Genomic DNA, 72,089 nt, shown 5'->3' on the forward strand with positions numbered 1-72,089 from the left:
AGTGAATAGAAGAGTGTACCAGGCATTGCAGGACCCATTATGCGAAAATGGGAGTGGGATGAGCGGGGTGCCCCCTTTCTTCTGATGCCCAGGCAACATCCCACACACCCATCAGTTGGAAGTGTTCGTCATATTGTGAGTGTGATGCAGAATCTGAATGAAGCTATTGTTCAAATAAGTCTGTCGGTGCCGTTCTTCGTGATAGGGCAAAGTGAAGTGAAAATGTTCAGATGGAGCCGGGGTAGTCGGCAGCAAATGTTCACGTACAGGCACCACGAGTTCTACTACCCAGGCTATCACTGCAATCACCAGAATTGTCAAAACGAACAAAATGACACCAAGTATTCTTCTGTCTCGTGATGCAGTGGATGCCATAGTTCAAAGAGTTCACAATGTCTCAAATGTATACCTAAAAAAGAAAAATACGGTGCTGAGCTCCGAGGTAGCCATTGTTTTCTTCTCCGGGGTCAAGACGGGTGTCACTACTCTTGGCAGAACTGATCCCCCCCCCCCTTGAGATTCCCGGCTTCCGTTTCACAAACCCCAGAGCGGTAACCAACCAGTCTCGAAAAAAACAAAAATCTTCTTCCTATCTTGGCCGTAGATCGTAGCGCTGTCGTCCAGAAACAGTGTGGTCCGGGAAGGCTCCCTCGACTTCGGCCGATGTTACAGCTGGGCTCTTTTCTTTATCCAGAATCTCCTTGTAGTCAGTCAACACAGCAGGATTCACCAGATCCGGAGAGACACGACGGCAGTGAGTTGAGTGCACCCACCGCTTTCTGTTGGTCACTCGTACAGCTGTTCGAGTTGCCAGGAGGACCTGCTCGGGGCCACGCCACCTCGGTTCCAAGCTATTCGCCCTCTCGAACGACTTCACCACCACGAAGTCACCAGGACGAAGGTTGTGAGCCTCTCCAGTGGAATTGTCAGGGAGCGCTTCTCGAACCTGTTGATGAATAGAAAGCAAATCATTTGTTAACCGTGGCAAATAATCGTTCATCATTATGCAAGGCACATCATGTATCAATCGCGGCTTAGGCACTCCCCATATATTCATAGGCCTTCCAAACACCACTTCATACGGTGTGAGGCCTGTTCGAGAGTGGGGCACTGATCTAAGAGAGAGCAATGCTAGCGGCAAAGCATCCGGCCACTTCAATGACGTAGACGCCACAATCTTAGCCAGTTTCAACTTCAGCGTAGCATTGTGCCGCTCGACAAGACCTGCTGACTGAGGGTGGAACACAGCATGAAACTTCTGCTGGATCCCCAACCCCTTCAGTACGTACTCCACAATTTTCCCAACGAAATGAGGCCCATTATCGCTCCACAAAAATTTGCCAACTCCAAATCGAGGGAAGTACTCCTAGAGCAACACCTTAGCTGTTGTCAAAGCTGTATTATCTTTCGTGGGGAAGGCCTCAACCCATTTGCTAAAGGCACACACCACCACTAAGACATACTTAAGATTATTGCAGCGCTCAAGCTGGATATAATCCATTTGAAGTACCTCGAATGGTGCAGAAGGTGGAACGAACCCTCCTTTCGGAGTATGGGTCCCCTTTGCAGGATTGTGCTGTAAACATATCAGACAGGTCTGCACTACTCTCTTAGCAGTATTGGCAATCTCGGGATGCTCCCAAACTCGCGTTAACAATCGAGTGATTGCAAGAGCTCCCACATGCGCTAATCCGTGTGTCATCTGAACCATCGCCTGCAAGTAGGCTGCAGGCAATTTCCATCTCTCCATATCCTTACTTCTCCAACAACCCTCATCATCTAATGCTCCTTCTGCCGCCCATGCCACAAGTTCTGATTCGGTCGCTGATTTTTGGATATCTAGTATATCTGCTCTAGCATCATACCATCTCTCAGCCTGTGATTGTGTTACATACATGGGAGAGTCAGTTCGGGACATAGCTGTTTGTCTTGCTATGCTGTCTGCAAAAGCATTTCCTTGACCCACTTTATCAATAATCTTTTTATGGGCACTGCATTTAATTATCGCTACTTTCTTTGGACAAAGCAACGCGTTTAGGAGATCACGCACTAGTTCTCCATGCATAATGTGTACTCCATGAGAAGTCAAAAACCCACGTTCTCTCCAGAGTAGCCCGAAATCATGCGCTACTCTGAAGGCGTACCGGCTGTCTGTATATATGTTCACACATAGGCCAGCACTCAGTTCACAGGCTTTTGTCAAGGCTATCAGCTCTGCTGCTTGAGCCGATTTCTGTGATATTCTAGCTGTTTCTACCACTGTCTTAAGTGTCATGATCGCATATGCTGCAGAAGTCGTACCATCTGGCAGCCTCAAACACGATCCATCAACCCACAGTTCCCCGTCCACATCTGGAAGTGGCATGTCCTGTAAGTCGACACGACCCTTTGTCTGTTCCTCGGTCAGGAAAACACAATCATGATGTTTTTCTTCCTGACCCTCCTCGACCGGATAGGGCAATAAAGATGCAGGGTTCAGGGTAGCGCATCTTTTCAGTGTGATATGTGGCGCCAGAAGTGTGAGCTCATATCCTGTCAGACGTGCGCTCGTGAGATACTGTGTTTTCGTTTGATTCAGCAGGGCATCTACTGCATGAGGAACTAACACCAACAGTTTGTGTGATAAAACTATTCCCTCACTTTGTCGTATAGCTACCGCTGTTGCTGCAACTGCTCGAAAACACCCTGGTAACCCTCGTGCTACAGGGTCGAGAACTGCTGAAAAGTACGCGCATTGTCTCTGCTTGTCCCCGTGTGCTTGCACTAACACTGATAACGCGCACCCATCTTTCTCGTGCACGTACAACGTAAAGATCTTTGTATAGTCAGGTGTACCTAACACGGGTGCAGAGCAAAGGGCTTGTCTCAATTGGTCAAAGGCATTTTGGCATTCATCTGTCCATTCAAGGGGCATTGGTGTAGTTTTGGACAGTAACGCTAACAAAGGTTTTATAATGTGCGAAAACCCCATGATCCACTGTCTACAAAAGGACGTTAAACCTATAAAGGCACGTACATCTCTCTGAGTGCGGGGGATTGGTGTATCTAAAATCGCCTGAATTCGATCTGATGTTAATGCACGCCCCTCCTTAGACAAAAGATGACCGAGGTAGGTCACCTTGGGTCTACAGTATTAAAGCTTTTTCTTCGAAACCTTATGATTGTTCTGAGCCAAAAAGGAAAGCAAAGCAAGTGTACTCTCCTCACATTGTGCATAGGAGTCTGCAGCTAACAAAAGGTCATCGACATACTGAATAAGGGCAACTCCAGATTGCAATTCAAAAGAATCGAGCTGTCTTTTTAAAGCCTGGCTGTAGATACTAGGACTCTCAGTGTAACCTTGAGGAACACGACAAAATCTATACGATTTATTATTTAACGTGAAGCCAAACAAATATCTGCTATCAGGGTGGATGGGGATAGAAAAGAACGCATTTTTAAGATCAATGATACTAAAGGTCGTTGCCGTTGGGGGACCAATGTGAGCAATGTCGTGATGTCAGACACCACCGGGTATTGGGGGATGACAATTTGTTAATTTCTCTCAAATCAATAATAAATCGATAGACCTTGTCGTCAGTATCTTTCTTAAGGATCGGAAGAATAGGGCTGTTGCAAACATTGTAAGGAACCTCCTCCACTACTCCTGCAATGATCAAATCTTGGACAATGTGCGTCAAGGCAATTTCACCTTCCCTGGAAATCTTATACTGTGGTACACGTGGCAAAGGTACTCCCTCCTTTACAGTGATTCGAATAGGTGGAATAAGCATCTGTCCCACATCCGTGTCTGAGGTCGCCCATAACGTGTGCGGGAGAGAAGCTAATGCTGCATTTTCCTGTATAGTGCAAAACCTGTCTGACTCGGGATAATTGTCGTTCAGAATAACTCGCACTCCCTCGGGAGCGCAACGTATCGTTGCTCGAAAATATTTGAGCAAATCAATGCCCAAAATGTTATCTGGTGTATGGGGTGACAACAAAAATTGACCAAAACTAAAAAATTTATCAAGACAAAGTGCAAGAGGCTTCGATAATGGGCTAGGAGAGGGTGTGCCATCAAACCCTACACATGTTATCATTTCGCCAGACAGGGGAGCCCTCGGAACCAAGTTTTTAGACAAAGCGCTACGAGTAGCTCCTGTGTCGACTAAAAACTGATCAGTAGAACCCAAAATGCCCGCTGATACATATGGACCTCTCTGATCTACTGGCACTGCAACTGATTCCGTACCCCATCCTACGCAGTCCTATGCATGCACATAATCCTGATGCTCCACATTCTCACACTCCGATATCTGATACTGATTCCGTTGATCAAAAGTATTACGTTCATCCTGGCCACGGCCCCTCTCTTCAACCCTACCACGATCACCTCCGCCACCTCTCGCCCCCGAATAACTGTTCCTCGACCTTCCACTTCCTCGACCACGCTGACTACGTTGTTCACGAAGTACCAGACAGTCTTCAGCCCAATGCCCAAACTCCTTACAATAGGCACATTGATCCTCCGCTATATCCGTGCGACCATACGACGCATTACTCCCACCTCTATCATTCCCCCTGGATTGCGTTCCGCGAACCTGTGCCAACATCACCTTCGTTTTTAATTCCTTCGCTTTCTTATCAACACTTTCTTTAGCCTCCAACTCCTGCCGCTCATAATATTGAGCCATAGTTAGCAAAGACGCAGGGGTCGCCGTGGCCCAGGAACTTTCACTCGACTTTAATCGCTTTGCAATCTCCGGTAGGAGATTAGCCACATACTTATCCACGAACAAATGCCTACCGTATCATCAGTTAACGATTGACCACTGTAATCATGAAACGCCTCTTCGAAACGTGTAAAGAAATCTGAGACCGTTTCATCTAACTTTTGCTTGCACGAAGCTAGCATGGTCCACTCAATCTTTTTAGAAGGAACGAGCGTTTTTAGTTTAGTTAAGATAGCCGCCGGGAGGCCTAGAATCAACTCACATGGCTTACAAGCTGGTTCCCTGTCTAAATCAGCTTGGTTTATTTCTTTCCATGTTCCCCCAAGTATTGTTTCATCATTATTTTTACGAATTAATCTCCACATATCAGGCGGAAGAATTAACCCAAAAACAGATCTATATCGACAAGAGTCATAACACAGGAGGAAATAGCCCCCTCCACCCCTTCATAGAATGCTGCTGGGTTTTTACGAAGATCGGGAAAGGAATTTTTCAACGCCATAACATCCGCTCTATTCCAAGGCGTATACACCCAATTATATATAAAATACCCTTTCGCATCCTTCGATGTTTTATCCTCATCTGTACCATCCCCTTTAGGTGGAACATACAAAGGTGCGGCTTCACGCATAGGCATAACATGCACTTTATAATTCTTATCTGAACCCCGGAGAGAACACTCCGTAATGTGCTCTGTTGACCCCGGCACGGGCTCCTTATCCTTTTTCCCTTCATCCCGTAATCTGAACGTCTCATCCCGTAGCTGGATCAGTTGTTTGAAAAGGTCATCCGTATCTGAAAGGACAAATAAACCTTTATCCAAATTCTCACAATAAACCGATACAGCTTTAGGTTCTAGAGTATCTGAATATTTACGATATCGAGCAACAACTTCAGTTGCGAAAGTAGCCAAAAAACACAACAATTCTCGATCTGTCCATTTACCCCTTTCAACTACAACATCTGACACAGATACTTGACTCAGATTTAACTTCCTAGCATAACTACGCAACTCCGCTCCTCTCTGAGCAGATAACCTGACACTCGATAGATCCTTTTTGTCTCGCCCTTCATCGTCGGAATCTTCAGTCGGAGCCGTAGGTGAAACGTACGGAGGCGGCGATCGATCTAATAACGAAAAATCATCAATTTCATTATTAAGGACAGGTTAAAGCGGTCGTCGAATAGGAAATTGACCGGTCGTTTGCAATTTACGTTCCCGTTCCTCCCTCTCTTTCTTTTCCTGAGCCTCTTTTTCCTCAAGCTGTAAAGCCTTATCTCGAGCAGCCTTGCGCTGTTCTTTGTCCGCCAAGGCAACCTCACGTTTCATACGTTCACGCACCGCTTTCTCCCACATTCGTACACAATCAAACATATTCTGTCTAGACCTGCGCTGAAACAAACAATGCTCCACAAACTCAACCTTTCGTAAATCAAACGACCCATGTAGTGGCCATTGCAATTCGGGATCGGTTCTGGTATATTTATGCCATAATTTACTGTACATTATAGGGGGAAGGCCAAATTTTATGTACATTTCACGGTTTGGAGTTCCTTCTGGGGGAGCCGGCTGTGATTCCGCTAATCTAATTGTGGTACCATTTCCAAGACAGCACATCCCTCGGAGTGTGCTTAAAACAGGCATGTTCAAAAAGTATCACGAAAGCGCGATACCATATAAAATGGCACTTACAGTACTTCACACAAATGTGCCGCTCAGAGTATAAAACAAGATTAGAGAAACATCTCTACATGCCTGCCTATGTGAAGTGCACTACACATATAGGTTCAAAGTTCACAAAGTCAAAATTGTTAGCTAACTCAAATCAAAGTTACAGTCTCAGAACTTCGGTAAGCGTCCGTAGACTACCTTACCAATCACAAATCTTACCCAAATCTCAAAAGGTCCAGATTCCAACTGCCAAGGTCTTTAATCGAATCAGCCAAACGGCACTTATCCAGCAACGCAGACGATCAAGAACTCAGTCGGAGACCGGCACCACCTGGAAGGTCAGATCAGAAGGAAAGGAAGAAACACCGTGGGTGCCAAGACTCGGGTCACTCGGTGGCAGCGTACGCGTCCATGGCGAGTTTCCAAACCTTCGTCACGACCTCTCCTTCGGGCATCCGAGTCGCCGATGAGTCCCTTCGTGGTCGCCAATTTGTGGTATCGGGTTCCCAAGGCCTACATGCTCCGTAGATAACCCACTTACACCGAAAGAACTGTTGGCACGGAAACTGAAAAGTACAAAGAACAAGTTTATTAAGACCCCATGGGGTGGTGGTACATTCCTACAGCACCCTTCGGCAATGCAAGAAGTATCACACCGAACGTTGGTGTGATTCGTTCTTTTATACAGTTTACAGGTAATAAAAAGATAGGCGGTACAAAGTTACAGAGCTTTATTCACATATATGGTCATTTTTTGGAACACAGCCAACTCATGGGAGGGGTTACAACTCCGTTGGTCAGTTTTGGCGGAACATTCCTGAGGGGTGACTGGTCAGTTGGGACTGCGCATGTACAGGCTTGACCGTTACTAAAAATAGCCTGTTGCTGGGCAAAACCGAGTGGTCAGTGGTACGGACAACGGACTAAAGGGCACGCTGACCATGCGGCCGCTCATTCCCTAAAATGGCCGCCATGACATACAAAATGGCGTTTCCTAATATGGCCAAGTTAAGGGGAATAACGTGTAGCAAAGCTAAGCGCTAACCCGGCCATCGTCAAATTACGACACAAGGAAAGCAGTCCTGAAGTGTGAGCTGTTTCTGCAGATACTTGACCAGTCTTCTACGGTTAGAAGAGGATGGTCGCTGATGCAGTTCGGCGTCAAGTTTGGGTTCAGTCATGTTACAGTTGATGGACATTCGCAAAAAAAGAGGAAGTGACGAGAACTTCTGGGACTTTTATTGGTGACTTTGTGTATTGATTGGAGGAGACCTGGCGGGGGTTGTCCTTCCGGGGCATACTGTTTAAAGTTTAACCTTTGCTGCTGTTTCTGTAGTAAAGATTGAGAAGCATAATTCTCGCCTCCGTGTCCTTAATAGATTTGAAAATTCTTTGTTGTGTTACTAGAAAATTTTACATCCTTGCCATTCACGATCGGGTATCACGTTGTCAGTGTCAAGCCTTAGAGAATGTGATGAATTTGCGTTTGTTCCAGTTAAATAAACCATTTTCCAGAACCCGGTACAGAAAGGACGGACTTCATATCACGTGTTATTTCGCGTACTAATAGAGATCTTCGAAGCGTAGTATGTAGAAATGTTTAGGGAGGCTTTGATAATAGTAAATGGTTATTAGGGAAATAATGCTGTCATTCATTAAGTAATTAATTCTGTGCGTTTAATATCAGTTAACTCGATAACAGTGTCCTGTGGCTCTATACTGAATGCTGCTGACTCTACCGGGACATTTAGTAACGACATCCGGTACTGCACCCTGTTGCTGCTGACTCTATAGGGACATCTAGTAACGACCTGCGGTACTGCATCACTGTATGCCTGACTCTACAGGGACATCTACTAAAGACCTGCAGTACTGCACCCTTGTTACTTTAAATGTTGAGTTGAAAAAAACTCTATCTCCTCTGCAGCTTATTTATTAGTGCAGAGTTATATGAACACGCAATGAACCTGGCTTTTCCCTAAAGTATAGCTTTCTGCCTCCTATACATTCGCCTCTACCTTCTTTTCCACCTAGGCCTCTCTCTTCAGTCAGAAGCGCCAGGAAACCCGTAGGGTGACAGTCTGCGCTATACAAATACCGAATCAATCAATCAATCATCACAAAGCCAAGAAGCCTCGCCTTGTCAAAAATGTATATTCAATAGTATGTAGTCATAAACAAATGTATTCAAGTGCTTGAGGGCGTGCACATTGAAAGACAAAAGATATGTAGAGTGCAGGTAATACAGTGAGGGTCCATAGATTCCTAATGTAGCACAGAAACCAGTGTCTGTTAATGTTGGGATTTAAAACTCTCCATACAATCGCCCTCCCACAATGGTTTCGACCTTTCGTCCCGATAGCTGCAAACATTCCAGTTTTTCAGCAGCACATAGGAAAAATGCAGTAATAAATGTGTGGCTAGTACAGTGGCTCTAAATAATTTAAATGGACCACATTTTGGGTCATATGTACAAAGAAGTGGTGGAGTGAGGCATTAGTCGTCTTGGCTTAACGCCTCACTCCGCCACTTCAGAAACGCAAGGCTGCACCATATTTACAAGAATATGGCGCAGCCTTGCATTTTACCCTGCGCTGTTGCTAAGTTTAGCAGCTTAGTGCCAACGGAGGCACCATTGCACCATAGTGCAAAGGTGTCTGCGTGCAAGGTAAGATTGTTTATGTGTAGGAAGGCGACCCTTCCTGCACATAAAGAATCTTTAAATGCAGTTTTGTCACTACAATGTGTGTTGCTTAATGAAGCACACATGAAAGTTACAAAATGTCATTTTTTTAAAAAGATTGTTTATGTGCAGAAATGAACACCTTCCTACCCAAAAAAAAATCCAAGGCGTTTTGCTTTTTCCATTTGGGCTGCACAAGGCAGCACACATGGAAAAAGCAAAAACAAGAAGAAATACAGCTTTTCTCTTTGTTTCCCCATCTTAAGACCAGGTTTTCCCTGGTCTTAATTTTGGCGCTGACTCCTATTTACGCCACTCTTGTAAATAAGGGGCAGTGTCAAAATCAAAGGGTCTTGCGGTGGAACGCCCACTGCAACACCCACTGCCCACCCCTTTCACCCTAAGCATAGCGTGAAAGGGGGCCTTATTTACAAGGCTTCTAAATTATACCAAGCCCCTTTTGCCACAGGAACGTTGGAAAAGGTTACGTTCCCCTAGCGATAGGGCCTTGTAAATGTGCCCCTTAATATTCTGACAACTTAAACCCTTAGCTGCTGAGCCTTTTCCACCCTCAATGCAGAGGCCTTGTTTGTTGTTTGGAGCACTTTGCGATTAGGCCTTCATTACTGTTATTTTTATTTTTTACAAAAGGTATACAGGACAAATGAGCGTGCTTTTCCCCACATCTTGGGGATTCTAAGGGGTTTTAATTCCCATAGAAAGTTATAAGTCCATAATAAATACTTTGTGTTACATGTGAAAGGGGATAAAGATCACAGTGCAAGTAATATCCAGGTTGGATCAAAATTGATCCAATATTGATCAACAGTTGGCACCAGGGGCATGTTTCCTCAGATAATCCATACTAAGGGGTATATTTACAAGGACTTAACACCGCCGTAGTGTCAATTTTTTGACGTTAGGGCGGCTTTTCTTTTATCACTGTATTTACAAGTTGCCGCTAACTACAGTTAGCAGCACTTTTCCAGCGCAAGACAGACTTAAGACAGACTTAAGACAAAATCCTAACTTAAGTCTGTCTTAAGTCTGTCTTAAGTTTGTCTTAAGACAAACTTAAGACAAAATCCTAACTTCTGTGAATACCAAAAGTAGTAAATTCATTCTGTGAATACCAAAAGTAGTAAGTGCATTCTGTGAATGCCAAAAGTAGTAAGTGCATTCTGTGAATAGCAAAATAGTAGTAAGTTTAGGATTGAGTCTTAAGTTCATTCTGTGAATCGGGCCCAGTGTTGCTACACCTTTCACTGTGCCCTCCTTCTAACACCATATATGCACCTTATTCAATGTATGGCGTGGTGTGGTTCACTGGTTAGAGGCAGCAGACCCGGGAGCAGAGGACGGCCCGGGACCAGGGTTCAATTCCCGACGCGGCAGGGTTGTGGACCAGGGTCAGCGGACTCGATAATTCTCACCTCGGTGCCTACTCTAACCAGAGATCACACTCTGCAACTCTGGGAATTAGCTTGCCTCATCTCCACAACGGCCCCCACATACGCCGGGGATGCCTGGTTTCACCTTGGAGATACACAGTAGGGGCCATCTCACAGGGAAAGCCAGGACAGGTTCCCCAGCGGTCTATTGCGCAGAGATACTCCTTCAGGAGTCGATTCTAGCGCGTTAGAAACCCGCTAATTTAAATGGTGCTCAATGTTGCAATCAATGACAAATACATCTGGAATTCTGACATATCTGTCAGCGCTAAATTCACGCATTGCTGCAGTAATGTTCCAAGTATGACGCAAGCATGACGCAAGACCAGCAATGCATAGGGCCAGCCTATCCCTACGGCCCTGCATCACCCTTACCCCTGCAATGAGACAGGCTAAAGGTTTTGAAGCAGTGGCGTCCTACAATTTTTGCAGTGAAATCTGAAATGACATACCAGCGGCGTTAAACTGTCCGAAGGGACACAGGAATAATCTCCCTACGATGGAGCACAATGGCTGCCATGCACCGACACAAAACTTATAGGGGTTCGAAACGCGTAGACCCTCTTTTGTCTATCAAACAATTGCTCTGTTGTGACAGAAAGGGCTGGATGTGCAGTGTTAAAATTGTGCCTCTAATTGATTAATTTCATTCACAAATTTGTGCACATCCAAGCCTGTGTATATATATTCTATTTGTAAAGAACTCTGAAAACATTTTCCTTTCTTTATGGGGCCGGTAGTGTGTGTATGAATGTTGAGTAGGATGACTAAATGTGGTATGAAAGATGAAATCCTTGGGTGAATGAATTGGCCTTTTGATCCTTTTTTCTTGTATATAGATCAATCAATCAATCAATTAATCAAGTAATTTGTAAAGCGCGCTACCTACCCGCTAAGGTCTCAAGGCGCTGGGGGTGGGGAGCTGCAGTCAGTGGTCGAAGAGCCAGGTATTGAGCAGGCTTCTGAATGCCGGAAGGTCTGTAGTCTGTCGTAGGTGGAGGGGGAGGGCGTTCCAGGTCTTGGTGGACCGGTGGGAGAAGGATCTGCCCCCGGAGGTGGTTCTGTGGATGCGCAGGACGGCAGCCAGGGAAAGGTCGGCGGAGTGGAGTTTCCTGTTGGGTTCGTAGAAGGAGAGTCTGCTGTTGAGGTAGGCTGGGCCGGTCTTGTGGAGTGCTTTGTGTGCGTGGATCGTGAGTTTGAAGGTGATTCTTTTGTCTTTTGCAGGTCTCTCAGGTGGGAGGTGATGTGGTCTCTGTGATGGATGTCTAGGACCAGGCGTGCGGAGGTGTTCTGGATTCTTTGGAGTCTGCTGATGAGTTTGGCCGGGGCTCCGGCGTAGAGGGCGTTTCCGTAGTCGAGTCGGCTGCTGATGAGGGCTTGGGTGACTGTTTTCAAGTGTTCGTTGTGATCCATCTGTAGATTTTGCGGAGCATACGGAGGATGCGGAAGCATGAGGAGGAGACTGCATTGACTTGGTTGGTCATGCTGAGCGTGGAGTTGAGGAGGATCCCTAGGTTGCATGCGTGGTTGGTCGGTGTCGGGGGGGGTTCCCCGGGAAGGAGGCCACCAGGAATCGTCCCACGCCGATGGGTTGGGCCCAAGGATGAGGGTCTCCGTCTTGTCTGAGTTCAGATTGAGCCGGCTTGCCTCCATCCAGTCAGCAATGGCCTTCATCCCCTGGTGCAGGTTGGATTTGGCGATGAGGGGGTCCTTGGTGAGGGAGAGGATCAGCTGGGTGTTGTCAGCGTAGGAGATTATGTTGAGGTCGTGTAGTCTGGTGATGCGGGCGAGGGTGGCCATGTAGACGTTGAACAGCGTTGGGCTGAGGGAAGATCCCTGAGGGACGCCGCAGATGGTTTTGGTGGTTCCGGATTGGAACTGGGGGAGGAGGACTCTCTGGGTTCTGTCGGTGAGGAAGGAGGTAGTCCAGTTCAGGGCCTTGTCTCGGATCCCTGCGTCGTAGAGGCGTGTGCGGAGAGTGTGGTGGCAGACGGTGTCGAAAACGGCAGAGAGGTCCAGGAGAATGAGGGCTGCTGTCTCGCCGATGTCGAGGAGGATTCTGATGTCGTCTGTGGTGGCGATGAGGGCGGTTTCGGTGCTGTGGTTGCTGCGAAAGCCAGACTGGGACGGGTCCAAGATGTTGTTGTCTTCTAGGTAGCGGGTTAGCTGGGTGTTGATGGTCTTTTCAATGACTTTCGCTGGGAACGGAAGCAGGGAGAGGGGCCGGAGGTTCTTGATGTGGCTCGGGTCCGCCTTGGGTTTCTTCAGGAGGGCGTTGATCTCAACGTGCTTCCAGCTCACAGGGAAAGTGGCAGTTTCGAAGGAGAGGTTGATGATGTTGCGCAGGTGGGGTGCGATGAGGCTGATGGCTTTGTTGGCGGTGTGGTGGGGGAGAGGGTCCGAAGGGGCACCTGAGTGAATGGTGCTCATGGTCTCGATTATGTCTTCGGTGCTCACGTTGGTCCATGTGGTCAGAAGGTCGTGATCGTGGGGTTGGGTGTGCTTGACGTGGTCGGGTGCGTTGGGTTGATCTGAGTGTTGAAGTTGTTGTGGATGTCGGTGATCTTGTGGTGGAAGAAGGCAGCAAAGTCTCGCACAGAGCTTGTGACGGCGGGATGTCGTTGGTGCAGGAGCTGGGATTGGAGAATTCTTTCCAATGTTGAAGAGATCTTTGCTGTTGTGAGCGTTGTTGTCGAGGCAGTCTGTGAATGAGGCTCTTTTGGTTGTTCTGATGAGGTGGTGAGGGTTGAGGATGGCGTCTTTGTGGGCTGCGTGGTTGGCGGGTGTTCTGTCGCTGAGCCAGATGTTTTCGAGTTTCTGGCAGGCGCGCTTGGAGGCCAGGAGCTCTGGGGTGAACCAGCTGGCTCTCTGGTTGGTGTCTCTGTCGGCGGGTAGTCGTAAAGGTGCTGCGGTGTAGATCATTACTTGCTAGACGCTCTCCCCTGAGGCGGAAGCCGGGGGATCTTCTCTATATTCTTTGTATTGTTTGGAGGAAAATTGTAAATTGTTGACCACTTAGCGCATATTTTTAAAACGTGTAGATATTTTAACCTGTGCATTCTTAATTGCCCCTCACCTCAGTGCGAGATTGCATCGCTTGAGGCTCGAACCCAGGCTCTTCCTGGTTACAGCGCTGCCGTCTCCAGGCGCTCACACGTCACCTGACCCACCTCACCCGCCATCTTGAGGGAGGTAAGGGTTGCGGTGTAGTGGTTAGAACCCTCCCGCCCTCTTAGAATACTTAAGGGGCGGAGTTGCGGCATCTTGCGAAATCATTACTTGCTAGACGCTCCCCCCTGAGGCGGAAGCCGGGGGATCTTCTCTCTATTCTTTGTATTGTTTGGAGGAAAATTGTAAATTGTTGACCACTTGGCGCATATTTTTTAAAACGTGTAGATATTTTAACCTGTGCATTCTCAATTGCCCCTCACCTCAGTGCGAGATTGCATCGCTTGAGGCTCGAACCCAGGCTCTTCCTGGTTACAGCACTGCCGTCTCCAGGCGCTCACACGTCACCTGACCCACCTCACCCGCCATCTTGAGGGAGGTAAGGGTTGCGGTGTAGTGGTTAGAACCCTCCTGCCATCTTAGAATACTCAAGGGGCGGAATCGCGGCATCTAGCAAAATCATTACTTGCTAGACGCTCTCCCCAGAGGCGGAAGCCGGGGGATCTTCTCTCTATTCTTTGTATTGTTTGGAGGAAAATTGTAAATTGTTGACCACTTAGTGCATATTTTTAAAACGTGTAGATATTTTAACCTGTGCATTCTTAATTGCCCCTCACCTCAGTGCGAGATTGCATCGCTTGAGGCTCGAACCCAGGCTCTTCCTGGTTACAGCGCTGCCGTCTCCAGGCGCTCACACGTCACCTGACCCACCTCACCCGCCATCTTGAGGGAGGTAAGGGTTGCGGTGTAGCAGTTAGAATCCTCCCACCCTCCCCGCCCCTCCACATGTATAAAAACACAGGACCACCCCGTCCGCGCAGCTGGCGGGCGCAGCGGGCGCGCCGGCGGTGTGCCCAGGGCACGCCAAAGGCAAGCCCGTCTGCGCCCATCCACGCCGGGACCGGGCCTAGGGCCACAACCCCTGCCAGACCGGCGCCAAACAGCACCCGGACTTATACCCAAAATCGCCTGTTGACACTCCGGCCACCACCTAACACATGTTATGCAAGGATAGACCCCTCTTTGGTTTCAATCGACCTTGCCACATATTGCTCCCATTGTAACCGCACAATACCTATACAATTACCCCCTGCCAATATTAATCAAGCAAGGAACTTAAAAGAGGTCATTATTGTAGTCGCTTTGATTAATGACCGCTCACTCTGGGTCCGATTCACAGAATGAACTTAAGACTCACTTCTAAACTTACTACTATTTTGGTATTCACAGAATGCACTTACTACTTTTGACATTCACAGAATGAACTTACTACTTTTGGTATTCACAGAAGTTAGGATTTTGTCTTAAGACAGACTTAAGACAAAATCCTAACTTAAGTCTGTCTTAAGTTTGTTTTAAGACAACTTAAGACAAAATCCTAACTTCTGTGAATACCAAAAGTAGTAAGTTCATTCTGTGACTACCAAAAGTAGTAAGTGCGTTCTATGAATACCAAAATAGTAGTAAGTTTAGGATTTAGTCTTAAGTTCATTCTGTGAATCGGGCCCTTTGTAAGCACAGGCAGGAGATTGCAGACCTCATATCCGACTTCAAACTGGACATTCTTTTTGTCACAGAAACGTTGACAGATGTATCATCAGAGCCAGATCTGGCAATTGCAGTACCTGATGGATACAAAGCCTACCGCCAGGATAGAGTCAGGAAAAAAGGAGGTGGACTGGCTATAATAGCCTGAGAACGGTTCCCTGTTAGAACGAGCCCAATTCCATCTACCTCCTGTGAATCCATGCAGTTTGCCACAAAGTTATCAGCCCTTTTTAATTTTAAAGGAACACTGATATATCGCCCCCCTGGAACGAAGACAGGATTCCTCGCTAATATTAATACCACAATGGAATCAGTTGCCACCGAAAGTTCGTTCACGGTCCTAGGCGACCTGAACTTTCATCTGGACCAAGGCCATCTAACAGACACAGCCACTTTAATTTCCGATATGGAAATGCTGGGGTTAAAACAACTGGTCACTTCTCCCACTCATTCGGCGGGCCATACTTTGAATGCCATATTTTCTAACGTCAAAGGTCTACAAATAACCAATATCCTGCCCATGCCGTGGACAGACCATCACGCTATACTTGCTAAACTCACCATCAACACCCTTCCTAATAAAAAATTAGCCTTAACATCTCAAAAATATTTTAAAGACTGGAAAAACATAAATCAGGACGACCTTAGAACAAACCTGGACCATACCCGCCCAATGTTGTCTGCCGACCCCAATTCCGCACTAAAACAATTTCAGACCTGGTTGGGCCAGGCTACGAATCAACGAGCTCCTACCAAATTACTATCTAGAAACAGAGCTAAACCCACCGCCCCATGGTATACAGAGGAATTAAGGCTACAAAAACAAACTAACAGGAACAAGGAAAGGCACTGGAGGAAAACCCACGACACAGCCAGGAAAATGTGCTACAAAGAGTCATTGGCACTTTATAAAGTTATGATTACAAAGGCAAAAAAAAGCTTTTTACTCAGACCAAATCCATAAAGCTAAAAACTCAAGTAGACGACTGTATCAAATTACCAAATCATTGTCAGGCAACTCTCCAGATCTCACTCCTCCTTCTTCACAAGCACTATGTGACTCTCTAGCATCCTTTTTCTTCACCAAGGTTGATGACATTTATCAAGCCTTCTCTGCCAAATCACCCTCAAGGAGAGCCAATTCCCTTACGCCACCTCCGGCAAACATGTTTCCTAGCTTTCAAGCAGTCACAAGTGACCACATAAGAACAATCGTGTCAACAATCAAAACTGGATCGGCTCTGGACCCTTGTCCTTTTTCAGTCCTCCCGCCTGTAATGGAGTCCATTATCCCAGTAATTACACAAGTCTGCAATTCCATTCTGCTCTCAGGTACATATCCAGACCCGCTAAAAAACACTCTATTAAAACCCTTATTAAAAAAACCTTCCCTCAACAAAAATGAACTGAAAAACTACAGGCCCATTGCGAGTCTCCCATTCGTAGCTAAAGTAATTGAAAAGGCTATGAATACCCAGTTATCTGAATACGTTGAAAAACATCACCTCTTGGATGACACGCAATTCGGTTTTCGGACGTACCACGGGACCGAAACAGCCTTGATTAAGGCTGCTGACGATATCAGGGCAATCAGGGATCTGGGGGGGATAGCGATCCTGGTAATGCTGGATCTATCCGCAGCTTTCGACACGGTCGACCACACCATCCTGGTCGACCGTGTTAAAGGGCTCGGTATCTGTCACTCAGCCAGAGACCTGCTTGCCTCTTTTCTGGCTAGAAGAACGCAGGCGGTCACCTTAGGACCTTTTCAATCGGCGCCACTCTCATCCCCATGTGGAGTCCCCCAAGGCTCATCCCTCAGTCTGACACTATTTAACATCTATGTGTCGGACCTTGCTAATGTCATCAAAGCACACGGGATGAGCCTAACCTCCAATGCCGATGATACCCAGTTGGTTTTAGCCATTAAAGGTGATGGAGATCAAGTGGCAGAGAAATTCAAAAAGGGATTGCTAGACATAGGAGAATGGATGGCCACCAATTGTCTGAAATTGAACTCAGAAAAAACTGAGGTAGTCATCTTTGGACCTCTTCTCCCAGCCTGGCCATCATGCTGGTGGCCAGAAGCTTTTGGCACTCCCCCGAGCCCGACAGCCAAAGTCAGGAATCTGGGAATCCTTTTCGACGAAGGACTAAACTTCATGGACCATGCTAATAAAACAGTATCCACAGCCCATCATAAACTGAAGATGATTAGGAAGATTCGCCCCTTTCTCCCGGAGACAGCCATCAAAACCTTGGTCAGCTCCTTAGTTCTGTCAACTCTGGACTACTGCAATGGTTTATTCCTTAACGCACAATCCAGAGTCATAAGCAAAGTACAATCCATTCAGAATGCGGCAGCACATCTGCTCTCTGGAAAAACAAAACACGAGCCCATATCAAAAATCATAAAGGAATACCATTGGCTCACAATCCGTAACAGAATACATTTTAAGTCCTTATGTATAGTTTACAAGGCACTCAAAAATCAAGGACCACACTTTCTGAAAGAGCAACTTCAACTATACAAACCAAGCAGACTGCTACGATCAGCTACCCTCAACCAACTAGTTATTCCACGCTCCAAAACAGTGTCCTGGGGTGATCGCCGCTTTTTAGTAGCAGCCCCGAAACTGTGGAATACTCTTCCCCAAAATATTTGGTTGAGTCCTTTCCTTCTTCACTTCCGTAAACTTTTAAAAACATGGCTGTTTGATCAATGACTCCCCATTACTCTCTTTAGCTCTCCTCTTCACAAGTAAGTGTATTTTCAGCGCCGAGACGCCTGCGGGTATTTGTCGCGCTTTAGAAATGTCAAAAATAAATAAAATAAATACATAAAAATCTATTCCATTTGACCATTAGTTGTGTTCTCTTTATATAACTTTTTTCACATTTCTCGTGTGTAAATTGGCATTGTATTTATTGACAAAAATTGATTAAATTTTTTATTTATTGTGGTTTATAATGAAATAAAGATTACTAGCCAATCAGATACAGACTGACTAGGAGCTTCTGTGTTCGATAAAATCGTTTGAATTGGTATCAGTACTGGCATCTCTGTTTGTTTTGATATGCATAGGCTCAGCCTTACTGTTAGAGTCATACCCATTGTTGTTCTTATGCACCGACACAGGCAGCCTTGAGCCATGGTGCAAGGGTGACTGTGTTGCGGAGTTGATTGCTGTTGTGGCTCCATCTCTTTTTGAGCCATCTGCACGTGTGTCTGGACTAGTCAAGTGGGTAGTGAACCAGTTGACCTTCTTCGAGTGTTGTTTGCCCGGTTTCTCCTTAAGGGGTGTCAGGGTGTCTGGGCACTTAGAGATCCATGGTGGAGATTGTGCACTGCGGTGTTGGTGTCTGTAAGCATTGGTAGAGTGGTTGTGCTGAGGAAGTTGATGAGAAGTTCGTCTGTGGCTTTGATCCAGCTGCGATGGGGAGGGGGCAATGATGGCGTGGTTTACAGTAGGTGTTTTTAAGCTGTGATGTATACAATAATGGTTGGTCCCGCAGAGTTCTGTGGTCTCGCTGTAGTGGAATGTTCCCGCTGGTGGAGAAGACGAGGTTGAGCGTGTGTCTGGCTATGTGGGTTGGTGTGGTGACTAGCTGCTTGAGTCTGATGTTGGCAATGTTCTCCTGGAGGGTGGTGGTGTTCTGGTCACTAGGGTTGTCCAGGTGGAATTTGAGGTCTCCAAGTAGGATGCAGTCGGTGGATGGGAGAGCCTGGGGTGCGATGAGGTCTACCATGGTATTGGTGAATGGGGGGTCAAGGGCCAGGGGGTCGGTAAACGAGGATGCCGGCTGAGGGTGGTGTTGGGCTTGGTCCAGATCTGGAATTAGAGGTGCATCACGGTGGTGGTAGAGAGAGGCAGGAGCCACCATTGGCAATCTCCTTAGTGCACCACGGTGTTGTTTTGGCATGTGTTATGCGCTGCAGAGCTCCTTTCGTTGGTGCACAGGAGCGCTTCTACCGGTCACAGCTCCAAGGGGCGTCAGGCAGTCTTCTCATACAGGTCAACAACATGTCTCCATGCAACCTGCCAGACTTCACCACCAGGTAAGGGTGATTGCAGATGCCTCAATGTCTACCACCATGGCCCAAAGGCTTGGTCCCGATGTGGCCCGCCTCCACCGTCCGGCCGCAGCAACTCCACAGCACCTTTGCATCCCACTCTGGGTCTCAGGTGCAGGCACAGCTAGGCCTACAGGCCCCGGGGGCTCTCTACACTTGCAGGCTTCAGCTGCCATTGTGTCGCAAGGGAAGCGCTATGTAAAGTGATGCATCACTGGGGTTCCCCAGCGATGCGCCTCTTTACATATACGGAGCACTGAATCTGCATTTCCTCTCATCCTGGCTGTTGGAGGGTTTGGGGGATTTGTTTCCCTGTACTGAACTTGGCACCTGACTGCTCCATTTTGCAGCCCATTGTTTTTATTTTATTTTTATCATTGGTGGTGGACTTATAGTCTATTTTTGCCTCTGTTGGCAGAAAAGTGACTTTGGGCTGACTAACAGGAGTCTTTTTGACTCTAATTGGCCTTTCGTCACTTTTCTCTCACTACCTGCAACATTTTTATTGCTGTGTCATTGGTGTTAACGACAACATTTGCTGCCACAAGAAGGTCTTACCGCCATGCAGTGATGTATTGTAAATACGTCAGTATCATGGCGATAGTTTTCGGCGGTACACAGCGGTAAGAAAATTACCGCTAACTAAGGGAAAACTTAGTGTTAGACCTGACATCATTGGCTTGAGTCTCTCCTCCATTTTTTCTGTTGCCTCCACTGTTTTACGATGTTTTGCTGGTATATGCTTTGGGCGCTGTGCCACTGCTGATCAGTGCCACAGCGCAAGTGCTCCCTATGTTAAATTGATGTATCTATTGTATCCATGTTTGGCCTATTTGGTTTACTGTCAGTCCCTGGTCTAGTGCACCAGGAGTGCCGGGGCTTGTAAATACAAATGCCGCTCGTGGGCTTGCAGCACGTGTTGTGCCACCCACAGGAGCGGCCTCGTAGAAGAATGTCTACGGGTCGGTCATTGCGAGACCCACGTGCAGCCTAGTGCTGTCACGCAGGCTGCGCAAGTATACCTACTTGCCAGCCCCTCAAACCTTCCCTTGACTTCATGTTAGTCACCCCTATGGTAGGCCCACGGGCAGGGTGCATTGTAAGTATAAGGTAGGACACGCCTGACCAAGTTGGCATGTCCTAATAGTGAATTACAGCCATCTTCGTTCTTCACTATTGCGAGGTAGCCTGCTCTCCATTGGTTAGAATGGGCCGCCGGGATTATTATTAATGCTATGATCCTAGCTGGCTCGGGGAGCATGGTGCAATGTCGAGTTTGGTATCCCTGAACTCGGGGTTTAATTACGCATCCGTTGGTGTGGATGGTTTTTGGACTATGGGTTTGAAAATAGCACTTTTAGAAAGTGTCTATTTTCTTGTCTAACCATATCTGGTTTCTGCTGGTCTTGCGTGTGTGTGACAGGAGCTGGGTGGCTCCACAGGTCTGGATGAGTCAGTGTGGGATGAGTGGGACATTGGCGTTGAGAGTAGGGGGAGAGTAGTTGCTGATAGCCTGCCCTGCCTGATACAATGCTGGCTCCACCTCCTGCCAAGCGGCTGATGGCTCTGTGCCTGCCATGGACGATCCTAGCCCCACCTCCTGCCAGGAGGCCGATAGCTCTGCTCCTGCCGGTGTCAATGCTGGCTCCACCTCCTGCTGGGCGTCTGAGGACCCAGCCCTGCGCAATGAATAGGCCAGGTGCTTCTGCCTGGCTCCACCCACAACAGACCCAGGATGTTGGGAAATTCCCCTGCATGGACAAAGGGATCAAAGCCAAAAAGGGGTATAAGAGAAGGACCCCTGAACCAAGAATTTAGATCACTTCTGACAAGGAACCCTGTAACCAAGGACAAGAGGCCTGCTGATCTAAGGACTTGCCTACCCCTTCTGCCAGGGTGCTGTTTGCTGGGGGGAATCCTGCAGTGCTTCTTTATTTTTGCCAAGGAACCAGGAGAGAGGAACTGTGTGTGTACTCTCACGCTTGCTAAGAAAATCTCCAAGGACTGGAAGAGTGCCAGTCTCCTGCTGAAGTCACAGGGCTAAAGGACTTCATCTGCTTAAAGTGCTATTTGCTGGAACCTGTGAATACAGCACCTCTGAAAGAGCCCGCAACCACAACGCCGACGGACGTCGCCTAATCCAGCTCGACACCGTGAGTGGCGGCTCAAGTGTCCCGCTTCCTCGACGCCGGCCGCCGGGCCCGATCGACGCCAGCAGCAACGCCAGTGAGTAGCGAGTTCGGCTCCAGCTCCAAGGGACCTCGTGTCTGCACCGCTGCTGATCGCATCGCCCTCGTGCCCTCTCGACGCCGTGAGCGCTGCTCACTCTTTGCAACAGCATCATCGACGACGACGCCTGCTGAGGCCTGATCGACACCGAAGACGCGACGCCGGATTGCTCGACACCGCTGATCATCGTGTGCTTCATTTTCCAAGGTACTGTGTTGTTGGGGGTCTCTGTGACTCCGGGCTCGACGTAGCGCTCCTCGCGGTCGACGCCAAACCTTTGGATTAACTTTGCCTCGACGTCGTGTAGCCCCCGTGTGGGTTACCCTGTTGCTAAGAACTGTGTTTCCAAGAAGAAGATTTGCTTTGATACGAAAGACTTTGTGCTAAAGAAGAAACTACCTTTGAACTATTTTTCCCTTCCCAGAGTATTTATTAAGATTGTGTACATTTTTGTCGTTATTTGGTCTTGTGCTAAGCCTTATATAAAAATACTTATTTTTATAATACTACTGTGTCGTGTCCCTTGTAGTGTATTCACTTTGTTACTGTATGTGGTCATAAATGCTTAACACACAGCCTCTGAGATAAGCCTGTCTGCTCTGCCAAGCTACCAAGGGGGTGAGCAGGGGTTATCGAAGGGTGTGATCCCCTTGCCCTGACTAGAAAAGGTGTGTCCCTATTTGTCAGAAGTGCATACCTCTGCCAACTAGAGACAGCCGGTTCTAACATTGGATGCAGCGGTGAGGATTTGGACCTTGCATTTATGACCCATGTGCAGTGATTAGTGTGCGCTACATAGTGAAAGCAGACCATAGCGCAGTCACAATCTAATTTGGAAGGATCCTATTTTTGGTTCTCCGCTTTTCTGAAGCTTGATTTTTTTGAACACTGCCAGTTTTGACCATGAGTGACAACGGAGTCACTACCCCTGTTGTTGTTGAGGAGGAATTCGACAGAGCGAAGATAAACGACTACGGATTGAGGGAGCTGAAACTCTTTTGCAAGCAGCTGAAAGTGCCTACCAAAGGCCTCTCAAGAAAAGAGCAATATCTCAAAGCTTTGGAGGCCTGGTTGGAGTCAAGAGATCCCACTGATCCGGTGGTGGTACCGCCAGTGGAAGGGGATGAGGAGGCGCCAGCGAATGGGCCTGAGTCCTCTCCCGGAAGCAGTGTTTCCTCCAAAGGTCTTTCCCCTGAAGAACGAGAAGAAAGGGCGAAGGAGCGTGCATACAACATGGAAATGGCAAGGCTAAAGATAAATGGGCAGTTGGAGTTAGAAAATGCAAGAGGTAGAAGAGAAGCTGATTTGGAGACCAAAAGGTTAGATTTTGAAAGAGAAAAGGTAGCTTTGGAGCGTGATACCAAGTTGAGGGAGTTGGACATCCAAGCTAAGAAGTTAGAATTGAATCAGCTGGTGGCAGCATCCCATCTGGGCCTGCAGAAAGTAAGTTTTACTTTCCCAAAGATGTGATAAAAGATTATCATAGGAACGAAGATATTGGTCAGTGTTTTAAAGCATATGAGTTAGCATTGTTGACCCACCAGGTCCCTGTGAAGAATTGGGGAGCTGGGTTGTGGGGTCGCTTTGTGAATGAGGGGAGAGATACCCTGTTAGACATGCCTGTGGAGGATAGGATGTCGTATACTCATATGAAAGATGCTTTAATGTTGCGGTATGGCCTAACCCCCGAGAAGTACAGACAAGCTTTTAGAGAATGTAAGAAGTTGCCTGGTACGACGTGGGTTGAGTATGTGTCTTATTTTTGCAGAGCCATGGATGGTTGGGTGAAGGGCAGCAAAGTGGAAAGTTACGAAGCTCTTTATGATTTGTTTGCTTGGGAGCATTTGTCTAATAACTGTTTTCCAGAGCTGCGCCAGCACCTTATTGATAGCAAGATATCTAACCCTAGAAAACTTGCTGAGGAGGCGGACCGCTGGGTCAGTACCAGGGTCCACAAGGGTCCAGTGGGAGACTCAGCCAAAAGTGGGCAGGGTCCCCAGCAGAAGAGTGGGGGGGACAAGGGTAAACAGAAGGAGTCTCAGAAAGGGCCCCAAAGTAATCCCCAAGGGAACCAAGGGAAAGGTTCCCAGCCTCCCCCTGAGAAGAAGCCAGGGGCCCCGATGGGTAAACCTGTTCATAGGGGCCCCCTAACCTGCTACGGTTGTGGGCAGGTGGGACACCGGTTTTATGACCCCCAGTGTCCCAAAAAGGATTTGAATGCACCGCCGCGTGCACCCCCCCGTCAGTTGGCGAGTGTAGCCCTGGGAGGGGAGGAGATGGTTGTCCCTGGTGGGAGGGGTCCCGCAGAAATGTCCCTGGTCTCACTAGGAGACATGGAAATGGTCCCTCCACCCCCTCTGCCTAGTAACATTAGTAAATATAGGCAGTGGGTGACCATTAATGGCCATAGAGTGGAAGCCCTCAGAGACACCGGAGCGAGTGTGACAGCTGTCAAGTGTCACTTGGTGTCCAGAGAGCAGGTGGTTCCCCACGCATTCTACCCTGTGATAGCTGCCGACAACTCCCAGAAAGAGTGTGAGGTAGCTCAGGTTTCCTTTGAATGGAGGGGAGATTCAGGTACTCTTCAAGTTGCTGTGAGGCCCGCCATGCCTGTCGATTGTCTCCTGGGCAATGATTTAGAAGACTCCCCTTGGGCTAAGGTGGAGAGGGAGACGCACTTGAGAATGTTGGGCGTGCCAGAGTGGGTGTGTCAACCACTCGATCAATGACAGCGAGTAAGGGTGTTGATGGGGTCCCGGAGCCTGAAAGTATGGCCCAGGACCCAGCTGTGAAGAGAAGAGGCAGGGGGCGCGGGAAACTGTCCCCCATAGTTCCCGTGGTCCAGGAGGAGGTAGACCCTGAGGGGGATGCCCTGGAGCCCACAGGGGAACAAATTCCCGAACTGGGAGACCTGCCCGAGCTGACCCATTGGCAGCAGGATGGTGGTCCCTCCAGGGAGGAATTCTGTGCGGAACAGAACGTGTGCCCTTCTTTTGTGGGCATGAGGCAGCAGGCCTCAGCCCAAACCTCAGGTGATCAGTCAGGGTCACATTTTGTGTACTGGGAGAACGACCTCCTGTATAGCGAGCCTAAGGCTGCTGAGCCTGGGTCAGCCCGTGTGCTGGTGGTACCCCAGCGCTTTAGAGCCTTCCTACTGGGTTTGGCTCATGACGTTCCGTTAGCTGGACATCTGGGGCAGGACAAGACCTATGACAGGCTTGTCACCCATTTTTATTGGCCTCAGATGCGTAGGGATGTAGACATCCATTGCAAGACTTGTCACACTTGCCAGGCAAGTGGGAAAAGCGGAAGGAAGCAGAAGGCTCCCCTCCAACCTTTTCCAGTGGTCAGTACCCCCTTTGACCGGGTGGGGATTGACATTGTTGGGCCCCTGGACCCCAAGACAGCCCTGGGAAACAGGTTCATCCTGGTCTTGGTGGACCATGCCACACGGTACCCGGAAGCCATCCCTCTCAGAACAGTGACGGCCCCCGTAGTGGGACGGGCACTGATGGGTGTTTTCTCCCGAATGGGGTTCCCCAGAGAGGTGGTGTCAGACCGGGGCACCAACTTCATTTCCAACTATATGAAGTCTCTGTGGAAGGAGTGTGGGGTAACCTACAAGTTCACCACTCCTTACCACCCTCAAGGTAATGGGCTGGTTGAGAGATTCAACCGGACCCTTAAAGGCATGATCATGGGTCTTGAAGAACCAATGAGGCGGAAATGGGACATCCTCTTGCCATGCTTGTTGTTTGCTTACCGTGAGGTGCCACAGAAGTCTCTAGGGTTCAGCCCCTTTGAGCTTTTGTATGGTCCCCCGGTAAGAGGACCTTTGAGTCTGGTCAAAGAAGGCTGGGAGCAATCTCCCAGGAAACCTCCCCAGGATGTATACAGTTACATGCTGGCCTTTAGGAACCAGACTAGGCGCTTCAGAGATCTTGCTCAAGCAAATCTGGAGGCCAGCCAGGAAGAGATGAAGCGGTGGTACGACCGGAATGCCACTCTGGTTGAGCTTCAGCCTGGTCAAGAAGTTTGGGTCATGTCACCTGTGGAACCTTGTGCGCTCAAGGACAGGTGGACTGGACCGTTTAAGGTTGTGGAGAAGAAGAGCGATGTCACCTACTTGGTGGACTTGAAATCTCCCAGGAACCCCTTGAGGGTCCTGCATGTCAACCGTTTAAAACCCCACTTAGAAAGGTCCGAAGTGGGCATGCTCCTAGCTACAGATGCTGGAATGGAGGAGGAGAGTGAGCCTCTTCCTGACCTCCTGTCTGCAAAAGAGCAAGATGGGTCAGTGGATGGTGTGGTCCTCTCTGACACACTGACCCTTGAGCAGCAGCAAGATTGTCGCCAACTGTTGGGGCAATTCCCTGATCTGTTTTCCTTGGTTCCTGGTGTCACTCAGTGGTGTGTCCATGATGTGGACACCGGAGACAGCACTCCTGTCAAGCACAAGGCTTACAGGGTGACTGACAAGGTCAGAGCATACATTAAAGAGGAGGTCTCCAAAATGTTTGCCTTAGGGGTGGTTGAGTCCCTAGCAGTCCTTGGGCCAGCCCAGTGGTTTTGGTCCCGAAGGCTGCGGCGCCTGGTGCTTCACCAGAACTTCGGTTCTGTGTGGATTACCGAGGACTCAATTCAGTCACCAAGACTGACGCGCACCCCACCCCCAGAGCTGATGAGCTCATAGATCGGTTGGGGGCTGCACGGTACCTTAGCACGTTTGATCTAAAGTCTGGGTACTGGCAGATCGCCTTAACTGATGGGGCAAAAGAGAGGTCAGCATTCTCCACACCAGATGGGCTCTACCAGTTCCGGGTGATGCCCTTTGGGATGAAGAATGCCCCTGCCACCTTCCAGAGGTTGGTCAACCAGGTCTTGGCTGGACTGGAGGATTTCAGTGCCGCCTACCTGGACGACATTGCAGTGTTCAGCGCCAGCTGGGAGGAACACTTGCGCCACCTCCAGGAAGTGTTGTTGGCCCTGCGCAGAGCAGGCCTCACAATCAAAGCCAGTAAGTGCCAGATTGGGCAGGGTTCTGTGGTGTACTTGGGGCACCAAGTAGGGAGCGGCAAGGTTGCCCCCCTGCAACCCAAGATTGATACCATCCTGGCTTGGGCGCCGCCCAAAACCCAAACTCAGGTGAGAGCCTTCTTAGGACTCACGGGTTATTACAGGAGGTTCGTCAAGGATTACGGTAACATTGTGCACCCCTTGACTTCGCTGACTTCCAGGAAGCAGCCACGAAACGTGATCTGGACTGATGCCTGTCAAACGGCCTTCGACACCCTAAAAACTGCAATGTGCACAGCACCTATACTCCAGGCACCCGACTCCTCGAAAGAATTTATTGTCCAGACGGACGCTTCAGAGCATGGCGTGGGGGCTGTTCTAGCTCAGGTGAATGAAGAGGGCCGAGACTTGCCTGTAGCCTTCATCAGTAGGAGGTTACTCCCCAGGGAAACGAGGTGGAGTGCGATAGAGAGAGAAGCATTTGCTGTGGTCTGGGCGCTGAAGAAGCTAAGACCCTACCTTATTGGGACTCACTTCCGGGTTCAGACAGACCACAGGCCCCTCAGATGGTTGATGCAGATGAGGGGTGAGAATCCGAAACTGTTGAGGTGGTCCATTTCCCTACAGGGGATGGACTTTACGGTGGAACACCGCCCTGGTACAGATCACGCCAATGCTGATGGTCTGTCCAGATTTTTCCGCCTTAGTGAAGAGGACTCCCTAGGTCAAGGGTAGTTCTCCCCACATTTCAGCTGGAGGGGACACGTGTTAGACCTGACATCATTGGCTTGAGTCTCTCCTCCATTTTTTCTGTTGCCTCCACTGTTTTACGATGTTTTGCTGGTATATGCTTTGGGCGCTGTGCCACTGCTGATCAGTGCCACAGCGCAAGTGCTCCCTATGTTAAATTGATGTATCTATTGTATCCATGTTTGGCCTATTTGGTTTACTGTCAGTCCCTAGTCTAGTGCACCAGGAGCGCCGGGGCTTGTAAATACAAATGCCGCTCGTGGGCTTGCAAACACAACAGGTGATGGATTGAATGTGGATCAATGTCACACACTCAACCCAGTCCAAAGATCTGGGCCCAAATCCATCGTTTTTTTGCACTCCACACCACCCTGGGTTAGACAATGGCGATATGCAAATCAGCTCTGACCCTGTGCCCCATGGGAACAGTCCAGTCCAAACTACAAAAGCCATGTCCTTCCCAGAACGGAATCAAGCATCCGAGGACCGGACCGGTTTCGAGGTAACACCTCTCATCAGCCCGGCTAGCTTGACTCCAGTGGTGTGGAGTGCCTGGGACCCACGTCTGGGCATCCCCAGCGCACTTAGGGCGGAATATGCAAACACAACAGGTGATGGACCGAATGTGGATCAATGTCACACACTCAACCCAGTCCAAAGATCTGGGCCCAAATCCATCGTTTTTTTGCACTCCACACCACCCTGGGTTAGACAATGGCGATATGCAAATCAGCTCTGACCCTGTGCCCCATGGGAACAGTCCAGTCCGAACTACAAAAGCCATGTCCTTCCCAGAACGGAATCAAGCATCCAAGGACCAGACCGGTTTCGAGGTAACACCTCTCATCAGCCCGGCTAGCTTGACTCCAGTGGTGTGGAGTGCCTGGGACCCACGTCTGGGCATCTCCAGCGCACTTAGGGCGGAATATGCAAACACAACAGGTGATGGACCGAATGTGGATCAATGTCACACACTCAACCCAGTCCAAAGATCTGGGCCCAAATCCATCGTTTTTTTGCACTCCACACCACCCTGGGTTAGACAATGGCGATATGCAAATCAGCTCTGACCCTGTGCCCCATGGGAACAGTCCAGTCCGAACTACAAAAGCCATGTCCTTCCCAGAACGGAATCAAGCATCCGAGGACCGGACCGGTTTCGAGGTAACACCTCTCATCAGCCCGGCTAGCTTGACTCCAGTGGTGTGGAGTGCCTGGGACCCACGTCTGGGCATCCCCAGCGCACTTAGGGCGGAATATGCAAACACAACAGGTGATGGACCGAATGTGGATCAATGTCACACACTCAACCCAGTCCAAAGATCTGGGCCCAAATCCATCGTTTTTTTGCACTCCACACCACCCTGGGTTAGACAATGGCGATATGCAAATCAGCTCTGACCCTGTGCCCCATGGGAACAGTCCAGTCCAAACTACAAAAGCCATGTCCTTCCCAGAACGGAATCAAGCATCCGAGGACCGGACCGGTTTCGAGGTAACACCTCTCATCAGCCCGGCTAGCTTGACTCCAGTGGTGTGGAGTGCCTGGGACCCACGTCTGGGCATCCCCAGCGCACTTAGGGCGGAATATTCAAACACAACAGGTGATGGACCGAATGTGGATCAATGTCACACGCTCAACCCAGTCCAAAGATCTGGGCCCAAATCCATCGTCTAGTCTAGTCTAGTGCACCAGGAGTGCCGGGGCTTGTAAATACAAATGCCGCTCGTGGGCTTGCAGCACGTGTTGTGCCACCCACAGGAGCGGCCTCGTAAAAGAATGTCCACGGGTCGGTCATTGCAAGACCCACGTGCAGCCTAGTGCTGTCACGCAGGCTGCGCAAGTATACCTACTTGCCAGCCCCTCAAACCTTCCCTTGACTTCATGTTAGTCACCCCTATGGTAGGCCCACGGGCAGGGTGCATTGTAAGTATAAGGTAGGACACGCCTGACCAAGTTGGCATGTCCTAATAGTGAATTACAGCCATCTTCGTTCTTCACTATTGCGAGGTAGCCTGCTCTCCATTGGTTAGAATGGGCCGCCGGGATTATTAATGCTATGATCCTAGCTGGCTCGGGGAGCATGGTGCAATGTCGAGTTTGGTATCCCTGAACTCGGGGTTTAATTACGCATCCGTTGGTGTGGATGGTTTTTGGACTCTGGGTTTGAAAATAGCACTTTTAGAAAGTGTCTATTTTCTTGTCTAACCATATCTGGTTTCTGCTGGTCTTGCGTGTGTGTGACAGGAGCTGGGTGGCTCCACAGGTCTGGATGAGTCAGTGTGGGATGAGTGGGACATTGGCGTTGAGAGTAGGGGGAGAGTAGTTGCTGATAGCCTGCCCTGCCTGATACAATGCTGGCTCCACCTCCTGCCAAGCGGCTGATGGCTCTGTGCCTGCCATGGACGATCCTAGCCCCACCTCCTGCCAGGAGGCCGATAGCTCTGCTCCTGCCGGTGTCAATGCTGGCTCCACCTCCTGCTGGGCGTCTGAGGACCCAGCCCTGCGCAATGAATAGGCCAGGTGCTTCTGCCTGGCTCCACCCACAACAGACCCAGGATGTTGGGAAATTCCCCTGCATGGACAAAGGGATCAAAGCCAAAAAGGGGTATAAGAGAAGGACCCCTGAACCAAGAATTTAGATCACTTCTGACAAGGAACCCTGTAACCAAGGACAAGAGGCCTGCTGATCTAAGGACTTGCCTACCCCTTCTGCCAGTGTGCTGTTTGCTGGGGGGAATCCTGCAGTGCTTCTTTATTTTTGCCAAGGAACCAGGAGAGAGGAACTGTGTGTGTACTCTCACGCTTGCTAAGAAAATCTCCAAGGACTGGAAGAGTGCCAGTCTCCTGCTGAAGTCACAGGGCTAAAGGACTTCATCTGCTTAAAGTGCTATTTGCTGGAACCTGTGAATCCAGCACCTCTGAAAGAGCCCGCAACCACAACGCCGACGGACGTCGCCGAATCCAGCTCGACACCGTGAGTGACGGCTCAAGTGTCCCGCTTCCTCTACGCCGGCCGCCGGGCCCGATCGACGCCAGCAGCAACGCCAGTGAGTAGCGAGTTCGGCTCCAGCTCCAAAGGACCTCGTGTCTGCACCGCTGCTGATCGCATCGCCCTCGTGCCCTCTCGACGCCGTGAGCGCTGCTCACTCTTTGCAACAGCATCATCGATGACGACGCCTGCTGAGGCCTGATCGACACCGAAGACGCGACGCCGGATTGCTCGACGCCGCTGATCATCGCGTGCTTCATTTTCCAAGGTACTGTGTTGTTGGGGGTCCGTGTGACTCCGGGCTCGACGTAGCGCTCCTCGCGGTCGACGCCGAACCTTTGGATTAACTTTGCCTCGACGTCGTGTAGCCCCCGTGTGGGTTACCCTGTTGATAAGAACTGTGTTTCCAAGAAGAAAATTTGCTTTGATACGAAAGACTTTGTGCTAAAGAAGAAACTACCTTTGAACTATTTTTCCCTTCCCAGAGTATTTATTAAGATTGTGTACATTTTTGTCGTTATTTGGTCTTGTGCTAAGCCTTATATAAAAATACTTATTTTTATAATACTACTGTGTCGTGTCCCTTTGTAGTGTATTCACTTTGTTACTGTATGTGGTCATAAATGCTTAACACACAGCCTCTGAGATAAGCCTGTCTGCTCTGCCAAGCTACCAAGGGGGTGAGCAGGGGTTATCGAAGGGTGTGATCCCCTTGCCCTGACTAGAAAAGGTGTGTCCCTATTTGTCAGAAGTGCATACCTCTGCCAACTAGAGACAGCCGGTTCTAACACTTAGCCTCTGAGTCTTTAATAAAATCAGGACCTTCTTTCACTAAAGTTAAGAAAATCATTACAAATCCAGAGGCTCACATAATGCTTGTTTAAAGTATAGATATAATAAAATTAGCAACATGAGGAATGGGTTCGTAATAAAAGGTCCTAAAAGTGGAAACAGACCAATCAGCTGGTCTGAGAATCAATACTGCTCCAGGCCGAAGTTTCCCCTGTGGAGTGAGCCTCGAAAGCAGGTGAGTCAATGACCGCTAAATTCATGATTATTTTCACCAAACGAGCCAAACTTGGAGAAAAACTGATTTGTAAAGAGTTCTCAATTAGATGATGAATTGGATTGAGGATGCCGTTCTCAGTCATTTGTTTTTAGAATATACTATTTTAAACAATTTCCTAAACAGAGCTTAGGTTGAAGAGGAAAATAAGGATACAAAACTGATGTTGGATTTGTTTTTGTTCTTCCCTGGACTTGGAAACACTCACCAGAAAAAGTATATTGGACTGAAGACACATCTAAAGCTTTAATATCAAAGAAACTAAGCACTGTAGGGCAATACATTTTTCAGACAAAATGTTAAGAGATAAAAAAGCATTGTCAGACCAATTCAAGTACAAATTAAAAATCAAATTCACATCCCACATTTGGTTGTATTTAAGTAATGGAGGTTTATTAAACTTTACTTCCTTCAAAAGTCGATCCAAAGGGCAAATGAGAGGATGTTCTTCGATATGTCTATCATCCACTCCTACATGTTCTGCCAAAATTGCTGGTCTGTATGTATTTATAGTCCTATACACTTTCCCTTGGGAAGTTAAGGATGCTAAGAAATGTATGACCAGAGTCACATGTGCTGAAAAGAGATATGTACCCCTGTCCCAGCATCTGCAGTGCCAGACCACCCAAGCGGATGTTTAAAGTTTGGTGGTTCCTGGGCAATAAGATTGGGACTGAACTGAGAAGCCTCTGTTGAAATTTCATAATTTAAGCAGACTGACATGAAACTATCCATGCCACCAATACCAGGGAGTGATTAGGAGTCATTGTGTGATGATGACCGTGAGACTTTAGAAGCAAACTGGATAAAGACAAAATCAGAATGGGGAGATTTCCTGACAACTCCAGGCGGTAGAGAACCATGGTTGGCTCTGCCACAGAAGAGGTGTCAACCGTAAAGTAGCTTCTTGGTAATGTACCTCTGGTAAAACCTGTACTATCATGACAGATGGAGGAAAAGTGTAAGGGCCCGATTCACAGAATGAAGTTAAGACTCAATCCTAAACTTACTACTATTTTGGTATTCACAGAATGCACTTACTACTTTCGGTATTCACAGAAATTAGTATTTTGACATACGTTTGTCTGAAGACAAACTTAAGACAGACTTAAGACAGACTTAAGACAAAATTCTAACTTCTGTGAATGCCATAATAGTAGTAAGTTTAGGACTGAGTCTTAAGTTCATTCTGTGAATCGGGCCCTAAGTTAGGTGAAGAGACCAATACTGAGGAAAAGCGTGTGTTGTCAAAGCTTCAGTATCCCGTTGCAACTGTAAAATTAGGGAAGTTGAGGGATGAGGGAAGTTGAATGTTTAATCAGGAAAAAAAGCATTCCATTGCAAAGAGTCCAAATTTGGTAAAAAGCTTTTTGAAAATTGTAGGGTTAATACACCTTTCACTTGCATATTTTAAATGCAGAGAGCACAAAATGCTATTGTAGTTAGATTGGCTAGAACGTACCCTGCTTTTATCTATATTTTCTTTGAAGAGAAAACTCCAATAGGTTTTTGGCTACCTATGCGGTGGGTCTCAATTTTGTCCCTGAAATGGTTGATATATCATACAGCCGAGAGACTGTCCATCCCAAAGAGGGTGGAGCAAGAGCGAGAGTGGACGTCATTAGAATGTAAGGAATCAATTTAATAATTAGATTGGATTTCTCCCTGATCAATAAGAAAACTCAAAGTCTCTGAGTCAATAAGGAAACACAAAAACCTCACATGTTTCAACTCTGGGGTTGCATGGATGGCTTCCCAGGCGGGGGGAAATGCCTTCGCAAATAAATGTAAATGAAGATGGCCTGGAAGTATGGCGTGTATTTGCTGCATTTCCAGGCTGTCTTCATTTATTCCGAGCCTTCAAAGTGAAAGTGAAAACTGAGGGGGGGCGGGGGTCAGTGAATGCGCTGGCTGGGTCAATATAGAAATTACGATAATACTTCCAGATCAAAGAATATAAAGTGCTCTGCACAGAAAATCACTTTCTAATGTACTAGGTAGCAAATCGGAACCTTTCTGCTTTCCTACTCGAGGTGGTGTGTATTTTTTCAGTCTAGCAAACTAACTGAGGAGAAAATACATAGCGTAGACACATTCTGTTCAATGTAGATACTCTGGGAAAGCTGTACGTTTCTTTCAACTAGAGGCGAGCCAGGGCCGAGGGTCTGCCTCTCATCCTAGAGCCTGTGCAGGTGCCAAGCAATGAAAATATTTGCTAAGTAACTCATACAACAAACAGCAAGTAAAATACGATGAGGCCTCCTCAACATTCCTAAAAGTGTATTTCTTTAACCAATCGAAGCTTTGACATTAATATGGTTTCCGGAGTACTTTTTCTATAGTTCATGAACCACCTTAAATATGAGAGTTATAAAACAGCAAAGGAATCAAACAAAAACATGTAGAGGCAGATTTACAATAACTGGCGCATCCCTGCACATCAGCAGGGATGCACCAGTTATTGTGCGCGACGGCTCCGTCAGCATGGACGCACCGCATTTACAATGCGGTGCACCATGGGGCAAAAACGGCGCATTGCTGGAGTTGCGTCGCAAGCGCGACGCAGCTCCAGCAATGTTCTGGGGGGCTCTATCTCCACAATGCTGCGTCAATCTTTATGCCTGCTTCAAGCAGGCGCTGGGTTTTGACGCAGCATGGACCCAAAAGTGACTGAGTGAAATCTTGTAGATTTCACTGAGCCACTTTTGGGAGACGTTCCTGCGCCGGAATGCCCCCCCTGCGATGGAACGCCTCCTTTTGGCGCAGGGCTTTACAACGTGGCGCATCTGAAAGATGAGTCACGTTGTAAATACCCCGCACCATGGCGCATCTTTTGCGCCGCCGCTGCGTCACAAAAGTGACGCAAAGCGGCGTAAAAGAGGCGCAAGGGGCTTGTAAATCTGCCCCATAGAAGATAAAAAAAAATCATTGTTTCAATGATTGTTTATGTGCAGGACCGGAACCCTTTTGTGGGGTTTTAGACGTAGAAGCTGCACACATATCTGGTCATGAGATGTGACTTAATAGGGTCGAAGTAGCAATGTTTTAATTTGACTTTGCTGAAAACAGTTGTAAAGCTCCAGTCCCCCACTGAATTATGGATTGCCTTGTAGAGTCATGATCAGAGTTATTCAGTGAACAAAAAAACACCAAAGAATTATTAGGCACTATAGACATCTAGAATGACCCATGACCCATGTCCACCAAAAACCCTTCAGCAGGTCCCAGAAACAATATTTGACCACCCAGTTGAAATCTTTATTGGAATGCTCAACTCGGGCTATTTGCCTAAGGGTTGGAAAAAAGCCTCAATCCTACTCTCAGTAAAAAAGGCCAGTCTCTCATCTGCAGAGCATAGCAACTATCAGCCAATATCTTGTCAACCTTTACCAGGCAAGATTGTAATTTGAATTTTATTGCGCTTACTACCCCTGACGAGGCATCAAAGTTCTTTATTAGTGAGCAGCACACTACTCCGGAACCCAAAAACGATTCTTGGTGAATTAGTATGGAGAGATATGAAATTAATTTGAGCTGTGGACATATGAGTTTGTAATTTGGATTGAAAAGGATATTAGAGGGATAGAAGAGGGAAGGGTTTGCATTTGTGTAGTGCTTGCTTCCCCTGATGAGGTGTAGAAGTGCTTTTTGGCAGGTAGCATACTTCTCCGGAACCCAAATAGGATTAGTGGGGAATTAGTATAGTGAAATATGAAAGTTATTCTAGTGGTGGACATGCTAGTCTGTTAGTTGTATTGAAAAGGATAGTGGAGGGATAGAAGAGGGAAGGTCTAGGAAGAGTTTTTGTTTTTTTTAGCTCATAGCAGTAGGAGGAGGTTTGGGATGAGTGAAGGGGAGGTAGAGGGGGACAAGTCAGAGGATAGGGTTTAGAAAGGCTTGTTTGGGAGATCTGAATAGTAAAAGAGGTATGAGATGATGCAAGGAGGGAAGAGTCTAGAGAGGGTTATTTTGGAGATCACAGTAGTAGAATGAGGATTGAGAGGAGTCAGAGAGTGGAGGTAGGGGATACATTGAGAGAGGTATAGGATGAGATATAGGGTAGTGCATTGGAGATGCTGAATTATAAGTAAAGTAATACATATAAAGATACATAAGTACAGGAGAGGTATAGATGTATAAGGAAGATAATATATATAGATTTAAGTTGGATTTTTAAAACTCAGACTTTCAAGTGGTCCTGTACTTTAAGTTATTAGTTTTTGTAATTCAATAGTAAAGCAATTGTAGATAAATGGTTATGATAAAATACTTATTTATGCAGTCACTTATATATCTATCCATACTAATATAATAAAGAGAGAGCCCAAACCTTTGAGGCGGGTAATCTCAGGAACCACAGCACCAATCACAACACCCAATACAGCGTTGGAAAGGGCAGTTGCAGCAGAAGGACATAGGCTATGCAGACGCCCACCATATACATTTAAAAGATAAAAGAACCGTGCCAGCAAAGTAGTCCCTTGTGGGCGTGCTTGCATTGTGCTGTGGGCTTGTGCTGGGGGGCGTGACAAATGCTGGGGGCGTGTGGTACGTTCCGCCCTTCGGGCTGGACTGTTCCCATGAGGCACAGGGTCACTGCTGATTTGCATATGACCATGTGTGAACTGGGGTGGTGTGGAGTGCAAAAAAATGATGGATTTAGGCCCAGATTTCTGTACTGGGGTGAATGTATGACATTGTTCTGCATTCTATCCATCAACTGTTGTTTTTGCATTTGTCACCCCGAGTGTGATGGGTATGCTCAGACGTGAGTCCCATGCTCTCCATACCACTGGAGTTAAGCTATCTTGGCTGAAGATGGCTGATAGCCAGAAATTGGTCCTAGGATGTTTGAGTCCTGTCCAGGAAAGACATGGTTTGGCAGGTCTGCCTGGAGTGTTCCCATGAGGTGGTATGGAGTGTAAAGAATATAATGGAGTTAGTATAAAGAAAATTATGGAGTTAGGCCCAGATCTCTGTATTGGGCTGAATGTATGATACTGTTCTCCATTCTGTGTCACCTACTGCTTTGCCTTCAACAATTTGTATAGTTTCATGTCTATTGATTATGTACTTTTTTAATGTGATTTTAATTGAATGTTGTCATATCAAAAAATAATCATAAGAAAAGAAAACAAAACAGAAGAGAAAAGAAAAAAATATAAATATTTGCACCTTTAAAGAAATAATGAAGATATCTATACTAATATAATAGAGAGCCCAAACCTTTGAGGCGGGTAATCTCAGGAACCACAGCAGCGTTGGAAAGGGCAGTTGCAGCAGAAGGACATAGGCTATGCAGACATCCACCATATACATTTAAAAAGTAAAAGAACCGTGCCAGCTAAGTAGTCCCTTGTGGGCGTGTCTGCATTGTGCTGTGGGTGTGTGCTGGGGACGTGACAATCGCTAGGGGCATTACGTCACGAGTGTTGTTTTTTCTTCCCAGGTTCTATACATTCCTGCTCCCTTTAAATAGTAATTCAGTGGAGGTCCCATTCTCTTAGAACCACCCCAAGCACAGTTATGGTCAAAAATACAACTAAAAAGCCCTGCAAAGCATTATGGGATAAGATTAGCATCATTTTTAGCATTCATGAAAGGGTTTCAATGTTTTGGAATTTTACTCATCAGGGACATCTTGGGACGACGAGGTGAACTGCAGCGTGATGTATAATATTTTAAATGCTATTGCATTTGCCTCATCAGGGACATCTAGGGATGGCGAGGTGAACTGCAGCTTCATGTATAATATTTTAAATGCTATTGAATTTGCCTCATCGGGGACAACTGGGGACGATGAGGTGAACTGCAGCTCTTTGTAGAATTATTTGGATACTATAATATTCACTTCCCACTGCTAATCTCGTCCCATAATGCTTTGCAGAGGCTTGATCTCAAAATCATCACCTCTCTGACTGCTTGCTGGAAGCGAATTGCACTTTTGTGAAATGACTATATGCATTTTAGCATGTAGAAATACTTGTTATTTTACCTTGAATATATGAGGTTTCTGCTTTAATAATTGGAAATCTGACGGAACGAAATAGTGCAGATTTATTGTACTAAGTTCGCGCCAATTCTGCCCACCCCTACTTTAAATACCCCTGCACCCCATAATCATAACCCACCCTTACTCTATAAAATACCCCAACACCCTTAAACACTGACCCATCTTAACCCTATAAATATACCTTGTACCCCAAAACCCAAACCTATCCCTAAACCCTAAAAATACCCCTGTACCCCAAAACCAAAACCTAGCCCTGAACCCTATAAATACCCCTGTACCTCAAAACCCAAACCTACCCCTGAACCCTAAAATATCCCTGTACCCCAAAACCCAAACCAAGCCTATAACCCTTAAAATACCCCTGTACCTCAAAACGCAAACCTACCCCTGAACCCTAAAAATACCCCTGTACCCCAAAACACAAACCTAGTCCTGAACCCTAAAATACCCCTGTATCCCAAAAAGCAAACCTAGCCCTGAACCCTAAAAATACCCCTGTACCCCAAAACCCAAAACTACCCCATAACCCTAAAAATACCCCTATACCCCAAAACCCAATCCTAGCCCTGAACCCTAAAAATACCTCTGTACCCCATAACCCAAAACTATATCTGAACCATTAAAATACCCAAACACCCCAAAACATATACCTCAGTACCCCAAAACATATACCCCTATACTCCAAAACCCAATCCTAGCCCTGAACCCTAAAAATACGCCTATACCCCAAAACCCAAACCTAGCCCTGAAACCCTAAAAATACCCCTGTACCCCATAACCCAAAACTATATCTGAACCATTAAAATACCCAAACACCCCAAAACATATACCTCAGTACCCCAAAACATATACCCCTATACCCATACTTGCCTTATCCAAACATTGAAAAAAAAACATGCTTTTACCATTCATACATTTACAACGAATTTCGTTGTAAATGTATGCGTGGTAAAAGCATATAAAATGTAATACCATGCGTTATAACGGCATTGCGGAGTCATGGTACTTTCGTAATGAAAGTATGCGGAGTGATGGTATGCGGAAAGAAAGTTGCGGAATAATGGGTGTTTACCCTCCCCCGTAAGTACATTGGTGGCACGGCGGCCCACATCTCCAGTAACATACTCATAATTTTTTACCACCGATTGGAAAAATGCACAGGTCTCTCTCATTGATGGCCAGCACCGACATACACTTTTAGACACACCTCCCACCACAAGTTCTAAAAATGCAAACTTTAGAGATGGGGAGCTACGTTCGAATCTCGGCATCAGGTCAACATCCTGTGATTCCAGGCAAATCGCTTTGTCTCCCCTTGCCTACCACAAATAATGTGTTCTTCTGTAATGTAAATTGTGCTCATGCCATGTTGTCGAGTTCGCGCCATATAATATTGCAAGGAAAAATAAAGTAAGGAAACTCGAGTTCACACACTACTTAACGCGAACTCTTAAGTGCATCAGCAGTGCACTGTGAATCGGAGCGTTTCACAGGCCTCTCACAGATAAGAAATGCTATCAAAATGAAATCCTACGAAACAATATACTACTGGCCTGCAGCAATTCATACCCGGACAACGTCGGGACGGGCTGCTAGTACTAATATAATAAAGAGAGAGCCCAAACCTTTGAGGCGGGTAATCTCAGGAACCACAGCACCAATCACAACACCCAATACAGCGTTGGAAAGGGCAGTTGCAGCAGAAGGACATAGGCTATGCAGACGCCCACCATATACATTTAAAAGGTAAAAGAACCGTGCCAGCAAAGTAGTTCCTTGTGGGCGTGTCTGCATTGTGCTGTGGGTGTGCTGGGGCCGTGACAATCGCTGGGGGCATTCCGTCACGAGTGTTGTTTTTTCTTCCCAGGTTCTATACATTCCTGCTCCCTTTAAATAGCAATTCAGTGGAGGTCCCATTCTCTTAGAACCACCCCAAGCACAGTTATGGGCAAAAATACAACTAAAAGGCCCTGCAAAGCATTATGGGATAAGATTAGCGTAATTTTTAGCATTCATGAAAGGGTTTCAATGTTTTTGAATTTTACTCATCAGGGACATCTTGGGACGACGAGGTGAACTGCAGCTTGATGCATAATATTTTAAATGCTATTGCATTCGCCTCATCAGGGACATCTAGGGACGGCGAGGTGAACTACTGCTTGATGTATAATATTTTAAATGCTATTGCATTTGCCTCATCAGGGACATCTAGGGACGATGAGGTGAACTGCAGCTTGATGTGTAATATTTTAAATGCTTTTGCATTTGCCTCATCAGGGACATCTAGGGACCACGAGGTGAACTGCAGCTTGATGTATAATATTTTAAATGCTATTGCATTTGCCTCATCAGGGACAACTGGGGAGGACGAGGTGAACTGCAGCTCTTTGTAGAATTTTTTGGATACTATAATATTCACTTCCCACTGCTAATCTCGTCCCATAATGCTTTGCAGGGGCTTGATCTCAAAATCATCACCTCTCTCACTGCTTGCTGGAAGCTAATTTCACTTTTGTGAAATGACTATATGGATTTTGGCATGTAGAAATACTTGTTATTTTACCTTGAATATATGAGGTTTCTGTTTTAATAATTGAAAATCTGATGGAACGAAATATTGCGGATTTATTGTACCAAGTTCACGCCAATTCCGCCCACCCCTACTTTAAATACCCCTGCACCCCATAATCATAACCCACCCTCACTCTATAAAATACCCCAACACCCTTAAACACTAACCCATCTTAACCCTATGAATATACCCTGTACCCCAAAACCCAGACCTATCCCTAAACCCTATAAATACCCCTGTACCTCAAAACCCAAACCTACCCCTGAACCCTAAAAATACCCCTGTACCCCAAACCCCAAACCTACCCCTGAACCCTAAAATACCACTGTACCCCAAAACCCAAACCTAGCCCATAACCCTTAAAATACCCCTGTACCCCAAAACCCAAACCTACCCCTGAACCCTAAAAATACCCCTGTACCCCAAAACCCAAACCTAGCCCAGAAATCTAAAATACCCCTGTATCCCAAAACCCAAACCTAGCCCTGAACCCTAAAAATACCCCTGTACCCCAAAACCCAAACCTAGCCCTGAACCCTTAAAATACCCATGTACCCCAAACCTACCCCTGAACCCTAAAAAAAACCCTATACCCCAAAACCCAAACCTAGCCCTGAACCCTAAAAATACCCCTCTACCCCAGAACCCAAAATAAATCTGAACCCTTAAAATACCCAAGCACCCCAAAACATATACCTCAGTACCCCAAAACATATACCCCTATACCCATACTTGCCTTATCCAAACATGCTTTTATCATTCATGCATCTACAACAAATTTCGTTGTAAATGTATGCGTGGTAAAAGCATATAAAATGTAATGCCATGCGTTATAATGGCATTGCAGAGTCATGGCACTTTCGAAATGAAAGTATGCGGAGTGATGGTATGCGGAAAGAAAGTTGCGGAATAATGGGTGTTTACCCTCCCCGTAAGTACATTGGTGGCACGGAGGCCCACATCTCCAGCAACATACTCATATTTTTTCACCACCGATTGGAAAAATGCACAGGTCTCTCTCATTGATGCCCAGCACCGACATACACTTTTAGACACACCTTCCACCACAAGTTCTAGAATTACGAACTTTAGAGATGGGGAGCTACGTTCGAATCTCAGCATCAGCTCAACATCCTGTGATTCCAGACAAATCGCATTGTCTCCCCGTGCCTACCACAAATGAATGTGTTCTTCTGTAATGTAAATTGTGCTCATGCCATGTTGTCGAGTTTGCCCTATATAATATTGCAAGGAAAATAAAGTAGGGAAACTCGAGTTCACACACTGTTGAACGCGCACTCTTAAGTGCATCAGCAGTGCACTGTGAATCGGAGCATTTCACAGGTCTGCCACAGATAAGAAATGCTATCAAAACGAAATCCTACGAAACAATATACTACTGGCCGGCAGCAATTCATACCCAGACAACGTCGGGATGGGCTGCTAGTATCTTTATATTTAAAACATACTTGTTACACACATATATACAAAGCAATACACATATGTGGGTACACATGGATAGTCCAAATAAATGCTATGTACAGAGGGATATGCTGTATATTTATGTTTGAGTATGGTGGTTATGTGGGGATGAGCCAACTCTTGAGTTGTCTTCTGAAGATAAGGGTACAATCCGTGGCTCTTATTTTTGGGGGTAAAGAGTTCCATAGTTTGGCTACTTGTACAGAGTAGGTTGTGCCACCTATGTTTTTTTCATGAATGGTGGGATTTTGAGGCAAGGTGCCAATCTTGAGCGGAGATTCCTTTGTTAAATGTATTTGATGATTTTATTCTTGATGCAAAGCAATCATGGTCTGTGTTTCGCTTTGTGGGTGATGCAAGGTAGCTTGAATATTAATCTTTTGCCAACTGGTAAACAATAGAGGGCCTTCAAGGCAGGGGAGATGTAGGTTTGTGGCTTTATATGTAAGAGTAGTCTGGCATCAGAGTGTTAAATCAGTTGAAATCTATTCATGGCTGTGGTTAAAGATGATCCTTGGTAGAGGCTATTGGCGTAATCAAGTTTAGACAGAACAAGAGAGATAATAGCCTGGACCTTGTGTGGCTATCCCAGGTGGGGGAAGATGCGTCCCAGAGTTTTTATAGTAATGAAGCTTGATCGTGCTAGTTTCTCAACTTAGACATTCATTGAGAGCTTGGAGTCCATGGTCATTCCAAGGTTTCTTGCCTCCTTTGATACTTTGGGTGTCCCAGATCGTCAGGCCAGGTGTCAATTGAGTCAGTATCTTTCCAATCACCACACGTGAGTATTTCCGTTTTGTACGCATTCAATTTGAGATGGCTTCATGTCATCCACTGATCCACGGTTCTGAGGCAACTGAAAATTTCGGAGTTTCCAATGTCTTTGAGGCTTTCCAGTTGAAGGAGTATTTGTGTGTGTCTGCATATTTTTAGCACATTAGGTGAAATTGATTTATTAATCAATCAATCATTTGTAAAGCGCACTACATGCCGGCGAGGGACAACGAAGGTAACAGAAGGAAAGGGTTCACAAAATTGAGGGAAAAACGAGTGGCACATAAGGGAAAAGGGCACCAAAAATGAGTGGAACAGAAGGCAAAAGGGGCACAGAAACGAGGGGAAAACGAGTGGAACAGAGGGCAAAAAGGCACAAACAACGAGTGGAAAAGAGTGCAGAAAGGCACAAAAACCGAAGAAAAAACGAGTGGAACAGAGGGAAGAAAGGCACAAAAAACAAGTGGAAGAAGACGGCACAAAGGCACAAAAAACAAGGGAAAAATGAGTGGAACAGAGGACAGAAGGGCACAAAAAACAAGTGAACCAGAAGGCAAAAGGGGCACAAAAACGAGGGAAAAACAAGTGGCACAGAGGGCAGGAGGGCACAAATACTAGGGAATAACGAGTGGAACAGAGGGCAGATAGGCACAAAAACAAGGGAAAAACGAGGGAAAAACGAGTGGAACAGAGGGCAGAAAGGCACAAAAAACAAGGGGAAAACGAGTGGAACAGAGGGCAGAAAGGCACAAAAAACGAGGGAAAAACAAGCAGAGCAGAAGGCAGAAAGGCACAAAAAAAGAGTGGAACAGGCAGCGGGGGAAGGCTATAACAGCAGTCACAGACACAACAATGAAAATACAGGCAATACAATAAAAGCAATAAAGCGGAGGATGGACAAACCTACCTACGGCCTACCACTAGCCACCAGGGATGAGGTGCAGGCGGTAGCCTGCGGGTGGTGGAGGGCTTTGAACTTCCTCTGCAACGGCACCTGGGCAGGGAGCCACAGGCGGTGCTGTGCGGAGGGGTAGCGACCTGCCTGGTAGTGCTGGTAATGACTTCATGTAAATGTTGAAAAGCATGGGTGAGATGATAGATCCTTGAGGGGCACCTGCTTTTGTGATGTGCAGTTTGGCAAAGAAAGGGAGGGTATGGAGGACATTTGTTTTGTTTTAAAAGTCGGATCTGATCCAGTAGAGAGCAGTCCCCTCTTTATAGAGTCATTGTATTAGAGAGTCATGGTCAACCATGTCAAAGGCAGCTGAGAGGTCCAAGAGAAGTAGTGCAGCAACCCCATTCCGATCAACGATGTTCTTAAGGTCATCCCAGATGGCACTGAGGGCAGATTGTGTGAATCTTTCTGGATCGAGTGCAGTGTAGAATATATAGCATTATTTTCAATGAATTGTGACATCTGGACGAATACTGCTCTTCCTATCAGCATGCCCAGGAAAGTTAAATTTTTTAATTAGTCTGTAGTTTTCGGGGTTAAGCGGGTCTAGGTTTGTTTTCTTTAGTAACAGGCGTATGTATGACTTTTTAGATCTTCTGGAAATGTTCCTGTAGCAAAGGAATTGTTGATGATTCTTTTGGTGTGACAGCAAATGTAGTTTGAAGAATTTTCTCACAGATTTGTTGCGGACACGGGCAGAAGGGCTGCCGGCAGGCCTGTTTCCTTTGATCAGATCCATAAATTAATTGTGTGATATTTATTAGAAGGAATGGAGAAGCTAGGTTAGCGTTCCCTTGTAGTGTTTTCTTTGGAAAAGAGTCGGTGCTGGTAGTTTCTTTATTTGAAATAGGAGTCCATCGTACATGCATTGGTTGTGTAATGATTTACCAATTTGTCTGTGAATTCCTGGGTAATGGGATTAGCTCTTTCTAGGCAATTTGGTTTACGAAATTCTTTAAGAATTTTATAGAAATCTTTATTTGCACATTTAGCATTTTTGAATTTTGTCTGAATATAAGTTTCGGTAGGCGAAGTTTGTATTGATTGGTGGTTGTCGTTATTCAGGTACGTTAAAGGTTTCTAATTTGCTGTTTTATCTCCTTTAGCCCTGCTTTTCTCCAAGGTGTCTGTTTTCTTTTGTTCTATTGTGGTCCTTCCTCTTGCCACTCATAGTTTTTTAACAGAATTTATTGTGTCTGGATTTGTACTGGATGTTAGTAGTGTTTCTAAGCGCTCTAAATTGAGGGGCATATGTACAAGCCCCTAGCGCCACCACAGCGTCTCTTTTTCCAACATTGTTATGGCAATAGGGGCTTAGCCTTATTTACAAAGCAGCACTAAGCCACATACAGAGGCTTAACGCTGCCTTGGAAATAAGACCCCCTTCCCCTATGTACTAGGGCAGCGTACATAGGAAGCAGTGCCACAGTTAAGACCAGGGAAAACCTGGTCTTAACTTGGCGAAACAAGGAGAAATGCATTATTTCTCCTCGTGTTTGTTTTTTCATGTGTGCTGCCTTATGCAGCACACATGGAAAAGCAAACTGCCATGGATTGTTTATGTACAGGAAGGTCCCCCTTCCTGTACCTAAACAATCTGTTAACACAATGCATTTTGTGACCTTCATGGGTGCTGAATGAAGCAGCACACATAAAAGTGACAAAATGGCATTTTATGATTGTTTATGTGCAGGAAGAGACACCTTCCTACACTTAACAATCCTCCCCTGCACACAGACACCCTTGCAGTATGGTGCAAGGGTGACTGCGTTAGCACTACACTACTAAGTGTAGCGCCAGCACAGGGGGGAACGCAAGGCTGCACCACATCGTTGTAAATCTTTCGCTTCTGAAGTGGCGGAGTGAGGCGTTAAGCCATGACAGCTAACGCCTAACTCTGCCACCTCATCGTACATATGCCCCTGAGTTTGTTCCGCGGTCACTAGGTGGATGCATGTAAGGTGGTTTTAGGTGTGTTGCTTTGTGTGGTTTTATGTTGGGATGCAAACAAATGGTGGTCTGAGAATGTGACTAGAGTCATTGTTTGAAAGGTAACTAGTTCTGTATTTGCAAAAATTACATCTAGGATGTGTCCAGCGATGTGTGTGGGTTTGCGGACGATCTGAAGTAGGTTCAGTGCGTCTAGGCCAGTGATGATTGTTGGACGGGGCATATTGAGTTTGTCAAATCAAATTTCAGGTCACTGTAGGAACGTACGATCTGCTTCTTGCGGTTACCCCCACTTTTTACTGATGTCGCACTGCTTTCTGACTAGTCTGAGTGGGATCAGTCTATGTGCATTCTCACTACATTGGCTATCTTGTGTACTAGGTACACTCCGGTTTGGATACTGAGGTAACCTTATCAGTCCCTAGTATATGGTACACATGTACCCAGGGCATAGGTACCCCAGAGGCCTCCCATGGGCTGAAGCCTGTATTATGGCACCCATGAGAGGCCATGCAAAATGGAACTGCAGGTTTGCTACTGAAACCTGTGTAAGATGGTGCTTGCACCACTTACCTTAGATATAGGGTTACTCTATCTATATGTCACTACACTTAAAACGTATAAGTAACTCCTGTACCAAGCCTGAAGTCAGGGAGCTGGGTTTTACGTGAGAGGGTGACAATGCATGAGCAGGGCTCCTCTGCAGCCTTCGGAGACCATTATCCCAGGTTGTCTGTGACTCAGCCAGACATATAGGTAGAGGTGCATTATAGCCTCGCAGTAAATGCTCTCTCGAAAACTGCTGAGACAAAACGTATTGGAAATCATACCTCTACACCAGTAACTGATGCAGGAGGTATGATTCCACCCTTCTTAAGCGAGCTTTGTAGGGTCACCGGTCTACCTGGTGCCAGCCTTCTCAACCCGGACAGCACAAAATGGATGCTGCCGACCTTAGACACATTTCTGTCCTCCTACTGCTGAGCCAAGCTTGAGCAGGGGAAGGCAGCACAATAGGCATCCTGTCACAGGGAGGTGTGACCACCTCCCAGACAGCATTTAGTGTATTGGGCTGGGTGGGGGCACTTCCAAGTGCCTGAAAGTCTGCACGAGGGGCACACTTGGTGTCCTTGTGCATAGTCCAGCTGAAACTAGTTCTGGGAGCCATTGGCTCCTGCTCTGGTGTGAAAATGGACAAATGGACAATGGACAAAGGACAGAGAGAATCCTCCCCATTGTCCAGAACATCCACTGGGATGGTACCCTGAATCTGTCCAACCCTCTCCCCGTGGGTACAAAAGGGTTTACCTGGCTGTAGGTGTTTAGATTTTCCGTGGACAAGATTCTACCAAGAACAAACCACTAACTTTGACCTTCTGGACACTATGGACGTCACTGGACCTTGACTCGGTCGACTTTGTCTCCCTCTCCGTCCAAAGCTTTGTCTGTGCCCTTGCTCCATACAGGCTCTGTGCAGGACCTGTGGAGCTCTAAAGACAACCAAAGGCTCTTTCTTGGGGTGAAGGAGTCACTCCCCTGCAACAGCAGGCACCTTAACGGCAACTGACTGGCTTGCTGCTCCTGAGCTCCTGAGGACTCTGAAGATTCCAGCAACACAGGAGGTAGGTTCCAATGTTCCTTGATGCTGAGATGCCCTCTCACCAGGTTTGAGGCCAGCATTCCTCATGGGGACTGCATAACCCGAACCCTGTGCACCACATCCATTTGCAAGTGTATATGCTTGTTGGCGTTCCCTAACTACATGCCCTGGGCTGTCAATAGCCCTCACCTCTGTGCACATTTCCACCAATGGACTTTTGACCTCCTTGCTCTTCGTGCCCTGTAATCTGCTGTTCTTTCGATACTGCCTGAGATCCCCTTGCGACTCCTGTCTCCGGCCTGTGGGTACCTGTGAGGGTCAACTTTGCTTTTCTGGGCTACCCTGGTTTCTCCATGCTTGCCCTGACTCCCCTGCAATTGGTGAGTCCCTCAGTCCTTGCTCGGCTGAACTCTGACCTTACTCGTCCTTTGTGGGTTACTGCTGACAAGGCTTTTCTGTGCTCCAGCCAGAAACTGACCACTTAGCACTTGACATCCTTCTTCGGACAGCTCGTACCCGGCTCCTGGTTGTCGTCGACACCTCCTGGTCCTAGTGGCTGAAGAGTGAAGTCTTCATCTCTTCACCAGAAGTACCCGGCATCGGTGGAGAAGCCTTCCAAGCCCCTGCTCACTCCCAGTGACCCACACTCTGTCCCCTCTGCTTTCAGGTTCCTTCCATCAAGAATCCATCCTGGGTTCCACGGGACACATTTCTTCCTCCCTGCAGTGACTATTGTTTGAAGACTCCCATTGAAATCGACGTTGGTTTCCGACGCCACTTCAGGCCTATGCACCCAGCTTCCCTGGGATAGCTAACCCGGTAACTTAGGTATCCATGGGTGGAGTATCTCTTCAACCTCCTAACTTCCATGGGGTTTCTTCCTAGTCCTTTGGGAAGGGTCCTTAAACCTTAAAACTGCAAACGCAACTCTCCCATTGAATTGGACGGCACACGCGGTCATGTAGTCACACTGCACCCGTCCTTAGTCTGGTCCTTACGTACTCACCTTGGGTGATAAATTGGGGTCCCTGCAGTTCTACACCTGCTCGACTTTGTCTTGACTCCAGTCGTGGTTCTTATACCACTATTTTAGGGTAAACATACTTTACAACAAAACTTTTTCCACGCAGTACCTTTACAACACAGGAATTACCACGCAAGTCCGACTTGCGCTGGAGGGCGCTGTAGGATAGGGAATAGTTTAATTACTATCCAAAACCTTCCCTACTATCCACAGGGACTGGAGTTGGTATAGAAAATTAAACTATTCACTATCCAACGCCCCCCAACGAAAGTCGTTGTAACGACTTGCGTTGTAAAACCTGCGTTGTAAAGGCATGCGTGGAAAAAGCATGCGTTGTAACGACATACATCCCTATTTTAGTATATGGTTTGGTCCACCTCTGGGCCCACTATGTACTATTGCTACTTACTATTATGGATCCATGTGTAAAGGATACTAGAGAGTGTTATATTAAGAAATACATATTTTTATAACTACTGTGTGGAAATCCTGTCATTTAATCAATGCTAAAGGTGATATTCTGGTCAAACATGCTGCTTTACATTCCTTCAAGATTAAGCCTGAAGGCTGCTCTCCACAGCTACCACTAGGATAGCTTCCTAAATGTTATCTTTGACCTTATACATCATAAGAGTCATTTGGACAGGTGAAAGGTGCCCACTTTAATTAGTGGACAGCATATACCAGGCCATCTTCTCACAGTCACCCAGAAGGCATAGGTTGGAGTGTAGTATTAAACGGTTTGAATCTCTGTCCAGAATTGTGTCTGGGAATGTTGCATTGCCAGGGGGAGGCCTATTGGAGCAGGAAGTTACAGGAGGGAGAAGGTGCAGGGTTGCATCTGGTGAAGAGGGTCTCACAAACTTGTATGGAGACTTTGTCAGGTTTAGTGATATTTAATGTTTGCTTGAATACAACAGCTACACAACCTCCTCTTTTGATTTTGCAATTTTGTGTGATAGTTTTTTTTAACTTCTTTTTATTTTAGCATTGTAGCAAGAATACATACACACGACATATTGATAAATCACTGTGAGAAGTTGGCCTGATGTATGATGTCCACAGTTCTGTGGGCACCCTGTATCAGTCCAAACAATCCCTTATGGTGGTGGTTGTAAAGTCAACCTTATAGACAAGCTATCCTAGGGGTAGCATGGACTAAGCAGTCTTAGGCTAAACTCAAGAGGGCATGTGAAGCCAGCTGTTTTACCATATGCAATCTTGTAATATCAAATGAAAGGACACCACACAAGTTATATATTATAAAAATATATGTATTTATTACTAGAATAATCCTCTGTACTCTTTATGAGTGCAGAGGCACAAGCGTTTAAACAAAAGCACAGTTAAACATTCAAAAGTTGCACAATTTTGGATAGGCCGGGTGGCCACTCAAACCATATACTAAAATAGTGGTATAAATACCACCGCTCGAACAAAGGTAAGGCCTAGGGCGTTGTGAATCGCTGGGACTACTCGGGTCTAGCAGTGATGAAGTCGGGAGAGGCCCGCGGGACACGGGTCCAGTGCCTAAAGCACACCCATGCACCAATGTAAAGTCAATGGCGCGTAAAAGTTAAAGAGTTACTGTTTTGGAAGTCTTCCGACTGGAATAGAATGACCCCACTTTAAACTAGGACACTAGAGGTGTAAACCACTACAGGAGCACCGGTGTTAGTTCGTTACATCACCCACAGGAAGCGGGTGCATAGGTGCCAAAGTGTGTCGGGTTTCGTCGTGGAGATCTATGGAGCCTGGAGATGAAGATGCTGCAGGCGGCCAGGAGAGAAGAGTCCGGTTGGATCCAAGGGTGGATCAAAGATGTAGAGTACCTGAAAGCAGAGGGGACAGAGTCTGGGTCACTATCCAGTGACCAGGATGGAACCAGGAAGGAACCAGGTGATGTCGGGCGCAATCAGGTGTCTCCGCTGCCACGTGGACTCTGGGGCATCGATGATGACCAGGAGTGGAGCACTAGTTGTCCCACAAAGGTTCTCGCTGGCGGCAGTGTCGGCTTCCGGATCAGAGTTAACTGGCCTTGGCAAATGCAACCCACGCAGGATTTGACGATCTCTTCTTACTCGGACCAGCAAGGTCAGAGCAGTGACTCCTTTTCAGGGGAGCAAGGGCCAGACTGGAGCAACCAGACTAGCAGTGTAAATTCAAAGGTTCGTTGGTTCTGGGGCCACTAGCCAACGGGCAAGCGACCGGACCAACGCGTCAAGCAGGAAAATGCAAAAGGACCCCATGCAGCACTCGATGAGTGTGGAGGGGAGATCTTCGGTGCACGAGCTGCTAAGGGCTGGGGCATCTCAAACCCCAATGCACAGCTTCGAGGGTGCCTCGGGAGCTGCACGGTCAGCACTTTGCAGTCTTTCCAAGATGGCCGGCTCCACGCTTCACGTCGCCTCCACGGGTCTCAGATTCGCTGGGACTGTGGATCCGGCTGTTAGAAGTCAGGGGAGCTGGGTCTTGTTGATCTCTGTTGCTCGAGTTCCAGCGGGAACTGCAACAAAGCAAACCATTAGGCGCTGGATGGTGCCTGTTTGCACAGAGTGGTCACTCCTTGACCACAAGGGAGATTCTTCAGTCTTCCATGTCGAGTGGGATGTCAAAGGGTCCAGAATTCTGTATCAAAGTTTCATTCAGGATAATCTAATTCTCCTGGGCACAGCTCCTACCTTTATTCCAAATCAAGGGGCTGGATTACCTGCTAGGTCCCTCCTATGGATGGAACCCAGGAAGGGGGTGGTTACACCCCTTTCCCTTTGTCCAGTTTTGCGTCAGAGCTGGGACTGGAGTGTCCCAGCACTGGTTTGAACTGGACTATGCATGGAGAGCCTTGTGCTCCCCAGGCAGTGTCTAGTTTCATTCAACCCTCCCTGCTACAATCCAATATCTCCTGTCTGGGGTGGTGTAACACCTCCCTGTGACAGGATACCAATTGTCCAGGCCTCCCCTGCTGGAGTTTCGGTCAGCAGCAGGAGGCCAGACTCGTGTCTGTGGCAGCAGCATCCATTTTGTGATGCTGGGGCTTTGGTCAGATTTAACCGCATTTAGGTAAAGTAACATGTCTTCTCCCTCTAGCAGGGTGGAATGCTACCCCCGTCACCAGGACTGGCGAGGGGGTAGTATTCCAAAGCGTATGACACCTTACATGACATGTTTTGATAAAGCAAAACCAAAGTCAGCAAGTAACCGCAAGGATTATAATGCACTTAAGAGTATATGGTATGGCAATATCCCGGAACAGCTAAGGGAGCTGGTCCCGACAGCTGCAGACAGGCTCAGCTCATGCTAGAGCACCATCTCACATAAAACCAAGCACTCTGCCTCCAGGATTGTTAAGGCCTGGCATAGGAGTGACTTAACACCTTGGCTGCTAGAGAGATTATCCTGCTGTGCTGGGCCCCTATGTAAATGGGTGTGGCCGTGACGGAACCATTCCATCATCAGCACAGCCCAACCGTGACTGATGACGGAATGGTTCCGTCACAAGCATCGAAGGGGTTATAGGTATGTATGTGTCCATATATAGGTTTTAGATATAGGTATATTATATCTAAGCAAGGGGTGATTACACGACCTTGCCCCAGCTGAGGGATCAGCCAGTTGTGTCAGTTTGGATAGCCAGCCAGGGGTGGCAAAAGATATGCTGCAGCCCCTGGTAGGCCTTGGATACACCTATGCCCTGGGTACTTATAGTACACTGTACAGGGGCTGATAAGGTGAACCAATGTCCAATTGGTTATGTACCTAAAGTACATGGATGTGAATTTAGAGAGAGAACAGCAGGCTGTGGGTCTGATTAGCAGGCCCACAGCCACATCATGTCGAAAACCAGTGAAGCAAAAAGCAAAAATCTGGGGTGACCATAGGAAAGTAGACCCTACTCTCCTACAATCACAATTTCGGAAAACATAGTAGCATGTTACATAAATTATCTGCATTGCTTTTTCCCAACATTCCCTTCAATTTCCCCCCACAATTGGCATTTGATCATTTCCTTTGTCAGGCTTGGGCCATTGAGACAGTACACAAAATTCCTCGATACTCGTTCCACTTTGCCCAGATTCTTTCCCACTTGTGAGGTCAGCCCTTATTCAGGTATGCCGTTTTTTCTGTCAACATGCTCCAGTCCATATCATTTTTCCAGTCACTGATTGTTGGTGTTGTTTCCACTCCCCAACTGTGTGATATGTTTCTTTCGGCGATTACCAGCGCTAAAATCACTCCAGTTCCCTCCTCCCCTCCCCAGGTCTGTCGCCTCCCATATGTTAAGTAAACATAACTTGGCCAACAATGGCACGGCCACTCCGTGTAAACTTCTTGATCAACAGGTTATGTTAGTTGAGTAGGACTGGATTTTGAGACACTCCCTTATTATGTGAAATACTGGGGCATATTATCAAGGCAGATGAAATGTCATCACCCTATTAGCAAGCTCCTGTTAACAGCAGTTAGTGACAGCTTTTAGGTGACAGCGAGCGGTTTGGGGCACGCTTTGCATGTCAGCGATATTTTACGCTAATGACATGCAAAGTGGGGGCATGGCCTGCGGCGTCAAGATGGCGGTCGCACTTTAAGAGTGCTCCTGGACCCCCTCCGTCATCTGACTGACTGACTGACTGAATTATTTTTAAAGCGCGCTTATGCCGAGGCGTCTTGGCGCTGCAGAACGGAAGAAAAGTCAGGAAGCTATTAGGGCATAGAAAAGAGCCAAGTTTTTAGCGCCTTCCTAAAACTGGTTCTGTTCGTGTCAGATCGCAACGTGATGGGCATGGTATTCCACAGTTTCGCTGCCTGGTAGGAAAAGTATTTCCCACCCCAACGAACTCTCCTCATTCTGGGCAAGCGGATTATATCTTGGCTACTAGATCTTAATGTGCGAGAAGGCACATAATGAAGGAATAGATTAGTTAAGTCCTCTGAGCCTCTTCCATTTAGAGATTTGTAGACTAGACAGAGGGCCTTAAATTGGACTCTACGCCTGACAGGAAGCCAATGAAGTTGCTGTATGGCCTGAGATGTCGGGTGGCGCTTAGGAAGGTCCAGTAAGACTCTGGCTGCCGCATTTTGAATAGACTTAAGCTTTGCGATCTGTTTTACTCCCGTACCAAGGTACAGTGCATTGCAGTAGTCTACATGGGACATTACTAGAGCTCCCATCACGGTTTTTCGCAGACTGAAGGGAATGTAAGGCAATATTTTCCGGAGAACTATGATTGTAAAAAAGCATGTCGATGTAACCTGACTGATATGTGCTGTACAATTTAGTTCCTTGTCAATCATGAAACCAAGGTTCCTGACCTTTATGGCAGGGACTGTGCATGTACCAGCTTCTGGGGGCCACCACAGGTGACTCCAGATAGAAGGTTCAGTTTTTCCAGTATTGAGTTTTAAAAAGTTCTCACTCATCCAGCTCTTAACGTCTAGGAGACAATTTCTAAAGCTCTCTGCTGTGGCTTCTACCGTCTGAGAGAGTGACACTACTAATTGTGTGGCATCTGCGTAAGACACTAGACGCAGAGCATGTGATTTTATTAATACTGCAAGAGGGGTCATATACAGATTGAATAATGTAGGTGAGAGCACTGACCACTGGGGTACGCCGCATAGGAGAGAGAACTCTCCAGATTGAAGACCTCCCCAATGGATTTACTGTAATCTGGCATCTAGGAAAGACTTGAGTAAGGTTAGGGCAGTGTCTGTAATGCCTAATGTTCGAAGTCTATTCAGTAAAAGCCCATGATCAACGGTATCGAATGCTGCCGTTAAATCTAATAAAATCAGGGCAGCTCTTCCACCCTCATCCATCGTCCTCCAGATATCCTCAGTTGCCATAATTAAGGCGGATTCCGTGGAATAACATGACCTAAAGCCATGTTGAGTGCTGTCTAGTAAGGTGTTTTGGTCTATAAATTTCATAAGCTCCTGATTCATGGCCTTTTCAAGAATCTTGGCCGGTAAGGGAAGGCACGATATCAGACGATAGTGCTTTGGTTCCTTAGGGCCCGATTCACAGAATGAACTTAAGACTCAATCCTAAACTTACTACTGTTTTGGTATTCACAGAATGCACTTACTAGAAAGAACTTACTACTTTTCGTATTCACAGAAGTTAGGATTTTGTCTTAAGTTTGTCTTAAGACAAACTTAAGACAGACTTAAGACAGACTTAAGACAAAATCCTAACTTCTGTGAATACCAAAAGTAGTAAGTGTATTCTGTGAATACCAAAATAGTAGTAAGTTTAGGATTGAGTCTTAAGTTCATTCTGTGAATCGGGCCCTTAGGGTCCAAGGTTTCTTTTTTGAGAATGGGCCTTATGCACGCTTTTTTCCACCTGTGAGGGAAGATACCAGAGCCTATGACCTTATTCAGCAGAGGGGTCAGAGTAGGGCTGATTATCTCAGGGACCAGATGTATTATGTAGGGAGGTCAAGGGTCCAAAGGTGAGCCCGATTTCATCCGGGTTAGCAGGTTTGCCACCTGTGTTTCATCTAAATATGAAAATTGCGAGAATGGAAAGGGGCGACCACTCGGTCCCCCCGAACGTATGGCGGAGTGCCTCGATCCCCCCGGGAAGCCATTTTTTGGCGGGAGGCGCGTCTCGGCTGGTATGCCCGAAGCGGCGTAGCCGGGGCGCGCTTTTTCCCGCCCTAGAGTGGGCTGGCCTAGACACCGACGCAGCCAGCCACGCCCTCGGGGCAGGCAGGGGCGGGTTTACGCCCGCACTGAAGACGGATAAAAAGGGACGCAAGACCAGAAGACGTCCTCTTGTTCTTGTGCTCTGAAGCTGCACCTCCTCGCTACACGTGAGCTCGGGACAGAACGAAGAGCCAATTTTGAGCGTTTTGATCTTTTTCTTTGTCTTCTAGATACTTCGTCGGAGAGATGCCCAAGAAAGGCGCAAAGAGAATGTCGACTGATCAGATGGTGCGGGCCCTTTTTAAAGAGATGTCCGACATAAAGAAACGGCTGGCGGAGCGAGACGGGGAGGAGGGTTCGGGCCGTGCGCCGGCTGGAGGGAGACCTAAGAGGCCGAGAAGGGTTCCAGCCGGTGGAGACGTCCCGGTTCCCTCTGCCCCGCTCGAGGCGCCGACCCCAGTACCGATGGAGGGGAATCCAATCCCCGTTGTCGTCACCCCGACATCCAATGAGGATATGCCCCCCGAGCTGGCAGCACAGCTAGCAGCGTGGTTGGGGGATAGTAGTGAGGGCGCCACGGCTGCCGAGGCACAGGCGCTGATAAAAGGGCTGCGTGAGAAAAGAGATGCAGCTAAGGTGACCGCGCCGGTGGCGGGGATAGACAAGCCGCAAGTGGCGGAAGCAGCGTCCGGTTCAGGTAAGCGGCCATTGCCGATCGCAAGGGATGAGTCAGCACCCTCTCGTAGAGAGAGATTGGGACAACATGTGCCTTTAGCAATAAAGGAAAAGATTTGGGCGGGGGAGTATGTGAATATTTTCTCCTTGCTTGTTGATCATTATGAGGTGGAGCATGTTAAGAGTCAGAAGGACCTAATGCATCCGAGTGTTTGGCGCGCAAAAATGGCCGCCTTTAAGGTAAATGAGAATATTGGCAACTGGGGCAATGCGTGGGGTGTTTTTACATCGATTTTGGGGGAACGTAGGCCCGAGTTGCTTCCTGAGTTTCCCATTTATCAGTCACGAATTATGGGTTACTCGACAGCGTATCAAGGTAACCATTGGTTCTGTTATGACAATTTGTTCAGGAAAGAAAAGGAACATAACAAAGGTTTAACTTGGGATTGTTACGATTCTGTGACATGGGATAAAATGAAAGAGTCAGGAATGTTAAAAATGCCATTGGTAGGGAGCAATGTTGTTGATTACTCCCGCCAAAATGTGGGGACGCCCTTTCGGTCAGGTACGAGCACCGACGATTACTCGAGACCTGCCGGCAACACGGGAAAAAGGGGTTTCTGCTTCAATTTCAACAAAGGAAAATGTACCAGGCCTCCGGGATCGTGTAAATTCAAACACGAATGTAGCAATTGCGGGTCGTCCCATCCTGAGTCCTCGTGTAGAGCCAGAACGAGTGAGAATGGGGGTAAGGGAGGCGCCAAACAAGTCTAATATAGGCCGAGGGGCGCCTTTACCAACCCCGATTGATACCTTGGCGATGACTCCTTGGCTCAGTGAGTACCCAGATCGTACTTCTGCTGGGGTGCTGCGGAACGGTTTTTCATATGGTTTCCGCATCCCGGTAGGGGACTTTCAGGGTGTCGGGACATGCAGAAATCAACTTTCCGTCTTGCAGCATACATCTGTAGTGCAAGATAAGATCCAGAAAGAGGTTAGCAGGGGACGGGTCGCCGGGCCGTTTAGTGTACCCCCGGTACCGTATTTTGTCTGTTCCCCGTTAGGGGTGGTCCCCAAGAAGGACCCAGGTGAGTTTCGATTAATCCATAATCTGTCAGCCCCACAGGGTCTTTCGGTGAACGATGCAATTGATCCAGAGGTATGTTCGGTGCGGTATGCATCATTTGATGAGGCAGTAGCCATTTTGAATCGCCTGGGGCCCGGGACGTTGATGGCGAAATCAGATATCGAGTCAGCTTTCCGGTTGCTCCCGGTACACCCAGACGACCAGCGTCTTCTGGGATTCATGTTTCAGGGATCATATTACATGGATAGGTGTATGCCAATGGGATGCTCTATATCGTGTGCATATTTTGAGAAGTTCAGCACTTTTTTGCAATGGGTGTTCACGAAGAAAACGGGTTTCCGAAATGTGATGCATTACCTTGATGACTTTCTGTTTCTTGGACCCGCCGGAAATCCCGAATGTGCCCAGGCCTTGGCTGAATTCTGTGTGTTGATGGGTCAATTTGGCGTGCCATTGGCACCAGGTAAAACTGTGGGTCCCACGACTTGCCTCGAGTTTTTGGGGATCGAGTTGGACTCTAGTGAGGGTTGTTTCCGTCTACCAGCTAGCAAAGTTTCGAAATTCAGGGCAGCTCTGCAAGTATGTTTAAATGCATCTAAGGTTACACTGCATCAGTTGCAACAATTGGTGGGGAAGTTGAACTTTGCCTTGAGGGTGATCCCAATGGCCCGCCCCTTTTCCCGTTCAATTGCCCAAGCGATGGTTGGCCTAAAGGAGGGTCATCATCGCACGAGGTTATCGGCTGAGGTCCGCCAGGACATGCGTATTTGGTTAGCATTTTTGGCGGACTTCAATGGTCGAGTCGTCTGGAACAAGCCAGCCGTGTCCTCTGAAGAGCTTGGTCTATGGACAGATTCAGCGGGAAGCATAGGCTTTGGCGCCATCTTCGGCACAAAATGGTCGGCACAAAGGTGGCCCCCATGGTGGCATGAGGAGGGGCTGACGAGTAATATTGCTTTCCTTGAACTGTTTCCCATTCTGGTGGCCCTGAGAACCTGGCCCGAAGGGTTCAAAGATCACTCTGTCGTGTTCTGGTCTGACAACATGACCGTTGTAGAATGCATCAATAGTCAGGCAGCCCGTTGTAAACTGATTTTGAGGCTGCTCAAAGAAATTGTCTTACTGTGTATGCAACTGAACGTGATATTCAGGGCAAAACATGTCCCAGGGGTGATGAATCAGGCGGCTGATGCACTGTCTCGTTTTCACATGCAGGCTTTCTCGGGTTTCCTTCCCTCAGCGGACCCAGAGCCGGCACCCTTCCCCGAAGCTCTCTGGTCTCTCGGTGCCCCGAACTTCGTCACCTCGTGGGAGAGAGTCTAGCACCCAGGACAAGGAAGGCATATGAAGGGGCGTTTCGGGCCTATTTAGCCTTTTTGGGGACTGAGAGAGGGGGACTTTGGGGTCAGGAAGAGTGGGTAGTACATTTTCTGATGTCCTTACGTAGGGCTGGGAAGTCGGTGGCTACGGCCCAAAGGCATCGTGCCGCCATTTCCTTTGTTGCCAGGGCCCATAACATCCAGGACCCGACAGCGTCTTTCGTAGTACAGAAGGCGCTGCGTGGGTGGCAACGCCTGGAAGGTCGCAGAGTAGATGAGAGACGACCGATAGGTCTGGATAGGTTGTCCCAGTTGCTGGCCACACTCCCTACCACATGCTCGTCTCCTTTCGAGATGTGTTTGTTCCGGACTGCATTTACGCTGGCATTTCACGGGGCGATGAGGGTAAGTGAGCTGGTTGCAAGGAACAAACAGGATGTGGTGGGGGGTTTGTGCCGGGAACACGTTCAGATCAGGGGTGAAGCGATGATTGTCTCCTTTGTCAGGTCCAAGACCGACCAAGATGGGATAGGGGACTGCACGATCATTCGCAGGATCCCCGGGTCCTCCATGTGTCCGGTACGGTGTTTAGAGGATTATCTAGCACGAAGGGTGGCATCATGGGGGGGGACATTGTTGAGACACGCAGACGCCACCCCACTGACGAAGTTTCAGTTTCAGCGGGTGCTTGCAATGTCCATTACCGCAGCGGGCTTGGACCCGGGCGAATTCGGGACCCATTCCTTTCGAATAGGGGCTGCCACTGAAGCTACAGCCAGGGGTCTTAATGTTGAACAAGTGAAACGAGTGGGGCGATGGTCCTCCAATTGTTATAGGAGATATGTGCGATTGCACATGTTGTGAAGCTGTAATAATGTACTCACGCTTCTTGTCTTTTGTTTGGTTTTCAGTTGCGCAAGCCTACGAGGCAGGGCGGACTATGCAGTCGACCCAACACCAGGCCAGCGGTCAGACGTCACCGGCTGTGAGACAGGAGGTGTGGGTCGTGGGCCACTCATACGTGAGGCGTGCCGCAGACGTATTCGAAGCAGGTGACATGATTCACGTACCTGGGGAATACGGGTACAGAGTGTCCTTCTACGGAAGAGGCGGTCTCTGTATTGACCAGTTTCAAGCATTCTTCGAGGGTTTGTTAGGGCGGACGAGGTCACCGCCGTCTATAGTCATAGTACATTTAGGGGGCAATGATTTGGTCACCACCGGTAGACGACTTCTCCTTTAGGCAATGCTTTCCACGGTGAGTTGGTTAGCAAAGAGGGTTCCGGGGTGCATAATTGCGTGGTCTCATATGATCCCACGAAAAGTGTGGCGGGGGGCTATCTCGATTCCTGCTTTGAATCATTCTGTTAGAAAACTTAATAACAAAGTGAGTAGGTTGTTCCGTTCCAAGACATTGCATTCTATCTCGCATAGTTGTATTAACGATGACAGTATGTATTTGGGGGATGGTGTGCATTTGTCGCGGGTGGGGAATGAGTTACTCATAGGAGACTTCTAGGCTTGGTTAAAAACGTTAAAACATGACCTTTAGGTAGGAGTTTTGTGGGGGGTCCGGATAGCCGGTCAACTATCCGGACCTGTGGCGGTAAGGTCATGATCGGTGAGCACTAATTGGTAGATCCCTATGAGTGGGCGTCACCCAACACGGATGGGAGCGCTCGGGAGAGGTGGCCATTGGCCCCTCAATGGGGAGGCGGTCCCGTCTAAGGATGGGTCGCCGGAAGTAAAGGAAAGGCGGTCAAGGCCCCTTCCTTTGTAGGAGGGGTTACAGCCCCCTCCTGGTGAATTTCCCGGGGCCAGTGACATCTGCGACGGCAGATGCTGTAAGTTGTGTGGGGTGGGGGGAGGTCCACGATACCTTCTAGATACCTCACACGAGTCTTCGAACGACCTTTAAATGGCGTCGAGTTCTTAAGTGCCCCCGTCAAGTCAAGGGAAATTGTTAGAAGTTGCACTTGAGGTAAGCCTCTGTGCTGTCACCCCTCCCAAGTGGGAGGGGTAAGTCTGGTTAGGGATCTTGACACCGGTTATGACCTTGCCGTTGGCCCTTAAACGTTAGGATGTACAATTTCAGTATTTTTAGAGAATGTTTTGTAGGATGCTAGTTCGGCTAGGAGAACCTCTGTATTAGAGAATCTGTTAAGGTTAGCCAAACATCGCAATGTGGTAATGAAATTGTACATAACATGAAACGTTTAATGTTTTTAATTTGTTTTTAATAAATACGGCCGGGAGGGTCACTCCCTCCCACTTCCAAAAACTTTAAGAACTGTTTCCGGTTTCCCTCCTTCTGGGGATTGTGTTGAGAGGGGGTGGCGGGTATCTCAGCCATATGGAAAGGGGCGACCACTCGGTCCCCCCGAACGTATGGCGGAGTGCCTCGATCCCCCCGGGAAGCCATTTTTTGGCGGGAGGCGCGTCTCGGCTGGTATGCCCGAAGCGGCGTAGCCGGGGCGCGCTTTTTCCCGCCCTAGAGTGGGCTGGCCTAGACACCGACGCAGCCAGCCACGCCCTCGGGGCAGGCAGGGGCGGGTTTACGCCCGCACTGAAGACGGATAAAAAGGGACGCAAGACCAGAAGACGTCCTCTTGTTCTTGTGCTCTGAAGCTGCACCTCCTCGCTACACGTGAGCTCGGGACAGAACGAAGAGCCAATTTTGACCCACCCACCAGCCCCTGAGGACAGCAAGTGGTTTTGTAATAAAGAAAATTTATGATTATGTTTGCTGTTTTCGTTTACAGGTTGTGATGGTATCATGCTGATGTTGACCATAATAAAGAATGGTGTATGTTGTGAAGGTTTTACAATAAAATGATTCGATATAGTGTTGAATTTTAAGCATGCTCTTTCGGTCGTAGCGACCAATGTTTTCGTAGGTTCGAGTAGCATTGTCGTATTTATTTTTTGGTAGGCGGTAAGGTCATGATCGGTGAGCACTAATTGGTAGATCCCTATGAGTGGGCGTCACCCAACACGGATGGGAGCGCTCGGGAGAGGTGGCCATTGGCCCCTCAATGGGGAGGCGGTCCCGTCTAAGGATGGGTCGCCGGAAGTAAAGGAAAGGCGGTCAAGGCCCCTTCCTTTGTAGGAGGGGTTACAGCCCCCTCCTGGTGAATTTCCCGGGGCCAGTGACATCTGCGACGGCAGATGCTGTAAGTTGTGTGGGGTGGGGGGAGGTCCACGATACCTTCTAGATACCTCACACGAGTCTTCGAACGACCTTTAAATGGCGTCGAGTTCTTAAGTGCCCCCGTCAAGTCAAGGGAAATTGTTAGAAGTTGCACTTGAGGTAAGCCTCTGTGCTGTCACCCCTCCCAAGTGGGAGGGGTAAGTCTGGTTAGGGATCTTGACACCGGTTATGACCTTGCCGTTGGCCCTTAAACGTTAGGATGTACAATTTCAGTATTTTTAGAGAATGTTTTGTAGGATGCTAGTTCGGCTAGGAGAACCTCTGTATTAGAGAATCTGTTAAGGTTAGCCAAACATCGCAATGTGGTAATGAAATTGTACATAACATGAAACGTTTAATGTTTTTAATTTGTTTTTAATAAATACGGCCGGGAGGGTCACTCCCTCCCACTTCCAAAAACTTTAAGAACTGTTTCCGGTTTCCCTCCTTCTGGGGATTGTGTTGAGAGGGGGTGGCGGGTATCTCAGCCATATTTGTTAGTGCCTGGTCCTATGTCTTCCCTGTGGTTTATCACTGTTCTAGTGGAGAGATTGTGGAGATCGTCATAGACCGCCTGGACTTTTTGCTGGAAGAATAGGGCCAGATTTTCCAAAAAATTCTGGTCCAGGACAAAGATGGTGTCACGGGGACTCTTAGCTAGGTATGAAACAGTTTAAAATAATTCCTTAGAGGAATTTGAGGCCGCTTTGGGTGAAGAAAGTCGATTTGGCCTGTTCTATTTTAGTCTTATATTCAAGTAGGACTCTGGTGTATTCCTTCCTATTTTGAGAGCTACAGTCAGATCTCCAAATCCGCTTGTCACGACGGCATTTAAGCTTAATTAATTTGACATCAGGAGTGTACCATGGTAAGGTGACTGAGCGTCTTCTAGTTTTCTTAATTTCCTCTGGGGCCAGCTCATCTATCGCTTGGCTAATCCATGTATTAAAATTGTTGGCACCGCTGTTACTGTCATAAATTCCAGTTAGAGGGGGTTTTATGGATAAAGTATTAGCAAGCTGACTAGCTTGAATCTTTTTCCAGGCACGCGTTTTGACTGGCAGAAGATGATCCCTTCGGCGAGTGATAGAGAGGTTGGTTTGAAGGTGAAGAGGATGGCTGCGTGATCAGACCATGGAATTGGCATAACAGATGTTACCCTGATACGGTCATTATTTGTGAAGATGCCATCGAGCGTGTGACCAGCTATATGCTTTGATTTTGATACTATCTGATCCATCCCAAAGGCTTGGAAATTGTCGATTAAGGTGGCCGCTTCAGTGTCAATATTCTCCTCTAAATGAAAATTAAAATCACCCAGGACCGTAAAAGTGGCTGTATCAAAAGTGGATTCCAAAAAAGTATGGAGCGCTTTAATAAACGGGGCTCTGGGTCCCGGGGGTCTATAGACCAGTAAGCCTGATAGTATTATTTGATTTCTATCCTTGACACTGCCCGGCATCCGCTGCTTCTAGCCTGCATCTACACCAGCTGACTGCCGCCTGGGAATCCCTGTAGTGTCTGCATCCCGCCGATGTCCTTGGCGTGATCCTGGTACTCCCTAGCTGTTCCTGCTGCTCCTCGCTCCCTGGGGCCTGGCGCAGACAAGATGGCGGCCCCCAGGTAGTGTGGGCTGCTGCATCGACGGGCTCCAGCTAGAGGCCTTGGCGATCCCCCTGAGACCCGGATTTGTGCAGTCAGACCCCGTGCTTCATTTTGGCGTCACTGTGGTGCTGCGCTGTGGACCTGAGCGGCGCTGCCCATGATTTCCGGTGCCAGAGCTGCGGCGAGAGCCCACTGTGTAGAGGGCCCACCCAGGGGCGCCCGATTGGGGTGCCATGTTGAGGAGGCGGCTGCCGTTACGGCCCTCGGCCCGTGAGCGCGGGTGTCCTGACGACTTTGGTGAGGAGATTGATTCGACCCAACGTGCTCAAGGTGAGGAGCTCCCAGGGGGGGCTGTGTGGGTCGGGCTGCGCTATCGCCCCCAGGACCTCGGGCCCTGCTCTTGCCCAGCTAAAAAGCCTCTGTCCCGCGCGTGGTGCCCCCTCCCCCCAGCGGTACACAGTAACCCGGTACAGGGCTGGTGAGAGACGCTCTCCCACACTGGCCCTTTCTCTCTCTCTGCTCCCTGGGGCTGCTAGGGCCCCCCTCCCGCCGCTTACCTGAGGCTGAACAACGGGAGGCAGTGGTGGAAGCTCCGGGGCCTTGTCGGCAAGAGGGGCCTTGGGGTGGTGGCCTGGGCCTCTGCGGGGGATAGCCGCTCCCCTGAAAACACCGCAACAACTGGGAGCGCCTGAGGAGAGGATTGGCGCTGCACGTCCGGCCAAGTGACCTGGACCCCACGTTTCCCCCCGAGCCAGCCAACCAGCGCTCTACCACGGGCGAGATTGTTCGGACCCCACTACTCCACCTGACGGCTAGTCTGGTCTCACACTGTGTGTCTTAGGTGGCCATGATCGCCCGTACCCGACCAAGCGGGTGCGTGCTGTGAGGAGGCTACCGTGGACGACCATCGGGGACGGACCCATCTGGAGCTGTGTCTGTGGGGGAGTGCGGGGGGCCCGTTGCCAACCGCATGACGCCCTGAGGTGGCTTGCCCACCTTGGCTGACCTACTGGAGACTCGCCACTAAGTCCCTTGGATCCCTCTCTTTGTCGCAGCAAGAAACCCTAGTACCGGTACCGGTAATAGCTTAGAACGACGACCGCGGAGAGATCCACCTGGCCTACCGGAGATCTTGGTGCCGCCGGACTGGTGACTTGTCCCTCCCCGCCACTTGTCGGCTGCATGTCCGCACCTATGGGCAAACCCCGCGCCCCCCCCCGGCCTCCGGCCCCGCAACCCAAATGACGATGGAGTAATTCAGGAAACCAGATTTGGGGCCTGGTGGTTGGGCGGTGGCTGGTCCTGGGCCAGCTGGAGGAGATCTGTCAACTATCCTTCAGGCGATATCCGCATCCCAGGCGTCTGTGGAGGGCAACATTGGGGAGGTGCGGGTTGATGTGGCCCTCATTCGCGAGGACCTCCGTAAGGCCACGGAGCGCATCACAGAGGCGGAATCCCGGATCTCCACCGTGGAGGATGACGTCTCCACCCTTAAGTCCCAGATGGCCCGTCTTCAGTCGCAGACCGTAGCGCTCCACCGTAGGGCGTAAGACGCAGAAAACAGAGCGCGTCAGAACAACTTACGCCTTCTGGGGTTCCCGAAAGGGGTGGAGAAGGAGAATACCGCCAACTTTAGGGAGACCTGGATCCGCTCCGGGATGCCCAAGGAGAAGCTCTCCCCCTGGTTTGCGGTGGAGCGGGCACACCGTTCCGTTGCTCCTAAACCACCGACTGGAGCGCCGGCCCGTCCTATCATCCTCCGCGTCCTCAACTTCTGCGACAGGGACGCCATCCTGGGGGTGGTCAGGGAGACCGGGCCTCTCCACCATCAAGGCTCTAAGATAATGGTCTTCCCGGACTATTCCAAAGAGGTCCAGTCTCAACGTCCCTCATATGTTGAAGTCAAGCTGAAACTCAGGGCGTTGGGCCTCAAATATGGACTCCTCTTCCCGGCCCGACTAAAGGTGATTTTCCAAAACAAGACGCTCTTTTTTGACTCCCCTCAAGCGGTGTGGACCTGGCTCACGGAGGAACGGCCCCTCCGACAACAGGGGACCCTCTCCCACTCTCGGGATGTCCCAGAGCGGGCGAACCGCACGGCACCGAAGCCCAGGTGCCGCAGAACTAGATCCCGGAGGAGGACCGGCCGCCGGGGTGGTGGCTCTCATTCGCCCAAAGTGCGGGACCAACGCTCTTTGACCCAGACCCAGGGACGGAGCCCTGCTCCTCAGTCATTGGCCGCCTCCCTGACTGACTTGAGCAGCGCCCCCGCACCCAATGAGACTCTGAGACGCGCCGTATCGGTCTCCGATCTGTCCGGGAGCCCGGTGATCCGAGGATCAGATGTTGACTCTGAATCGTGACGGCTACTACCTATGGTGACTGCAGATTTGACCTGGAGTGCTTCACTATTGTCTATGCCTCTAGATGGGTGTTCGAGCTCGCGCGGAGCTTACCAACCAGTTGTGATGGGGACTTTTTCAGCGCTACACTCCTGAATTTAGGTTCCCTGGCTTGCAGCTGCTTATTTGATACTGTTTTCTTTAACTGGCAATTAACACGTCATCCTAACATATGAAGGGGGGTCCGACCCTGCCATGTCCCATTCTTGTGGTCGCTAACCGTTTTAGTTTAGCTAGATGCCTCCTTGCGAGGTTGTAGTTAGTTGAGGGCGACAGATGCTTCCCGTTTCGAAGTATAGGGTGGGGGAAGTTGGGGGTTGGGGAGGGGAGGGGGACCGTTGCCCCTCAAGAGTTTGTTGTTTTTGGCCGCCTACGGGCAGCCTTTGGTGTTTCTCACTAATAGTCGCATACCCTTTTGTTTCCCCTGGCAGCCGCATGCGCCCCTGTCTCCACAGTCTCACGCCGGTTTCCGCCCCTCCACATGACCTACATCTCTGATACGCCAATCCACATCCTCTCCTGGAATGTGAACGGCCTCCTTGATCATATCAAACGAATGGCGGTGCTGCACGCAGCCCTCCGCCATATGTCGGACGCCATCCTTCTCCAGGAGACTCACCTCCTGGGCTCCTGTGGCTCAATGGTTAGAGCGGCATACCCTGATGCAGAGGTCTGGCCCGGGACCAGGGTTCAATTCCTGCTTCGGCGGGTCTTGGGCTCAATTTCCTCGGACCTGATCATTCTCGCCTCGGTGCCTATTCTAATCATGGGTCCCACTCTGCAACTCTGGGCAATAGCTTGCTTAATCTCCACAACAGCCCCAACAGCGCTGGGATGCCTGACTTCACCTTGGGGGTGCCCAGGAGTGGACTTTTCACATGGAAAAGCCAGGAAGGGTTCCACAGCGGTATGCGTTACAGCGCCAGGACACCCCAGTTGGGGTATTAGTGCGCTTTACAAGTACAAATTACATTTACTTCCTAGCGCGTTATGGGTTCGATCGAGTCTGGCACTCTGGCTTTGCCAGGGGCTCCAGGGGGGTGGCCGTTCTTCTGAGGCGTGGGCTCCCCTTTACTGTAACCCAAGCTGTCACTGATCCACAAGGTACATATGTGGCTTGTTAGACCTGTCTGGCCCTTTGCGTAGTCCCTCCAATTTATTATTTATTTTTGTCCCCTTTTTGCCCCTCAAACCTTTGTAACTTTTTGAGTCCAATTGGTTTTATGGTATTTGCCTGGGGGATAGGTGCTCTTTTACCCTCGTGATTTTTCACCTCAGGCCTAGGTGCCTTTCCTGACAGGAATTAATCCAGATCTACAAAATAGTGGCTCCTAACTGCCACAACTGTCACACCTGAGATCTGTCCCATAGGATAGAGTAGGGCATTCCAGAACCTTCCGGTCTCTTCTGGACCTCTGAGGGTCAGCCTATAAAAGGCGGAATGCTGGGCAACCATTTTGTCTTTTCAGAGAAGGCTAGCTGGAGTTAAGGCTGTAGCATAAGGCGAGGGTAGGATCATCAGAGGGTTGACCTCCCAGTGTAGGGATGCTCCTTACTGATTCACCACCCTTCTCCCCTTGTAGTTGCTGACCTGACCCTGCTGGGGCAAATCCTGGAGACCCTGGGCACCTGTTTCATCTGGTCTCAGAAAGAAGAGTGGGTGAGGGAGATTGTACTGAGTGAAGCTCCATCCACTGGACAGTGAGAGAAAAGGGGAGGACTATCTAGCCCTTCCAATCGATCCCCCCTCATATTCCCCCCTCCTCTGGCATATCTCTGCGAGTGGGTCTGTCCTGGCTTGGGATCTTCAAAGTGGTAATCCTGCCCAAGGACGTCAAAAGGATAGAGCCACAGAGCGACCCGACTCCCGATCCTCTCCTTACCCTCATTAATGTCGAATTCTAGCGGGTGCTGAGGGAGATCACCACATCCCTGCCGGGTGCCCCCCTGCTTTCGTCTCCAGCTGACCATTGGCTCTTGAGGCGGTGAGGCTCGGTGAAGCGGTCGAGCAGTGGTGTTCTGGTTCCGCTTCTGCGCGGAGAAGAGAGAGAAGCGTCTCTCCTTGGTGGAGAAGCAGCGGAGGCGGGACCGGTAGGAGTGTCCCAGAGAAGGAGCAGCCTGTAGCGCCAGCCCTGAGGTGAGAGGCGGCGTCAACGCGCGACTCCTGCGCAGGACAGGAAGAGCAGTGCTTCCGACAGCCTACGCGAGTATGAGGTGAGGGAAGGCGCTGAAGGAGTCCGAGGTGTACTCTTCCCGCGGGAGTTCAGCGGGAGGAGCGGCCGACCGAGGACGTGGGCGGAGTCCTCTCTACCACCCGGGAGACCGGCTCCAAGATCCTTGGCGTCTGAGAGAGAGGGAGAGGACTGAACCCTCCCGTTAGCTGAGCCCTCCCTCCTGCTAGAATCCAGCCAGTGAGTGAAATAGGTGAGGAGAGGGAGGGGAAGCAACGGGAGTTATTGGCATACAATTCAGAACTGGCCAAAGCGGAGAATCTTCCACAAAGCTAGGTGTGGAGAACTGTGAGAAGGAAACCTCCTGCCATTAGTGTAAGAGTGGGGAGAATTTAGGAACAGCGACTGAGTTGCCTTCATTCAGCCAGGCCTATAAGGAGCTGGCACTAGAAGACAGACTGTGCTTGAGGGCGGGTAGAGGACTTCTCTGTACAGTGTATATGAAACAAGTTATGTACCTTACTTGGGGTTCCTGAAATGATCAATGCCATCTGCCCAGGAGAGGGAAAGGTCTGAGGAATGATGGTAGCGCTCTCTCTGTGAAATTCTGTGCTAGCAGCTAAAGGTTGATCTATGTTCTGCATGATATAACTGTTAGATATGTCTAAAGCTTTTGGTTAGTCCTGTTTACAGGTGAAAGGAGGAAAGGTTAAAGCTGAGAAACTGTCTGCGCTAATCTGCGCTTGTGAAGGATTTAAACCAAGAAATAATTCCTTTAAATGTGATGTCTTAAAGATTAAGCGGAACAAATGTGATTAAAGTGTTGTAAAGAAAGACGTGCTGAAAAGTACATTTAAAGAAAGAAAGAGAACCTTTTATAAAACAGCTCGTATTTTTACACAAAGATTGGTGTAGTGTCATTTTTGGAGTGGAATTTCTTGAAGTTACTGCTGGGTGGTATGCAACCTTCACACATGTGCCTCTATTAGTGACTGTCTTACCCTAGGCCAGGCTACCCTAGGTGACCTGACAACATTAGGTTCCAACATGGCTGTATCAGGGTTAGTTGAGGGCCTTCCCCTGAACCTCCTTTCCGTCTATGCGCCCCCTGTACTCCTGTCCCCCACTCTTCAAAACCTCACACGAGTGGTCTCTTCCCTCCCCCAGGGCCTCACAGTTGTTGGAGGCGACTTTGTTGCGGTCCTCCAGCCCTCCAGGGACGTGTCGGGTTCTCCCTCGGCGCAACAACGTGCCTCTGCGAAATGTCTTGTAGGCTGGGCCTCGGCGCTGGGACTTTGCGATGTATGGAGGGTGTGGAACCCCCGAAAAGAACAATATACCCATACGTCCGCTGCCCATCACCACCACTCGCGAATAGACTTGGTTCTGATGCCCGCTGCTGACTGCCAGCTCGTCTCCGGAGCGGAGATCCTCGCACGAGGGATCTCTGATCATTCCCCTGTTGCCATTCATATTGGGTCCACGTCCACCGGCCCTAGGACCACTTGACGCCTCAACGCGTGGTACCTGCAGGACCCCGATCTAGTAGACTCCCTTGGCCAAGAGGTCCGACATTACTTCTCCGCCAATGTAGGGTCCGTCCCTTCACAGGGCACGCTCTGGGAGGTGGGTAAGGCAGTGCTTCGAGGAGTCGCCAGGGGACTTGTACATGCTAAGTGTGGGGCCCAATCCGCCCACCTGGCACAGCTGGAATCCGAGGCCGTCCGCTTAGAGCGGGATCAGCTGCAGGCTGACCCCGTAGGTTCTTCCAGACAGCTGGCCCTGGTCCGAGATGAGATTCGACGGGTCTCTCTCAAGTCGTCCCAAATGCTCTGGAGATCCTCGGTGGCCTGCATCTACGGCTGGGGTGATAAAAATGGGAACCATCTTCACAATTTGATCTCCTACCCCAGAGCCGCCTGTATTATCCCTGAGATCCGTACGGCTCATGGGAGTTGCCAGGTGGCGTCTCAGGCCATTGCACAAACCTTTGCGCAATATTACGAAGGCCTTTATACCGCACGGCCCCCCGAAGCCTTGCTCGCTGACCTGATGGCGGAGTCCGGCATGTCTTTGCCTTGTCTTCCTAAGGAGACGGCGGACACCCTTGACGGCCCGCTCACCCCGGAAGAATTCCACGGGGCCATCACCCTGCTACACTCCGGTAAAACGCCTGGGCCGGATGGCTTTCCCCAGGAATACTATTCTACGTTTCGGGTGGATCTGGTGCCCCACCTGACGGAGCTTTTCCTACAGGTGGCGGAGGACGGGTCCTTCCCATCTGAATCGGATCTGGCAACTATCGAGGTCATTCCAAAGACACACCCACCCTCACTAGACTGCTCCGACTTTAGGCCTATCTCCCTGATTAATACTGAAATTAAGATATTCGCCACTGCCATCGCCCAGAGACTCCGCCCTCTCCTGACCGACCTGGTCCACCCTGATCAATGTGGCTTCATGCAGGCCAGAGGCACCCGGCACTGCATCCGCTGTCTCCACCTTGCCCTGGCCCACCGCCATCGACTCTCCCCCTACTTAGCCCTTCTCCTTCTCGATTTCGAGAAGGCATTTGACACAGTGGACTGGGGGTACCTGGGAGACGTTCTGGGGAGGTTGGGCTTTGGCCTTCCCTTCCGCCGCCTGATCCAGGTCCTCTACTATAGCTCCAGAGCTCGAGTGCTCGTTAATGGCAGATTCTCCGAGCCGTTCCCGATTCGAAGGGGCACCCGTCAGGGATGTCTTCTTTCTCCACTCCTATTCGCGCTAGCGATGGAGCCCCTGGCGGCTGACCCGCAACGTTCCGGCCCCAGGTCCCTGAGAGCACTTTCTGCCTTTGAGCGAGTCTCCGGTCTCTGCCTCAACCCGACAAAGTCCACGTTGGTCCCCCTTCACTACTCGCGGGCCTGCTATGATTGGCAGGCCGTGATCCCCCTCCGGAGGCTGTCGTTTAAATACCTGGGTGTGTGGATGACCCTCCTGCCCGAACTGGAGTGGACTCTTAATATCGCCCCCCTAGTCACCAGGATGAAAACTGATCTCCGAAATTGGCAATCCCTTCCCCTTTATCCGCTGGGTCGAAGCGCCCTCTTTAAAATGATGATCCTTCCCCGTTTCCTCTATATTTTACAAAACACCTCGATCCCTCTCACGAGTAGCTGGTTCCGTGAACTGGATAGCGTGTTGACTCGATTCTTATGGGGAAGGGGACGTTCGCGCCTATCTCTCTCCCACTCCCGAATTCCCCCATTTGATGGTGGTATGGAAGATACCAACCTCTACGCCTATTATCTGGCCACCAAACTTATTGTGATCCACGATTGGTTTGCGGGTGGATGGTCCGACCCTGCCTAATGGATAGAACACACTGTTTTGGAGTTTACACACCTGCAGGGTTACCACTATGGCTCCCCGGTACCCCGGGACATGCCCTCCATCACCAGGTCGCTCCTTACGGCTTGGCGTGCCGCACTCCGCCTTGTGCGCTGGGATCGGAAACTGACAAGGCAAATGCCCCTGGGGTGTGGCTCCTGGTTGGGTGAGAGAGCGGCCCTGGAGGGGTTCCGCCGATGGGACCTGGTAGGAATAACCCTACTAGGGGATGTGTTGGTGGGGGACCACATGCGCTCCTTCTCTGACCTTCAACAGCGACACTCACTCCTACATTCCCAGTTTTATAAGTACCTACAACTTCGCCATGCCCTCAACATTCATCTACCCACACCCACTTCCATTCCCGAGTTTAGTCCCCAAGAGGCCCAAGTTATGATGGGGGATCTGGGGAGGGGAGGGGTTTCCCGGATATACCGTGCCCTGATCAACAACTCCCCGCATCCTTGGACCATCTTAGGGAGCGTTAGGAGGGTTGGGTGGGTTGGGTGGGACCCTTGGACGAAGCTGATTGGCGCGATGCCCTTATGGCACCCAGAACCCTAACTACATCCTCAAAATTGCGTCTAGTTCAGCTCTATTTCCTCCATGCAGCCTATTTGACCCCGATCCATCTCTTTCGAGCAGGTGTACGATCCTCCCCGGCCTGTACCCGTTGCGCCGGGACTCCGGCCGACTTCTTCCATATGGTGTGGCTGTGTCCGGCCTTGGAGTCATCCTGGAGAGGGGCGGAGAGTGAGCTGACGAGTGTGTTGGGTTGGGTGGTCCCTCATGACCCGAGACACTTGCTTATAGGAGTGTTTGATGGTCTTGACGGCTCCAGAACCGATAAGCACCTCTTGGGGACGGCGCTAGCAGTGGCGAAAAGGGGCATTGCTGCCAGATGGTCTCAGGCAGAGGCACCAACCCTGGGGAAAAGGAGAAGGGGAGTAGATTGATGCGGGATACAAGAAGAATCTGTTTTTGAGACCGGGGGTTGTTCAGAACTCTTTCACAAAATATGAGGCAAATAGTTTGGCTTGATATAGTATTATGTTCGATGGGTACCAATGGCTTATTCTACTTACCCTGATTTGCTATGTGGTGTCACGGGGTGGGGGCAGGGGTATTTTATAGGACTATGTGACTTGTTACGTATAATTTTCTTTGTATTGAAAACTTTAATAAAAATTGATTATAAAAAAAATGACATGCAAAGTGGGCGTACCCAAACTGTTAGCGACTGAAAACAGTCGCTAACATCGCTATTGCCTATTATCAACGCAGGTGTAGCGATGGAAATATTTGCGCTAAACTTGGATATCTCTAAAAACTAAAACCTGCTCAGACCAGTTCGTAGCTATTATATCCAATGGGAGGTGGATATTCAGGCTAAGACCCTGTTAGCGATATTCACGGATTTCGCCGCTATCGCCAGAAATGTTATCGCTTTTGAGATAAACGTTTATAATAGCACGTTATCTCAGCAATAAAATCCGGCAATGCGCGGCGATAAAAAAATTGTCGCTAAGCCTATTTAGCGATAAATATCGCTAGTTGTTGGTAATATGCCCCACTGTTCTTTCTTTTTTTTTTTCAATTTCCAAAATCCTTTTCTGACGAAGATGCACAGCACAGTTACAGGATTACACAGTTTCGAGGCAATGAGCACAACAGTACAATACAGCACAGCAGAGGCAATCTTAGCCATTATGACATTTGGAAACAATGCCAGAAAACAATCACGTATAACCACAGAGGGGGTGAAACATTGATCAGATAGAGGCGCCATAAGTGAGGTGGAAAGGCAGAGGGAGCAGGGGGAGATGGGAGCAGAGCGGGCCCTAAATGTCAATTGGGCGAGATGTGACTGGTTAAAGGTCC

The sequence above is a fragment of the Lissotriton vulgaris genome, chromosome 1_2, assembly GCF_964263255.1.
Source record: "Lissotriton vulgaris chromosome 1_2, aLisVul1.2, whole genome shotgun sequence".
NCBI lineage: Eukaryota > Metazoa > Chordata > Amphibia > Caudata > Salamandridae > Lissotriton > Lissotriton vulgaris.